This window comes from Saccostrea echinata, unplaced genomic scaffold (assembly GCF_033153115.1).
Source record: "Saccostrea echinata isolate AGI-Se365-2 ecotype Australia unplaced genomic scaffold, CSIRO_AGI_Sech_v1 ptg000008l, whole genome shotgun sequence".
Taxonomy (NCBI): domain Eukaryota; kingdom Metazoa; phylum Mollusca; class Bivalvia; order Ostreida; family Ostreidae; genus Saccostrea; species Saccostrea echinata.
In genome coordinates, this window is record NW_026889757.1 from 11,002,784 (window position 1) to 11,071,841 (window position 69,058).

The 69,058-nt window shown below is 33.7% G+C and overlaps 3 protein-coding genes and 1 long non-coding RNA gene across 4 annotated transcripts in view; 2 read left to right on the forward strand and 2 right to left on the reverse strand.

Annotated features, from left to right (window-relative positions):
• LOC133181066 (tripeptidyl-peptidase 2-like) overlaps positions 1-5,572 on the forward strand; it is a 19,804-nt gene extending 14,232 nt beyond the window's left edge. Inside the window, exons 20-27 of the mRNA XM_061315608.1 lie at positions 154-395; positions 2,114-2,192; positions 2,717-2,889; positions 3,154-3,253; positions 3,385-3,515; positions 3,782-3,968; positions 4,425-4,544; positions 4,889-5,572. Coding sequence (XP_061171592.1) covers positions 154-395; positions 2,114-2,192; positions 2,717-2,889; positions 3,154-3,253; positions 3,385-3,515; positions 3,782-3,968; positions 4,425-4,544; positions 4,889-4,978 — 1,122 coding nt within the window. The 3' untranslated portion in view covers positions 4,979-5,572. The remainder of the gene's footprint in view (positions 1-153; positions 396-2,113; positions 2,193-2,716; positions 2,890-3,153; positions 3,254-3,384; positions 3,516-3,781; positions 3,969-4,424; positions 4,545-4,888) is intronic.
• A 3,156-nt stretch (positions 5,573-8,728) lies between these two features.
• Positions 8,729-16,637, reverse strand: LOC133181421 (paired mesoderm homeobox protein 2-like). Its single transcript, XM_061315932.1, has 5 exons — positions 16,198-16,637; positions 15,909-16,005; positions 9,979-10,102; positions 9,821-9,890; positions 8,729-9,707 (listed from the first exon to the last, which is right to left on the reverse strand). Exons 1-5 carry the CDS (start codon positions 16,217-16,219, stop codon positions 9,385-9,387), a joined length of 636 nt encoding a protein of 211 aa, XP_061171916.1. The 5' UTR covers positions 16,220-16,637; the 3' UTR covers positions 8,729-9,384.
• A 12,696-nt stretch (positions 16,638-29,333) lies between these two features.
• LOC133181422 (uncharacterized) lies at positions 29,334-44,971 on the reverse strand. Its single transcript, XR_009720471.1, has 2 exons — positions 44,826-44,971; positions 29,334-29,865 (listed from the first exon to the last, which is right to left on the reverse strand). It is a non-coding gene; the product is annotated as an uncharacterized LOC133181422 (long non-coding RNA).
• A 6,921-nt stretch (positions 44,972-51,892) lies between these two features.
• On the forward strand, positions 51,893-57,634 carry LOC133181067 (leucine-rich repeat and immunoglobulin-like domain-containing nogo receptor-interacting protein 1). Its single transcript, XM_061315609.1, has 2 exons — positions 51,893-51,968; positions 55,037-57,634. Exon 2 carries the CDS (start codon positions 55,054-55,056, stop codon positions 56,608-56,610), a length of 1,557 nt encoding a protein of 518 aa, XP_061171593.1. The 5' UTR covers positions 51,893-51,968; positions 55,037-55,053; the 3' UTR covers positions 56,611-57,634.
• The last annotated feature ends 11,424 nt before the right edge of the window (positions 57,635-69,058 follow it).

Below are 69,058 nucleotides of genomic sequence, written 5' to 3' on the forward strand. Positions count from 1 at the left end.
TTTATATGATTTTCCCCTCTAAAATAGGATGTTGCATTTCTTTTGCGTTTCAGTATACAAGTATACTGATCTGTTTAATATACACACAATTTAATATGTAGCACTCTTATTATAAACAAATGGGTACATTGTGTGTAAACTTGAAAATTACAGTACACACTGAAGTTGGAAAAAGGAGACTTCACATTGTTGCTTCAAGTTCGTCATGAGAAGAAGGATAAACTTGAACAACTGAAGGACCTGGTGGTTCAGATCAAGTACAAATTGGCATCTCCCATCGCTCTGAATACTTACAGCAGCTGGCAAAAGGTCTTTGAAGGAAAGAAGTGTAACAGTTTGGTGTTAGGGAAAGGTGCTCTGCAGCCAATTTTTGTTGCACCACTTGGCTCTGACAAGTAAGGAAGCAGGGATGGGGTAATCGTAATCGAGTAATCGTAATCGATTGTAATGATTACTTTTTTTCAAGTAATCGACAGTAATCTGTAATCGAAGAGATTTTCAATTACTTGTAATCGTAATTTAATCGATTACAGCTAAAATTTTCAATGTAATTATAATTACTTTTCGATTACTTTCGATTATTTTATAAATAAATGGATGTTATTTTGGAGAATTATTTCCAGTCAGTCACACATAAATATCAAATATAAAGTTAACCACCTAGTGTAATGTTTAGATTTCCTAACTTTTATTATCATAAGTTTAATAATGTTCTCAATAAATTTTGCACTATAGACCTTCTGTTCAAGTATTAAATAATTCTGAAGTGTATTTCAACCATTTATTAATAAAATATACAGATTTTTCGTGTGCATTTTACATTTGACCCACTGTCCTCTTGCTGCATGTCCTTTAATTTTCATATTTCAGATGTAGATAAACTTTGTCTTGTAATAAAAAAAATATAGATAGCAAAAACAGATTTAAGTGCTGCATTAAATATAAATAATTTGGTAAATAAACTACACTGTACTCGAAAAAAAAAAAAAGAAGATGGAAATACATGTATTTTTTCATATCTGAAAATGTTAATACAACTTCAAACCTGTGTTTTAGTAACTTTAAAATTTGCAAAATCATTCTCATGTTTTCATTCAAAATTGTAAGGTTGCTTTTATATCAGTGAGGGGTTATAAGTGTCTGTAAGAGAGGGAGTGTGTCACTGTGTTTGATTATCTTAATTGGCTAATGAATTGACCGAGACATCTCTGATTTGCAGATAATGAGGTGTAAACTGTGAACTACCTAGTGTTTAACTTTCATTCCATTGAAGACAAACAGTATTATTAAAACAATTAATAGCTCTCAAAACACTTATTTCAATACAGAATGAAATTGTGCTATTAGTTGAATTACTTAAAGACACATTTAATTTACATGTTTATTACTAAGAGTTCTAATTTACTTAAAACAAAAAACAAAAAAAAACACACGTACAGGAATGTGTACTGTCAACATACGTGCAACCCAAATACTTCTAATGAAGTAATTCACAATAAAATATTAAATACTTTTTGCAACAAGTCAAATCTGAATATGGAGGTTCAGATCCAAGATTGAAAGGAATAATTAATTCCTTGGCAAATTTTATTGTAGGAATCATGTCTCCACTTTCCATGGTAGAGAATCCCTCATTTGGGCATATAGTTAGAATGTTAGCCAGAATAAAACCTTAAAAGAATCTGCACTGAAACTGCAGGAACACATTCAAACTTCAGTGGATAACATCAACATTTACCATTTAAATATTGCTTTGATATTTGAAGGGATAAAACTTGGAAGTAATCGATTATTAATCGATTACATCTTCCAAAGTAATCGATTACAGGACAAAAATGAGTGTAATCGATTACATCTTTCAGTAATCGTGCCCATCCCTGTAAGGAAGTTGCTTCAGCAACATGTACATGTATTTAGATATTTGTTGTTTAGTTTAGAAAATGCAAGAATGTCAAATATTGGTCCTGTCTGGTAAAGGTTTAACCTCCTGTACCTTGAAACCATTGGTGTTGTAACAATTTATTTAATTAATGGTAGTGAGTTATTTCTTTTTCAAAAAAGAAAAAAAAGAAAAAAATTATATGATTTTTTTTTTTTTTTTTTTTTTTTGCAGAATTCCTAAAAATGCCAAACCAGGACAGATATTACTGGGGACACTGACTCTGTTGAAGAGTGAACCTCTTACTGAAACAGTATGTAGTTTGCATTACTAAAACAGTATGAAGTTTGCATTACTAAAATTGATATAAGTGAGCCAGTTTGAACGTGTTGAAGGTTTACAGTAAATTATTAAGTCTCCTGATGCAGTTCCAAGAAATTTACTCAGTGGCCAGATAAATTTAAACGTGGGTTAATTATTAGAACATTGTAATTTAACTAATTGATGTCACTTTGGATCACCTGTCCAGTCTATTTTGTTAAACATGTTTGCTCATGTCTTAGACTTTGTTCTCTCTCTCTCTCTTTTCTTTTCACATAAAACATGTACAGAAATTAAGAGTGATATCTGCATTATAAGAATGAAAACAATTAGGGAAAAAACAGCTTGATGGTCATATTTAATCACCGCATATAGTTCAGTTGGAATAGCAACTATCAATGTTTCAAAATTTAAACATGGTTTGTTTGCTGCAGATATATGTACATTATACACTCAAATGAAATGACAGTGGATTTCTTACAATCTGTTGATGAATAGTTTTTGTATGTTTTACAGAGTAGTGTACCTTTTAAATATGTGATCACTGAAATAGCCAAGAAAGATAACCCTAAGAAAGAGAAGAAGGCAGGCAAAGACAAAGGAGAGAAAGAAAGTGAAAAGAAGGAGAAAACAAAAGAAGAAGAATACAAAGAGTCACTCAGGGACCTACAAATCTCATGGATCTCAAAGTAATTCTATTTAATTAATATTTATTTTGATACCCAATGAAATATGTTTAAACTCCTCTCTTAGACAAAATTTTCCATCCTGAAAATTAAAAATAGATTCAGTGGAATTTTAAGGAGGGGTGGAGGGGGAGGGGAATGCAAAAAAAAAAAAAAAAAAGAAAAAGAAAAGAAAAATTAGAAAATTGGGGAATAGTTTTTTTGCCTTTGATTGCATCTGATGCACTGAATGTTTTTTTTATTTAAATGATATCTATGTATTTGTAGATTAGAACCAGATCATTCCTTGTTTGATGAGTTAAGGAGTCAACACCCTGATCACTTACCAGTGTTTACTGCCAGACTACAGAGTCTAGACAACCACAAGGTACTGCCTCATACATGTATCTTTTGCCAAAATAATTTAATTTAGATATGACTGTCAGGATCATTCTAGGTTCTTCATTATTAAGTGAGTTAACTGAGTTATACTTACTGTATATTGCATTTTTCATCTAGGATAGGAAAAAGTATCTGGGTGAAATTATTGACCTGAGTAAATTCATCATTTCCAAAATTGATCAAAAGGAACTGCTAAGTTACTATGGTATGAAGTCAGACCCAAGACCAGAGGCAGCTACAATCAAAGGGTGTGTACCTGACTTAATCCTTGGATTTATTACATGTACATTGAGTAAAATGTCTTTTGTACTGCAGAATTTCTCAAATGTCATGTACTAACTTTTTTCTCAGTTTGTCTTGGTAATAATTGATATAACTGAAAGTGTGTAGTTTTTTTTTATGATATTTCTTTATAGCAAAGTGAATGAATTTTTCTCTGAGTGTAAGCAGAGGACGCATACTTATATTTTGTCCATGTGTACATGAATAAGAGATGAATGTACTTCCATTCCAGTGAGAAAGACAAGGTAAAAGAAATGCTGATTGACAGCTACTTTAGATTAGGTAAAGCCCAGGTCAGTGTCCTGGAGGAAAAGGCTAAAGAGGAGGGGGACACTGAGGGACTGCCCAGTGTGACCACTGAAGACATGAAGGAGACTTATCAGAACTTACAGCAGTGGATAGATCTCAATGATTCCAAGGTATTTCTGGCTATATATATACTGGACATAATTTCCATACCTACAGGTGAATTGTACTAGAATCTAGTTTTTATACTAAAAAAGTTCACCTGGTAATGATAAAAATGTTTTTATGAAAGAAAGTACATGTATTATGAATTTGGTATTACCGTATAAGTGGAATTTTTAGCAAGTTGCAAATGTAGTGATTTTTCCTTAAAAAAAATTGGTATTTAATTTTAGCAAGAAGTAATTTTAGGGATTTTGTGATGCCTTGAAAGATAACAGTATAACATATAAAGTGGGAATAAATTGTTATATTTAATTTTAGCGATCTCAACACCCTCGCTAAAAATGCCAAAATTGAATCCTCGCTAAAATTTCTGCTTATACAGTACATCCTCTGCACTTGTGTATATATTTTTTATTTCAGTTCAGTATTTGAAAATTTGTAATTCTTTCTTATCTTGGTTTTAGGTGTCTTATTTCACAATGATGTATGCTCAACACATGAAGCATTATGGACGGGCTCTGAAAATTCTGCAGAAGAGTTATGAGGAGAAACCAACTCAGGAAATTGAAGTCACAATGGTCAAAGTAAGAAAATTATAATTTCTAATTTCTAATAACCCTAATTTCTTAGGGTTTCTTTGATACAAGTCAAGCTAATAAACTTCATTTATATTACAAAATAAGCATGTTTAGTTGTGCAAATAAAATATATGAAGACACATACACTCCCCCTCACTTTACTTTTGAAAACACATATTACATACATGCATGTACACATAAATTAAAAGAAAACCTACACTAGCAACAAATTTAAGAGTCATCAAACCTTAAAACTTTAATTGTTAATTTAGTTAATTAGAATGATAAATGTATTTTCTAGCTGCTTTATTAAACTGTCATTTGCTTGAAGATAGTATTTCTTCCTTTAGATGTTCAAGGAGTTAGGCTGGGACCATTGTGTTATACACCAGGAAAACTGGCTACACTTCAGGTATCCCAAGACCTACCGACCTTTCTGATGTCACTGAACCACTAGTCTTTCATTGTCCTCACATTGAAATGTGAGGTATTCACAGTAACTAAGTAGTTTGAGGTAGGAAATGTACAATGTACATGTATTGAATTAATTTTATATTGTATTATGTGTTTCAAGTGATACTACTGTTGCTCAAAGATTTCCTGTCTTTGAATATGTATGTACTGATAAAACTTTTAAAAGGTGCATGTGAAAATCTGTGGTTGTAGTTTAAACATTGCTGTATTATGATGAATAGGTATGGTATTAGGATATACATGTTGTTACTCTATTGAGTGTATATGTAGTACATTAGATATGTATTGTTAGATGGGTAAAAGAAATCAAATATGTACCTAAATTTTATGTGGTATTTATTCGGATTTTCACTGTCTTTAATTTTAATGCAAGCAAGTATTGTGGAGTCATGAAAAATTAAATACTGTCTGTACTTTGGGAGAAATTTCAAGTTGGAATTCAATATGTTATTGTGATAATAAACATATTCATATAATTTATAGATGACAGATTCACCTCTAAATGTATCTTTTTATTAATTTAAAGCTCATAAAATTTGTAAATGTGATCTAAATTTTTTAATTTTGTTGAGATATTGGTTTTAGAACTGTAATATAGGTAATACGTATTTTGAATTTAGTATTGTGCCTCTTTGCTTGATACACATACTGTACTTTTAAGTACTTATTTCAACAGTTCAGCTACTCTAAGTTTTAGACTGGGATTGGCATTTTGTCTCAATTATTAGTAAAAGCACCTTGTTTTAGATGAATATTTTAGACACACAAACCTGCAGTATTTGACTCTGCCAACACAAAGCATTTGGAGTTTTGTAGAGGATTTACATTGATTGATGGTCAGCTGTCATCCTGTTTTTTTCCCCCTCAAATCAGAAATGATTCTTTGTATACAGGTTTAAAAAATATGTTGTATACATGAACAGTAAACCAGTTCATATCTGTGGTTCTTTTTTTTTTTCTTTTGATCCTTCAGAGGACTAATTTGAATTTTTCAATATTCAGTATTTTATTGAATTTGCTAATGTAAGATAGAAATTGAAATACTTAAAAAAATTAATATTCTTAGATATTTCAGTTATTATCTTATATATGGTAAATTTTAGTAAATTAATTTATTTTGATTTTGATTAACATGCAAAATTTTGCCAAAACAACCACAAAGATTGACCATTATGTGGTACTTGCATAGACTGTGATAAGGAGTAAATCACATTTACACCAGATCTGCTTTTAGAAGATATTACATTGAGATTTATTCATTGTCTATTTTTATCTTTGTAAGAATTATTTTAAAATAGGAATCTCTAGGTCATTGTCAGAATTTGTTATATATCTATTGTATTTCATAATTTTTTTTCATGTCACAAATCTCTGTCAGACTTCATTTTAAGGTTTAATTTTCTGTGGAATATTTAGATTCAGTATTATGTCACAAAATACTTATTGTGAAACCTCATTGAAGTTCCTCACATAAAAATATGTATCTGAATGTAATGCATTGTCCTCTAAATCAGCATTGTCCTCTATATCTGAACTTTTCAGAGAAAATTAATGCAATAAAAAATAATCTCACAAATTGAGTTTTGTTTAAGAGTTCCCTTTAATCATCACGCAAAGTATTGTCATAAAATGAAGACAGATTTAGTCAGGCAGGGTGATCTGCTTATCACTAATCCAAACATGTCCAAGAACGAATTTGATGTCGATATCATATTGATATCTATCCAAATATGTACTATGAAATTGGAATTACTGGATATCATATATAAAACCGAGCGCCTTAGCTTGTTGAGATCGTCGATATCGACAATATCATGACGATATCATATTGATATTAATCCTATTCTGTAAAATTTAATTTCAGGTGAATGTATAAGATAATTATATAAGACTACACGCAATGTCGATATTGGTACATTTTTGACTTGAATATTTAAATAATTAGAGGGTTAGTGGTTGTAATTGTCAGGGGTTAGGGTAAATTTTAGGTTAAGGTTAGGGTGAAGGTTGGTAAAAAAAACACGTCTTGAACAATCATGATATCGACAGCAGGGCAGACTTAATACTCAGAAAGTTCATATACATGAGTCTTGCATAAAGAAATACAACCACAAGAGCGATGACAAAAATGATTTGATATCGAAACGATATTGTCGATATGGACGATATCGATGCCAAATACAATCTCCGTCAGTGTAAAGTATTTTAACAGAGACACCCATATTCAATGACAAGGTCATCACCAAGGGATGAGCAAACATGATTTAATATCGAAGCGATATCGTCGATATCGACAATATAAAGAAAACTTCAGAAAGTGATGGTATTCAAGTTACTCATATGTTTAAAAATACTGTTTTTGGGGGGTGGGTGGGGGTGAAACCATGATCAATTGTACAAATATGATTCGATATTGACACGATATCGTGGACTTGAATTTTTAACTACCTGATGATGCTTCCATGTCAATATGACAAATGGCTTTGTTGTACTTGAGAAGATTTAAAAAAAAAAATTCCATATATTCCTTTGTAAAAATTTGATCCACCATTGTGGCTTCTCCCTATCCCAGGGGTCATCGTTCACATCGTTCTACACTACCTGAGGATGCTTCCACATAAATATGATAAATCAAGGCTTTGCTGTTTCTGAGAAGAAGATTTTTAAAATTTTCCCTGTATATTTCTATGTAAATTTTGATCCTCCATTGTGGCCCCACCCTACCCCCGGGGGTCATGATTTGAATAAATTTGAATCTACACTACCTGAGGATGCTTCCATATAAATATGACTCATCATGGTTTTGCTGTTCCTGAGAAGAAGACTTTTAAAGGTTTTTGCTATATATTTCTATGTAAAACTTTAAACCTCCATTGTGGCCCCGCCCTACCCCTGGGGGTCATGATTTGAACAAACTTGAATCTACACTACCTGAGAATGCTTCCATATAAATATGACTCCTCATGGCTTTGCTGTTCCTGAGAAGAAGATTTTAAAAGGTTTTTGCTATATATATTCATATGTAAAACTTTGATCCTCCATTGTGGCCCCGCCCTATCCCCGGGGGTCACGATTTGAACAAACTTGAATCTACACTACTTGCGGATGCTTCCACATGAGTTTCAGCTTTCCTGGCCCTGTGGTTCTTGAGAAGAAGATTTTTAAAAGATGCTATTAATTTTTACTAATTCTTTATTATCTCCCCTTGAAAGAGGGTGTGGCCCTTCATTTGAACAAACTTGAATTCCCTTCACATAAGGATACTTTGTGGCAAGTTTGGTTGAAATTGACCCAGTAGTTCTGGAGAAGAAGATGAAACTGTGAAAAGTTTACACCGACGACGACAACGACAGACAACGGACAAATTTTGATCAGAAAAGCTCACTTGAGCCTTCGGCTCAGGTGAGCTAAAAAACTATATAAAAATAATGTAGCAATCTTTAAACAAAATAACCAGTCGATATCGTAACTACATGTACATTTTGTCTTGGACGTACAGTGTTACTCCACTAATCGTACAAGGCATCGTGTATTTCTGCTTGTTATATCTCAACGTTACCTGAAATCCAACAAATTGTGTATGTATATCATAAATACTTTAAAAACCCTGTGTATCTAATGTTTTAAAATGGAAATCTTTAACTCTTTTTTTTAACTTGAAATTAACCCAAAAGGTCATGTAAAATGCCCTATACTTGTATTATTAAACGAATGAATTGCAATGCAGAACCTTGTATTTATTATTTTAAAATAGGCATGTACCACTTAAATAACTAATATAAAACATTAAAAAGCTAGAAATATATTGCTTTAAAAAAGTTTAACAGTAGCCTATTATAATTGTTGTCCGAATTCAAGTACTTAAAAATGTACAGTATATATGAAGGTAGCACTGCTGTACAATTGCACGGCCCAGCACAGATATAGCAGTTTACATGTATAATAAGCTCCAAATATTAACCGTAAAAATACTGAAGAACGTAACTATTTACAGAAAGGCACAAAAAAATTAACTAGCTAAAATAGCAATCAAGATTACATTTAAATTTATAACATAATTTGTATATTCTAAATTTATTCATTTGCCAAATTTGGCTTATTATTTTGTGTTCTGAAACTCGACACATTTTTAAAACTATGTTGCATACACTACGATGCAACAACTAGTAGTTCAACTGTCATATTAGAACTACAGGTCTTCTACTAATAGTATGTAGGATGCACGATGGGAGCGAAAAAGACTTCACAGGGAATGCAAAGAAAAAAAATCTCAAGAATAAAATTGAAAGGAAAAAAATTCAAAGAACTCATATTTCCTAATCACTAGTTTGAGAGTTAAGTATAATTTATGCAGTGTCTCGTGGGTTGCATGTCATTCCTTCTCTTTGGGCAAAAATTTCGACATATCAAAAACATTTTCACCATAACTGTACTCCCTCTGAACAAGATTTAATGGCACGTTTAGATCGGATTGTCTAGAACTACCGACTTCTCTGGGATAAAATAGCGACTGTTGACTAAACAGAATGGGATTGTGTGTATGACTTGCAAATCCCATCCAAGTAGAAGGATAGGGAGAATATTCAGTCAGAACGGGCCATGGTTGCCAGGAGACGGTCTTAGGTTCTGTAGACTCTTTTGTGGTTGGAGGTGGTAATGGTGGTTTAGGGTCCTCTTTCTGTTCGTTTTCATTTGCTAAAATTTATAAAAATTCAAATATAGACAAAAGGGAAACAAATGTAATAAAACAAGAATTTTTTTTTTTTTTTTTTTTTTTTTTTTTTTTGCAAATCATGAATTGAACTCACATTTTGAACTGATGTCCAGTTTGGGAGAATATCCTTTTCGCCACTTTGCCCGTCTGTTTTGAAACCAGATCTGAAAAGAATCATCCTCTGATTAAGACCATGTAATTACAAGACTTTTGACCCTAATTTGAAAGACATTAGCTATCAGTTTAAAATACCTGGACACGTGACTCGTTCAAACCCAATCGCCTAGCCAGTTCCTCCCGGGTCATGACGTCAGGATAAGGTGCTTTCCTAAATGCTTTCTCCATTTCTTTCAATTGAAAAGGCGAAAACGTTGTTCTACAACGAGTGGTAAAAGAATGTTAATGTAGTCTGTAGAGTAATTATACATCTAAGACTTAGAACAGACACAAAGGAAGTGATTTCAGTTTGAGGGGACACAACCTTACAGAAATTCCCTGTCAAGCAAAAAAAAAGTCATAAAACTTTATTATTGAGGGCGAACAACAATAAGTTATGAATGGTTTTTAGTCTCCTTATCAAGAACAGCAAATTCAGAAACAATCATATTCATATGGAAACATCCTTGTTTGCATGGTACGTGTAGTGAAGTTCAAGTTTGTTCAAATCATGGTCCCTGGGGGGGAAAGAGGGACCACATTGGGTGACCAATTTTTTTCATAGAAATATGTATGGGAAAATCTACTGATGAAGAACAGAAGGGCCTAAGTGACTCAGGCGAATGTTGTTGCCTATGGACCTTCTGTCTATTCTTTATTGCAGCATAGTGGTAAAATGTTAAGGGGGACTCCCCCCCCCCCTTGCCTGGCGGATTCAGTTAAGAGTTAACGGGCGATCCCTATTGAATTTATATGCCTCAATGTGGAATAAAAAACACAGTTCGATGTAAAAAAAAATTAACTAATTAATCATTCAAACCGAATCGAAGTTCTAAAAATTTTAACACTTGGCAAACAGTGAAGCTTAATGTCGACATAATAGAGATTGTTGCGAGTAAAAATATATATATTTCTTCTCGTATTATTTGGAGTCTATATGCATAACGCTTTCAGATGATCGAGAAATAGAAACAAAAGGCCCAGTGGTCACAACGTTCACCTGAGCACTTTGGATAGGAAAAAAATTTGACAAATCATGGCTTTAGTTAATTTTTCAAGATTTTTTCTGTACGTTTGATCTTCTATAGTGGCCCTGCCCTACCCCTGGGGACATTTGAATCTACAGTACCTGAGGATGCTTCTATTTAATATGACTAATCATGGCTTTGCTGTTCTTGAAAAGAACATTCTTATAGATTTCCCCCAAATATTCCTATGTTAAAGTTTGATCACCCATTGTTGGCCCTCCCTACCCCCGGGGGTCATGATTTGAACAAACCTGAATCAATATATATATAACTAATCATGGCTTTGCTTTTCTTGTGAAGATTCTGTATGTATTCCTTTGTTAAACCTTGATCGCCCATTGCGGCCCCTCCTTATCCCCGGGGTCATGATTTGAATAAACCTGAATCTACACTACCCGAAGATGCTTCCGTGTAAATATGACTAATCATGACTTTGCTGTTCTTGAAAAAAAGATTTTTAAAGATATCCCTCATGTATTCCTTTGTAAAACCTTGATCGCCCAATTTGGCCTTACCCCTAGCTGGTGACATTTGAATCTTACACTACCTGAGGATGTTTCTATTTTAATATGACTAATAATGGCTTTGCTGTTCTTGAGAAGAAGATTTTTTTCCTATGGGCGACCAAAGAAAGGTAGTGTAGATTAAGGTTTGTTCAAATTATGACCCTTCGGCTTCGGCTCAAATGAGCTAAAAATATGTGCATTTTCTTCTCAGGAATCATGTGCACTGAGCAAATGTATAATGAAAAAAATGCCCAAGGACAGTGATCACCTGATTCATCATGGTCGTGTTGCTCTTAGATTTTTTTCTCTATATTTTGCCCCGATATTATTGCCCAATGCAACCCTAAATGAGTCACGAGTTAACAAACTTGAAACCACACTACATTCTGAATATCAGTATCTTACCATAATAAAATATATGTAGGTGAAGATAACGAACACTGGTCAATCTATAAAAAAAAAAAAGCCTACAAACAATACAAATCTGTGAACAGGGCATAAAACATGGACCCCTGGAAATTTCAGGGAATATTACTATACAAATAAGGAAGGCTCTGACGATGAAATGCTGGGGTCATCTCGTTTGTCATTATACAGTTTAGTTGTTAACAAGCAAATTAAAAGAATTGTAGTCCCCGGCTTTCGGTGTGTTAGTGGTTTTGCTTTCAATTTTATGGCATAATTTTACTGTTTTGTTTGTGTATCTTTCAAACTTATAGATCAAGGTCATGAAGTCAAAAATTGATACACCTTTCTAAGAGGTGTTGTCATAGGTAATCTACATATAAAATATGAAAGCCCTATCTTCTCTCATTCAAAACTTCTTACCATGTAAAAAATGAAAAAGACTGCAGTTTAAACTTAAAGGTCAGGGTCACGAAGTCAAAAACCAGAGTACATTCGGAAAGATTTTGAAACAGGTAATGCACATGAATTATAAATGCCCTATATTCTCTCATTCAAAAGATATCAGCAATGTTAAAATTTTAGAAAATCAGGTCAAACGTCAAGGTAAAGGGGTTAAAAATCATAAAACATTTGGAAAGGTCTTGTCACGGGTAATGCACAAGTTAAATATGAATACTCTATCTTCTCTCCTTCAAAAGTTAGCATCAATATTACAATTTTTGAAAATTAGGTCAAACTTTAAGGTCAAGGTCACGGGGTCAAATATTATAGTACAATTGGAAATATTTGACACAGGTAATGCACTTGTCAAATATAAACGCCCTATCTTGATTCATTCAAATGTTATTACTAATGTGAAAATTTTTGAAAATTAGGTCAAACTTCAAGGTCACGGGGTCAAAAATCATAGTATATTTGGAAAGGTCTTGTCAAAGGTAATGTACAATTGAAATATTAAAGCCTTATCTCTTCTCAATCAAAAGTTATGACCAAGTGAAGGTGAAACTAATATTAAAATTTTTTAAAAGTAGGTCAAACTTCAAGGTCACGGGGTCAAAAATCATAGTCATTGAATATTTGGAAAGGTCTTGTCACAGTTAATGTACATGTGAAATATGAAAGCTCTTTATTTTCTCATTCAAATGTTAACTTATGACCAAGGTTAAAGTTTTTGAGACTGACAGACGAGTGAGTTTTAATGTCCCCTCGCTTTCGCGAAAGTGGGGGACAATTACCGGTAGGTGGCCATTATCTTCTAGTCAATATAAAAAATGAGCTTGCTGTTCTGAAGATTTGTCCATTTATACATGTACATGTAAATTTTATCCCTTGACGTTGTTTTAGCCCCGTCCCAAACTTAATATCCATGGTTTGAACCGTCATACATGCTCTTGAACATGTTGAAAGCACGTGGGAATTTTGGCATATCAATTTGATTAGAGTCACCCTGCTATTCTTGAACTCTTTTAAGTTTCCTATATAATTCCAAAATTTATTCTAACCCTAGCCACCCGGACAATGATTTTAACAAATCATTCATGAATCTACATTATATTTATTGATTGATTATTAGCTGTATAACGTCCAATGTGAGATTTTTTTTTTACTCATGTACAGTGAGTACCAGCTTTGGACTTAGCAGTGAGGGTTCTTTATCATCTTGACACAGGGCCTTCGTTTTTAAGATCATATCTGGAAGACCCGTGAATTTAACTTCTAATGTTGGGAGCTTGGCTAAAGAACAATCCCCACTTACGTTAAATGTTCTTGGTTTAATGAGATGCCAGGAAGGAAAATCAAAGCCGAACCTCCCAGACATGAAGCGAGCACTCAACCCACAGGCACTTAATTGTTTCGTATATACAGGGCACCCCCTACTTATTTTTACCGTAAGTTGGGGTGCCCATTTTACGAAACAAGTGCCTGTGACCCAACCACTAGGCTACTGTATATAGCGACCAATGTGTACTATATATAGGGATGCTTGCATATCAAAAGGAGTAATTGTTGTGCACGCTGCTGTTTTTATACCCCCAGCTTGAAAAGCAGTTAGGAGCTAGTAAAGGTTTGATTTTAATCAGACTCCTTGAAAAGCAGGGGTTGTACAGTGATGAGGATGTCCGTCCGTCCGTCCGTTACGCTTTGAGGTACTCAACTCTTACATAACTGAATAAAATGTAATGATACACATGTTCTTTCATAGAATCTTTATTACATCGTGCCATTGTGACCTCCTATTTTACTTTTTAATCGGACATATTTCAGGTTTCTCGTAGCAAAACATGTACATTGCCATTCTTTTTACAAAATCGGGGTACCCATCTCATATCTGCAACTCCTCCTATACCACTGAATAAAATTAAATGATACTTTCACAGCATCTTTATTTCACAGTGCCATTGTGCACCTCCTATTTTACTTTTTTGATTGGACACATATTTTAGGTTTCCCATAGCAAAACATGGACACAGACATTCTTTGTGTAATATCAGGGCACCCACTTTTTATCCGCAACTCCTCCAAAACCACTGAATAAAATTTAATGATACTTTCACAGAATCTTTATTACATATTGCCATTGTGCATCTCCTACATTATGTTTTGATCAGACAGATATTTGGCCTTTCCCATAGCAACAAATGGACTTTGCCATTATACTCGTATGGGAGCGGGGGTATTATTTTGTGAGCTCAGTGCTCACAGTACCTCTATTTTAGAAGACGGATTGATTAAATAAATTTTAATTAATTAATTTTTCCCTATGTGACCCCTTATCGGGGCCCCACCTAAACTGCGGAGTCATGCATGGTTTTAAAAAACACTTGAATATGTATTATTTGGGGATTTTGAATATTCATATCCCTAATCATGGTTCTGTCGATCATTCTTAAAAGATTTTAAGATTTTTTCTCCATACATTTCCAAGCAAAACTTTCATATTCTGTTGTGGTCCCATCCTACCCTCAGGGGGGCCACGATTTGAAAAACTTGAATCGTTGCTACCTAAAGACGTTCGCATATATTGATACGTTAATAAGAGGATCAACGTTTTACATAGGAATATAAAGGGGAAACGTTCCCAAAAATCTTTTCAAGAACAACAGGACCAACATATAAATCATATTATTATGCAAACGTTCCCAGATAATTCAGATTCAAATTTATTTTATCCATTGCCCCAGCATGGTCTAGGTGGGGCAGTTAGAGATCGAATATTCACTGGGATTATATAGAAAAAAAACCCTTTAAAACATGTTCCTAAGTTCAACAATTTACTCATATTAATATGCAAGTATCTACAGAGGATATCTACAGTTTCATATTTTTCGTCTTCAGATCATTGCTCAAAATTTTAAATGGGAATATATAGGATTTAAAAAAAAAAAAAGAGGATACATGTATCAGGGTGTTAATTAGGTTCTGGGGGAGATCCGGTTAAATATGGAATTTTGTTTGTTTGTTTTTTCTTAAATTTGGTTCTGGGGGAGATCCGGTTAAATATGGGATTTTGTTTGAATTTTTTCCCCTTCTTCCAACTCTCCGCAAGATGCATGCATATCAAAATGTTTTACTGCACATTTTAATTTGCAATCAGATTTTATGGAAAAAATGTGTTTTTTAAGCAAAAGGAATTCCTGGGGTATTGGAATATTGAGATAAACTCAGGCTGGCGGAAGTATGAGCTTGCACTTGGTGAATCCAGCTGATATTCTATATTTAACGCTTTCTACACTGTCGTGCGTTTTGAGGCTTAGAGTTAATTTTCTCAACTTGCAAGTGATGATATCAATATATTAATCAAACCAAAGAAAGAATATCAGTTATAGGTTTTACATATATAACAATTTTTTTCATTTTCCCCCAACAATTTTCCTATTTTTTTTTTTCAAAATCTTTATAGGCATTGTAAATAATATGTTTCCTTTCACAATTTGTACTATATGTACTATATGCGGTAACATTTTTCAAAGATAAATGAATAAACACGCCCCTTTCCTCAAATAATACTTAACTCATAAATCACGTGTGTTCACCATATTTTGAAGAATTTGAAATTTAATATAATATAAAATAAGACGTTTACCTGTGTCTTGGTTTTTTGGGTTTAGATATATCCTCTGATGATCCCCCCTGTTGGTGGATCGAGGAAAAATTCTGCATTTTGCCGAAACTGTGAAAATCTGTAAGTCAACAACAGAGAAATGTACAAGTGTGACAAGAGTCTATAATAGTATATTCATTTAATTACTCCACAGTTTATACAAATTGGCAATTTGAACGCAAGGTTGTGATGATATTTGGATAACTTATTGCATCGCTTTATATATCTAATTATGTGTGAGAGAAGAAAGAGGGAGAAAAAAAGCACTTACTTAGACCTGCGGTTGTCTTCATGATCCAAACTTTATCCTTTGAGTATTCCGAATTCCCTATGTGACTGAAAACTTTCCGTTTGGTTATCTAGCTATATCAAAGCTCAATTTTGTCGAGATTTGCCAGTCATAACTAAATTTATGTGAGCGTTTACGAGATATAATTGACAAATTATTGGGAAGTTAAATTAATTATTCTAACGGCCACATCATGCAATAAGTTGCTTACACGAGGGAATAATTGGTTGTGAGTGGGACTATTAATTTTATCATCAGAGGACTGTCATTTTTGTCCTCCCCTCTTGCTAATCAGCAGCACTCGGCAACAGTTCGGCCATAGCACTACCCGTATAATTCCTCCCGGATGTGTTGTCACCGTGGATTATTGCATACTACCGATGACCCCTTAATGCATGAAACGTCACTTAGTTTTAACCTGTGCGCACGTGCAGCTGTGCATCGCGTACACGACACCCTAGTGCGCGTGTCAAATTTCTGCGGGAAAATTACGCGCGCCCAATCAAGCAGTGTTGGTAATTTTTCAATCTTTATCTGAAACAAAGTATTAGAAGTAAAAACATTCCTAGTAATTTCGTCCACGGGATTTTTAATTGTCAACTCTTAGAAACCCCAGAATTTGATTTCTATCAGCAATATTGGTTTCAGACTCGCTCTATTGTACCACTGCCAATCAACTGTAACCTTTAACCTTTCATGTCACGCATCACGACGCGTCCTCTGGTTAATAGCCATATAGTGGTCAGCAATTTTCTATGAAATGACGTACATATTAGGACAATTGGCTCTGGACGCCAAATAATGTTCAGTGTCATTTTAAGCAACAATAGTCAAAGCTATATAAAGATACATAATTTGTGTCAATGAGGGAATATTATATTTCTCGTCGTTTGCTTTGAAAATTACAGTTTTGCATTTGCTTTAATCGTTTTAATAAACCTTTGCATGCATTCAAATCGGCTATGAATCATGGATAAGAGGCAATTTGTTCAATTATTGTCATTTTTATTTTTACTAGTCAGAACAATGGAATTTTTTTTCCAGACTCCAATTCTGAATGCCATAAATATTTTAAAAGCGAAAAAAATGTTGCAACCATTATATAGTTTTGTTTCTAAGGAAAAAGTAATAATAACAAAAACAAAATTGATTAAATGTTTATTTATGTCATTATGTAAGATAATTTAATTTATATCTTTAATACAAAATTTTGTGCATCACCTTATAAATTTTATTTACACGTGATTAGATTATATCTATTTTTTTTTAAACTGTTAAAGATAAATGTATTTAGTCGAAATATAAACATTTATTTTAAATAAAGTTCACTCAGTTCTCAAACCAAAATATAAATAAATAAATAAAAAATAAATAAAAAATAAAATAAATAGATAAATTATTTAGAAAGATATCGTTGCCATAATCAGAGATTTATCAAAAAATTATTTAAAAAAAAAATCAGATAAAGAAGGACATTCCTGAACAATTTAAAAAAAAATTGCTTTATTTCGACATAAGATATGAATAATTGCAATTTTGTGTATGCTATTATCTTAAAATTTGAAGGATCTATTTAAGTTTTCATTGCTTGTTTTTTTTTTCTCTCCTTTTTTCCCCTAATTTTGAGGCTTTTTTCAGCTTATTTACTCAGTATGATAAGTTTTGTATGGAGAGGGGATTTGCAAGTTGTACGTGCCATCCTTCTCATTTCTATGAATAAATATTGTTTATATAACATTAAGTTGAAGGATATAGTAATTATTTATTACGGCATGTATATTGTTATTCTTAATCAGTAGACAAATTATTATTTTCAAGATACGTGTACCTGCAACAATAATCATCATATATTGTCTTTATAATTTAGATGCTGGGTGGGGATGGCAGTGGGGGGGGGGGGCTATTTATTTATTTCAGAATTCGTGGTACATATATTTTTAAATTTCTCTATTTGTCTTCGTGAAAGTGACATCCACATGTATTAAAAAAATATTTAAACAATCGTCTACCTTTGCTGCAGAAAATGTGCATGGAATATCCTGTCTCAGCTGATATTTGTATACGACATCCATGGGCTAAAATTAACACATATAATAAATATGTCAATTAGCCGCATTACAGAAATTAATTGTCCGCTTTAACATTTTCATTCCTGCCATTAACGTAACAAATGCTAGCTACATTATAGTATTGTTATTTCATGACCGTAATTTCTTATTATAACTGCCTGTGATTTTCTCATTGCCGAAGAGCGCGGAGACTATAATTGAAATATACTAGTTAGTAATCAAGAACACGGCGACTAAAAGGCTCTCAATTTGGCAAATTGGTTAACCTTTTGATTTTACAGTCGAACTGAAAAATTACCCGCAGATTGAAGTGAAAATTTGTTTCCTATACATGTATGTTATTAAATACGAACTTTCAAATGGATAAAACGTACGCCCCCTATTTCCGCATTTCGTCAAACTTCAGTTAAATTGTGCCATCCTTAAATTTTCTTGTCACAAAAAAACAATGTTTTTAAGAGTGTTTTATTTCAAAAAAAATAAATTAAATTAAGATCTACATGTATGATGATACGTCCCTCGAATATCTGATTTTGTACCTTTTGTAGTATACCAACAATATTTCCAATTATCATTACCTTGTGATTTCTAAACTGTTTTCAAAATGTCTTAAAAGATATAGATACCAGGGCAAAAATTGTGATATCAGCAATTGAAATGATATCCAATTATAAAGGAAATATTACCCTCTCGTATCTTGCACAAATCCCTGGGAAGGTACCTCGACTTTTTTTTCGTTTGTTTAGGAAACTTGTTAAAAAAGCAATACTTAAATCACAAATCTGAAAAATAGTGGACGTTTTTTATGGCTTAAATTTGGCACAACATAATTGAATTTGAACGATTTAGACTACCCCCCACCAATTATGAAAACCATTCTGACCCGATTTACAGTAGTTTAGACTCCATCTTTGATCTTCTCAGTCCGAAATTCAAAGAGCAAGGTTCAGAAGAGGCCCTTGTTTTGGCCCTGTATATATTATTAAAATTCAATTTTCCTAGACATTACTAAAATTTTCAATTGTTGACGACCATATATTTGATATGATTGACTTGATCAATTTTCATACCGGTGCATGAGAAATTATGATTTGAATTTTTTAAAAAAATCGTCAATTTCCTATGGATAGGGCCATGTAGTTCACTATAGCATCATGGCACCATCGAGGTTTGGGTCAATAGTGCAATGGCGATGAAGCAATGGTGCGATAGCACGATGATGATACGATGGCGCGACAATGCAATGACGATGAAGCGATGGTGCGATAGCACGATGATGATGATGCAATACTGTGATAATGCGATGACGATGGTACGATAGCACGATTACGCGATGGCACGATAGGGATGACGCGACAGTGTCATGACGATGGAGCAAAGGTACGTTGACGAAGAAGCGATACTCATTATCGCTTCATCTTTCTTTCGCACCATCGCCATTGCTTCATTGTTATCGCACCTTCACGTCATCGCGCCAACGACCCAACAGTCGATGCTCGATAGTGCGATAGGGAACAATTAAGTGGTCCTATTCGAATTCCATAATAGGGTCTATTTGTTGAATATTTTACATGATAATGCATACATATTATGTTCGTTGAATTTTTCATAGCCTTGTCTTTAGCAAAGAGGGTTAAATCTTGTATGATTCTATAATCCTCCTGAGTTAATAATCTAAATGCTAAAGTGAATGTACTTCAAATATCTTAGCTAGAGCTTTCGTATGAACATTCTTGATTGAATCGTACGTACAGAACTCAAAAGAAGCTCAAAACTTAAATGAAACCAGATTTATTTTTCATAATATAAAAAGGAAGAAGAAATATAGATATCACGTGATCAGCACAATACCAATACACGCTTGATCATAAAGTCTGTTGGATATTTGCTTTACTAAATATGCTAACAAACTTGGCTATAATATATAATATATAATAAATATAATTTATATTATATATTATAGCCAAGTTTGTTAGCATCTTTAGTACCTAGTCAACTAGTACCTCTGTGTGCATTACAGGGTTGTTTATACTCAGATAATAAATATTGCAATTGTTAAGGTAAACAAGAGGCCAAAGGGCCTTAACGGTCATCTGAGTATAAAACAACCCCGTAATGCACACAGAGGTACTAGTATACGATAAAAAAAAATAAGCTGATAGCTGAAAATATGTTGCCCAAAAACAATAGAAATAGGATGATCAAGGATCAACAAAATAGTCTAGCAACAACCTCAGCAACAACCAGTTGTCACCACCACTAGACTAAACAACACAATAGTGCTTGACCATTAAAGCACTGTAGACATAGTAAACCAAGCTTAGTCCATCTTACATTGGCCTCTCTCGTCTTTGAATAACATTTAATGTAATACTAGTATAAGGTATTTTTGTCTCATTTTCATTTATCTATTATTTACATATTTACTGATCATTAAAATCTATTAATACATTAAATTTTCTGTATAATTCTTTTATTCAATTGACCTATAATTACATTATTATGAGATATTAATTCTTCTCTCAACATAGAGTAAAAATTTACCCACAAGATCAATAGAACTTTGTCTAGCACCAGAACCCTTGACTCGGGGGTAATAATTTTGATAAATTTGGTTTGTTTGTTTGTTGTTTAACGCCCCTCTCGAGAATTTTTCACTCATATGGAGACGCCACCACCTGCCGGTGGAGGGCTGCAAATTTATACCTATACTCGGCACTGAGGGCCATTGAGCAGTGAGGGATCTTTTTCATGCCAACACCTACTACGATATGAGACCTCGGTTTATACAGTCTCATCCTAAGGACTAGTCTCCACGTTCCTGGTATGAATAAGCTTTTGCTCATCTTTGAACTCTGCCTCCTATATGCTCAGGAGCAGTGAAGATTTTCAAAGAATTAATGGATTTTCACTATATGATCAAAAGCGCCGTGTGCCCAACACCAGAACTCAAAATCCACGGGCTACTTGTATAAATTTTACATTTTTGAAAGAGGCATCCTTATTCGTCAAAAACATGAAGTCGGTTTGTTTGCTAAAACCCAAGAACAGAAAGAAGACTTAAAAAGAATTAAATAAATGCTTTTTCCTTAGTCTATATAGTCGATAGAGCCCTACCTAATACCAGTACCCCTGACCCAGGGGCTATGAATATCACAATTTTAGAAGAGACCTCTTTGATTATCAAATCCTTGCACATATATTGTTAAATACCCAGGAGCAGAGAAGATGATTTAAAAGAGTTAATCCACTCTTACTACATAATCAATAAGGCCTCGCTTTAGTACATAAACCCTTGATTAAGCGGCCACGAATTTCACTATTTTGGAATGAAATATGGAGATAACGAACAGTGTTCAAGCTCAGAGTCTAATATAAAAACAATACAAATCGGGAGCAGAGCAAACACGGACCTCCAAAAACGTCAGAGGCGGTATCAGGTGCCATGGAGGAGTGAGCATCCCCTGTCGACCGGTCACACCCGCCGTGTGCTCCTTGTCATGATCGGGAAATAACAGAAAAATCCGTCGACAATTCAGTGAGTAATAAATGGCCTAACAATTAGTATGAATAACGTCAGTCAGCATATGACTTAATGATAGATTGTATTTGCTGACAAGGTCTATGCATTGATCATAGAACTTACTAAATGATGACTTTAAACGAGACTGTTGGTGTTCTTGTTTCATCAACTTGTTTGTCAATAACTTACCTCGTTTAAGAAATTGTTTATACGTAGAGCATGCTCTTGCGTATTGTATCAACTGAGAGATATACACCCCATATGCAGGTGATAAGGGTATATTGTTGCATAAGTAAGGGAAGTTGACGATTGAAAAGTTAAAGTCGTCACGTTTATCATGAAGCTTTGTTGTTAGGTTACCATTAACGTCTTTTTCTAGTTAAATATCCAGGTATGAAACAGAGTGTCAGACTTTGTGGTATCTTTAATTTCAAGCTCACTGGGATATATCGTGTCGACATATGAATGGAAATAACCATTGCTAATTGATAATATATCGCCGATATATTTGAATGTCGAGTTGAAGGCCACAGCAAGAGTTTTCTTCTCATGTATAAGATTTTGAATAAATTCTGCTTCGTATGAATACAAAAATAAGTCTGCTAATAACGGGGCGCAATTGGTACCCATGGGAATTCCGACATTGGAGAACCTGGTCTCCAAAAAAAAAAAACACATGGATATAGTCAATCAGAAACTCAAGTATCTTTTTCATATCAACTTCCGAGTACTTGTGTTTACAATCAGAATATTTTTAACAGACTCAGTCAGCTCAGTGGTATATGCGAAACTTCTGACATAACATAACATTCATTTAATATGAAATCGATAAACCACTCTCCCCCTCCACCTGCTATCCCACTCCCCCAGTCTCTTTTCCCACTATCCCCACTCACTCTGCTACCCACTGACTTTTTCTCTGTATCTTCCCATTCGCTCTTCCTATCTCTCTCTCCACTCGCTCTTTCGTTTCTCTCTCCCCACTCGCGTTCTCTCTCTCTCTCCACTCGCTCTTTCGTTTTCTCTCTCCCCACTCGCGTTCTCTCTCTCTCTCCCCACTCTTTTCCTCTCTCTCTATTTATTTCTTGTCCGTCTGACTCCGTTTCACTTCGGCCTTCTTTAAATTATATATATGCCTAATACACAGATGTTTCGTAGCTTTTAAAATAAAAAATAATGGGGAAAATACATATTCTATAACAAAGAGAAATTTTTTTATAGTTATTTTAAAATAAATTATAAAATGTTTATTCTTGATCTTTTTACTTTAAAATGGATTTAGCAGAAATGTTTATTTATGCAAAAAATAAATGCAATTTAAAATTATACGGGCGATAACTTCACACAACAGAAAATACTGCTTCCCAGTTTATAATTAGATCATTGCGTTGTTTGTTTGATGAAGAAGAATTTTATATGCTTGAAGAACAATACTTATATGTCTACTTACATGCAAGGAAGATGATATGTCAGCTTGAAATCCCAGTCGGATATTATTTGTTGTACCGTTATGAAAAGTAACTAAATTAGCCACATGCTGAGAGGAGGTCTATAAAATATTCTTTATTTGACCAAGTATGTAATAAGGGTTTGACATTCACTATCCTTTCCCTTGTATGTATTCAATTTACTTAAATTTTATATTTTTATAATTTTTGTCCTGTTCAGATATTTTGTCGTTGTGTTGAATGTTCGCCAAAATGCATTTGCTTCATGACCCCCTCGTTCTACGCATTACCCGGTATGTCATATTTTCTCATTGCATATGAATGTATGTTTGGTGCTTTATTCAATTTAAATGCGTACTGTTAATAAAACCTACACGTAACCTTTACTCTACTAACCTAAATGGATAGTGTTAAATGATTTACCGTTGGGCCATCAGTATAATTTGAGTAAATGTTCACCTTATAACAGGCCTTAGTTATGCTTCTAGGAAAATTACAATTATTCCATTAAGCGGTAGAGCCATTCAACAAAAAAAAAGAGAGCCATGCAAAATTTGTGCTTAAAAATGGTTAAAACGTTGCCTCTGTCGCGCATACCGCCCTCCTCAAGCCATGCAACATTATAGAGATAAAATTTGTAAATCGAAATGAATTTAACGTAGGTCGCGGGTTTGCAGGCCATTTAAACGTGTCCGAAAACATACCATGAAAATTCGTAATATGAATCCTCTACTTTCGTTTTACATTCTCTGAAAATTTTAAAAAAAATCGTCTGCATCGTTTTTGTGTTATTAAATCCCAAACATGCCATTGTTGTCGTTACATTTTCGACGTTATTCTATTGAATTATATAAGGAAAACGTCGTTTTCGGCTCGTTTTGAGGCAAGATTTTGTTCCAAAAAATATCAATAACTTTTAAATGGTGCAGACGAAATTGTTTCCCCTTTGGTATTTTAACAAAGAATTGATCTGAAATAAATCAATGTAAAAAAATTGATAAGTCTTCGAGTTAGTTTTCGCGTAATTTAAATGTGGATAATTGCTTTTATATCACAAAATGTAACATTTTAAGAACGACGTCATAAAATATCGCAAAGTCACGCTTGACGTCGTGAATATCTATGCAGTATTCAGTGCAGAAAAATAAGATAAAATAATTTTAATAAAAAAAGTAATTCACGTCTATCTGCTTTCAAGTGACCAGTGAATCTTATCATAATAATTCAATGTCAATGAAATGATTGTTAGACATGTTTCTCTTCAGATTAGGTTTTTTTGTACGTCTTATATTAGTGAAAATTCTCGCAAGGGACGTAAAACAACAATCAATCCTTTAGTTTCTCTCTTCCAATTTACTTTCTTTATGTGTTGTTTTCTTACCGTTTCTTTTCTGTTTGTTCTGTTTTGCTTTCTTTTTCGTAGATAAGATGTATCATTAATATTACATTTGACTGTGTTGTTCTTTTCCAGCGTGCTGGCGGAAATTGGTATCCTCTAATTCAAGTAATTTAAGTATATAAAATGTTTTTATTTAGACCATTCAGCAAGGCGCTCAAATCTACCAATTTCTGCCAAATATACCGGCTAAATACAATATATTTTCAGTATATATTGAAACAAAATATTTATTTTAACATGCCACATTTTCAGAGGGGTAAATGGGACGAAAATTTAAAAATTAATTTTATCCGACGTAATCAACGGCCAATTTTTTTGTTTATTTTTGCGACTTTTCAATGAATAGAACATTAATTCTTCTTGTTGGATATGGAAAGAAAAGTAGCGAATAAAAGCATTGTAAGCTGTTGCTTAGGGCTGGGCCATTTCAATCGGGGGGGGGGGGGGGGGGGGGGCTGGCAGATTTTGGAAATAAATAATCTGTCCTCGAAAATGTTGAAAATAAATAAGCTGTCCTCGACTGGGAGAGAAAATAAATAATTTGTCCATGACTAGTTCTAAAGTTCTACCTTAGCAGTATTTAATTTGTGATTTAAACTTGTAAATCTATATATTTTAAAAATGTCCTTTTTAAAAATTAAGTTTAATCTTTTGGTGCAACAGGTGAATTTGCGATTATTTGAAATAATGGCTTCTTTATTAATAAAACAAACTGTTAATTCAAAAACAATCAAAGGAAAAAGGTCAGTTGAACATTGTGTCCATATCGTTTCGCGATACCAAGTGAAAACAAATCAATCGCAATATCTCGGGCCTTTCCGACAAGCCGAAAAACAACCACTTGTTTTTCCAAGCTTGCCGGAAAGGCCCGAGAAGATGCGATTGATAACAAATAATCAAACGTTTTTAATACTTAGAGTGTCGATCATTCGAATCGTACATGTAATAACAAAAGTTATATCTAAGTATTGTATCGACTATACAAATCGTAAAAAACCTTCATTATTTGTGATAAGTTGTTGCTTAAATAATATAACACTAAACTACCAATTCCAACAAAAGTTATTGCTAAATAATGATTTCTTTTTTATTGTGATGTCATAATCAAATGTGCACAAGAAAGTCGCCTAAATCATATAAATTGCGTACCCCGTTTTAACGACGTCAGCAAACCCGCGACCTACGTTAAAACAACCTGCATTACAATGCACATCTGCATTATGTACATGTAAATAAAATCCTTATAAGAGGATTTTCGGTGAAAGGAAAAGAAGATTTCTTTTCACTTTTATCTTAAAAAGTCTCATATTTTTAAACCTCGTTTCAGACAGCAAGAACGCTTAATTTGTTTATAGAAAAGACATACATAGTCAGAAAGGAATTTTTTTGTTATAGGCCATTAGTAAATTTAAAGAGTGGGTTACAACACCCCTTCAAAACTCTCCACTATAGCTACGCTTATACGAATCTCGCATGGTGCTTGATTCTGACACAATACAATACTTTTTTACAATACTTTTTTGTACAGTTCTATATTTTATGCACACGCAACTTCAACTCGCATACTAGACTTTGTTGCAGTTTAAATAGTACATCAAGTTCAGAAAATGATTAAGTTACATTTGACACAATTAAGTTACAATGTGCTAATATTGCCAATCATACTCAGGAAAAAAAATTATGTAAATTATAGACTGAGAAGCTTTTTTTCATAATGCAACATTATGTTTTTTCTATTGGTAATTTTTTTTTACATGTAACTAGAAAGGGGAAAGACGATACTACCGTGTATAAACTGTCAATTTTTGGTATACCAAACACCTCTTGTTTTAAGCAATTTTTTATATAAAAAGCCTCATTTTGTTAAAGACTTTGTTGAGACTAACAACCGACAAAAGACATTGGTAGAGATTTTAAGCTAATCAATTTTTGTGCCCCTGATATCGAAGGTCAGAGGCATGTTGATTTAGTTCTGTGTTATTTTTTCACAAATGTAATCTTTCTATATTTTTATGGAAGAAGTTTGAGACTTTATTCATAAAAAAATCAAAGATATTTACGAGATCGAATTTTCTTATCAATCTTCTATTTTTTTCACGCAAATTTATTTGGGTAGGGTTCCAAAACGTTAACCTTTCTTTATAGCTTCTAAAGAAAAAAAGAAGACTACATTTTTATTTGTTGCACATTATTTTCCCAGAGTAAAATCAAAGAGGATTACAATTATGGAAGCTATACATTTTTATTTATACACCAGGTAAGAAAATGATCTTGATTTTTTTTTTTAAATAATTACAACTTTCGAAACTTATTATATGTGATAAAACAAATCAAAGAATGTACGTACTGTACATGTATTCTTGCTCTAATAGTGATAGAACATTATATATGATAGCCTTGATAGGCTTTCCATTAATGGGTATAAAACATCTTGTATTATTAATGTAAAGTATAGTATAACCTTTAAATTTTGTCATTTAAACTTTAAAGCTTTTAGAAATGAAGATTTCATATCATAAGGCTGCGTGATTTAACCCCTATGTATTTGCCTAACAAGAATTTTCCTACCAAAACCATGCAGGTTTTTTTTTGTATCAAAAAATGACACAGGGTCATTATTCTAGTGGGTCATTTTTCAACAATCCACAAGGAGAAAAATGACCCCAAGACCATAATTTTAAGAAAAAGTGGGTCATTTTTCTACGTAGAATATTCACCAGGGGGACAAATTTCTACGTAGGCAAATGATCCCCGGTCAATATTCTACGAGGGTCACTTTTCGTCGTTACACCGGCTTCACGTGTACCGGGGTATGTCTAACTGAACTTTGTCTAAAATTGGCATATGGGAATCTAAAGACTGCAAGTGCGGCTCTAGAAATCCGACAGCTTTACATCACGTGACCCACAAAGGATATATAAATGAACACAGGTAAGCTACGGGGTTCACTTGTCTGAAAGAAGGCACACAGGAGAAATTGACGAGGGAAAGAGGTGTGTGGATGACCTAAACTTGATGCTTGCCACATTTGATTTAGTAATGTTAGGTAAATATATTGTGTGACATTGTAGGCTTGCCACGACAAAGAAATTGTATTGCGTTGTTACTGTGATGAAAAGTATGACTGAGCCATTCAGGGGCTAACCAAAAAGAGGTCAACATCTCAGAGTCTTGCCTTGTTTACCTTCAATGAGACGGTGTAAGTCGCTGGTAGCAGTGGATGTCTGTTAGTCCTGAATAAGGGAAAACTTTATTATCTGTTGCCGGAGGCTGATCACCTGTTTATTTGGGGCTAATCATCGTGGCATACAATACGCGCCTAAATAAAGCAGTGTTTGTCCGGTGACATTTGAACGCCTAATTCCTTCGTAAATTAATATTGGGTCTCCTACTAGGTGTGATTTTCCTCTAAGAAAGCGAAGGGCTACATGTATATCTGTATATACAATTAATGTATTTGCAAGCCAATCAGTTTATGGGCAAAATCATTTGTTAGTCAAATTAATCCAAACGAACCAGGTTCGACTCCCTTTACATGTTACACGTCTGTAGAACTATAAAAACGTGAAAAAAATACCCAATCTATTAATATCCGACATCCAATCTATTTGCAGTAAATTAATATACTAGTAGAAGAACAGGGAGATTTACCGTAAATTTGTCAATGCACGTCTTGCATTGAGAACTCGACAACCCTACAAAAAAAAAATTCCCGTAAGAAAGTTAGATAACATGAAAAAAATTACGGAAGCCTGTCTGCTATCAAGCAAAGTACATGTAGATTGTGATTACATCCCTTGGGTGGAATCAACTGTGATCGATCAAAGCCGATCATGGAAGTAAGTTTGTCTCACCCATATTTGTTTCAATTCAAATTGATAGTATATAATTCTGCTAAGTAACAGACGCTTAGCTTTAATATTTGATTCTATAATTAACTTGTGGCAGGCAAGTAGGAAGACGTAGTGGGTGGAAGTTTACTTTTATAGGCTTGTCAAGTCCTATTCCGACTGTCCCCCATTTGAAAAATGATGCTTCCTGCCTGAAGGGATTTAAGAATGTCTGCATTTATACACACTCTCTGGAATGCATGGAACAACAGATCTAGATGGTGGTAAACTCATCGTGCAGCCTAAACCTTACTTCTAGAGTAATTTTATGCCGGTAGCTTTTTGGTAGCTGGCATGTTGGCCGGGTCAGATTTTCCATATAGTGTCGTTAAAATGAGCCTTCCTGAAGACGCTTAAGCACATTAATTCATCGGTAATATTTCTATGATTTCTCTCCGAAGCATAACTGTCAACGAACCACTCTCTTCCTGAATTAATTTTACAGATATCATAAGATTTTAGCTTGGCCTCCAAACGACTTATTTAGCACTTTATGATGAGGAACCATCCAATACAGCGAGGAAAATGGATTTCTTACAATTTTTATTTAACGGGTGCTGCATTTAGCGGAAATCAATTAGCTTGTTAGGCTCCTGATAAAATAAATGATCAAGTTTAAAATTAATCTGTCGCTTTATGGGCACTAATAACCAACTATTGCAGGCTTTGTAAAGTAAATGATTGATTATTTTTAATGATGAGCCATTAAAGGAAAGAAGGTCTGTTTAGATGGTATGCTAAATTGATTTCCGTTGTCCTACAAATATGAATAACATAAATTACCGGATATTCCAAGCGCTCTTGTTTATTAGTATACAGGCTCAATACAGATATAAGCTCTGAGCAACAATGTGATCTGTAGCACCAGAGTCTTATCATTAAACTGATTTTCATTAAAACGAAACATAAATGCATTGAAAGTCTTATCATTTAACTGATTTTCATTCAAATATTATATAAATACATTGAAATAAGTTCCTCAATTTGCAGTAAAGTTATATGAATTCTATTCTTGTAAAACAGGATATATAGCGCTAGGAATGTGGATAAATTTTCACCGAGACCATTCTCCGAGGCTCATATCCTATCTGTATGACATGGAACACGTGCACTGGGAGAGGTACTGAGTACATATGAGCGTGCAATCTTCATATCCATTGTCGTAATCTTTCATGATTCCATTCTCCAAAACGCATTTGTCTATGCAATGGTTAAACCGTAACCTGCACTGGGTGCTGCAGATAATATTCTGGATGCCCAAACCATGTGTCTGGCATAGGAAAACAGATAATGACAGCAGAGTAACCAAGACTAATTTATTCTGCAACAGATAAAAGAGAAAATTGATTTAATATAATTATGATACATGTATTTATCTGTTTGAAAAACATGCTATTTCTGTCATCGTCTAATTCAGAAGGCTTTAGAAATATTTTTTATGTTAACCTGGACTAGAATACATTATCAATCAAGAGTGATAAAAATGCCTTATGTTGCTGTCGAAGTAGTATTTATAAGAAAGAGATAAATTAACCCGTCTGTCTGTTTGTCGTTCACCTTTGTCCATTTAAAAGTTTTCAAACCCTAAAATCTTTGGAATGAAATCAGAATTAATAAAGTCAATAAGGTTATTGGGAATAAATAATAGAAATATTAGAATTCTCTGTAAAATTTAGCATCACCAATTTTATCCAAAAATGCATTTTTTATATTAGAAAGAACAGTGACCATCTTTTCTATTATCAAGTCCAATTCTTATCTAAAGCAACATTTAAACAAGAAATGGCAATGTTCTACTTAGTGCATAGGAGGAACTCTGACTTGACTAGCAACTAGAAAGCCTACTATTCACAAATACTTTGAAATTGCAAACTTCACACTGATTTACATTCAGTTTGGGAGTAAAATCTGCATACATGTGAAATTTACACCTGTTAGTAAATAGTGTACGGCTTAGAGTAAAATTTCACCCAAATATTTCACTTGTGGAGACAAGCATGAAATTTGAGACAATTATCTGTCAGATAATACTAGAACTGTTTCTAAAATCATCGTTGGCCATCGCCATTTCCGCCATTTTCAAGATGGCTGCCCACAAACAAAAAGGCGACATTTCTATACTACTTGGACTTACAAACGATCCATTTACTGTAATATTTATCATACTTTGGCTGTTTTGTGATACATTTTGGCTATAACTAAGCTTTGTTAAAGACATCTAAAACATAACATTGTAAAATAAAAGCTGAATGACTTTTCATCAATCAATTCAATTCAGATATACATGCATATATATTTTTTCTATTGTAATTCAGTCAAGATTTGTGTGCACTACTGAAGATGTTAAGAAGAAATTCCAGAACGACACATTTTAGTGTGACATTTATGCACAGATTGCCAAGTAAAAACAGGAAAAGGAAATGGGAAGGTACGATGTATCTGTATGATGCATTTTGGGATGTGAATGCAAAAAACTTTGACCGAATTTCGTGAAATGCAATTGTTATCGGAGGTTCCATATTCCCTCATAAGCAACATGGGAGTCGCAAGATGGGGTTATGAAAACCAGACTGATTTTGTCATGATAAGTCAGAGATGAAAAACGTTGAAAAATGGACACAAATCAAAGAAAAATTTCCAGTCCTACTATAAATTGAATTCAAAGTCTAGATACCACTGTGACAGAAGTCCTAGATAAATGAGTGGGATGAAGGCAAAGACATTTTCCAGAATACAAAGTATTGAAATCCTTACCAAAAAAGATATTGAATTAAATGAAAGAATTGATGTTGCTAAAACAATTGACAGGAAGCTTTGGGAAAAAAGCAATTCAAGGATGCAGAAACAAGATTACAAAGACGTTAGTTCCAAACTAAATATCAGGAGCTTGACAAAGAGGTCGATCATAACTGCAGACAAGAAGAAGAGACTTTATAAATGAGCTTTAGAAAGCTGAGCTGGCAGCCCATAGAGGAGATTTAAAAGATATATAACATCGCATAACATCACAATAACTCTGAAAAAGAGAGGATCTGGTGAAGCCAACCCAGTCAAAAATGTTTATAAAGCTAACAAATAGAGGAACAGCTAAATAAATGAAACAAACATATCAGAGAAGTACTAAATAGATCAAACTCTAGAGGACCAATACAATTTACCTCGAGGAAGTCTTGAATGCAAAAATAGCTGAAAGAAGCGAGAAGGAAGTGACAACAGCTATTAGTGTTAAATCTTATTCAATATGAAAAAAAAAACAGCAGTAGGAATTAACGAAATACTAACTGAGACATTGAGGACAATATATATGATAAGAAAAAGAGGAATAAATGTATAGACTGTTAAATAAAGTATGAAAAGCAGAGAGAATCCCTAATTAGTGGAAGAATGGACTGATTGTATAACTAAACTAGATGCTGTCATGAGACAGTAATACCCGCACTAAGGTGTTTGCCTCTAAATGCACACTCCTTCATATTGGGCTTACCAAGGAAAAAGTCCAAATAATTCTATAATTTACACAGTACATGTATTCGTCAAATCGAGCATAAAATGCTCAGGTGACCATGTGACCCATGAACCTCTTATACGCATTTCATATACTTAATTCATTACCAGTCTGAAATATCAGAATTTAATTAATGTTGTAAATTAGGTTTTAATAAAAAGGGGGGGGGGGGTATAAATTTTTGGCCCATAATTGGAACTTTTTAAATTAAATTTATCTTCTCAACAACAAATAATATTATTTTAGTACAAAGCGTTTTTGATGAATTTATCAAAATGTGCAAACTTTTTTTAGTATTTGATTAGGCAAAAACCTCCTTGAAAAGCCATACCCAATCAATTTATATGTGCCCCCCCCCCCCCCCCAAATACACACACACACAATTTGCCTGTTTTTGGAAATAGGCCTAGATGGCAAAGTTATGTTAAAACATCGTTTGTTATGATAATTTAAAGTTTGTTCTTGTACTGTACATGTATGTGAACACCTTTTTGAAAATTTCTACATCACATTGGGCTTGCGTCACCCTACCAGTACTAGTACTAGTTTTACCATTATCATTTTTAGATTGCACATGCCATGTGACATGGTGCAGTGTTACATGTATATCAGTGGAAATTAATTCATTTTGTGTTTTAATTGGATTATATTTCATGAAGTTGACAGGACCTATGACAGTCGGTAAGTACAAGTTTAAGTATAGATTGGGGTAAAATAAACCAAAATGCAAATGGTTAGGTTAAAGTTTAAAAAGGATCAAAGATCATCGGCAATCTCCTATGCAGAGTTGTCGTTCGTTTCTCTCTCAGACACTGAATGTATGAGCCGATCGTAGAGAGTGGATCATCGATGCCACAATAGACGAATTTCACATTCTGAAGAGTTATCTCCCGTTGTCGAAATTACATTCAGTTACAGGCATAGATCCGGGAATTTTTTTCCGGGGGGGGGGGGGGGGGAGGGGGGTCCACACCTCGGTCCAAAAAAATTCCAGCCCAGAATTTCCTGAGGAGCAAAATAAAAAAAAAACAAACAAACAAACAAAATAAAAACAATGATGGTGGGGTCCATGTTTTTAAAGGGGGAGGGCATCCAAAGTCATTTTTTATTTGCTTCTGTAAATCAGTATATAGTCCTATTTAAATAACTCTGCAAATTCCAGGGGGGGGGGGGGGGGGGGTTCCAATCTCCCTAGCCGCTCCCTGTCCCTGAAATGACAAATGATCATGCGACTCCTAAATAGTAGAAAATTTTTCCATTTGACTAGACATAATTTTGTTTCTTGTGTTATTATGTTATGTACATCTAATGGTTTAAGGTTATGAACCCTTGAGGTCATCCCCACTCTCTTGTTCATAATATGACTACATCAAATTAAATAGAAGTGCATCAATGATAAGATTACTTGACATTTCATTCATGAATTTGGGTCAACCTAGAATTAGGAATGAAAATCATTCAAAGAGATGGACCATTAAACTATTTGTATGTATTCACATTTTTTTTATGTCAAACCAAAGTATTAGACTAGTTTGCATACATGAACAAACTGGGGTCTGGGAAGGGGAAGGGGCAAGGGGAAGGAGTTATCTCTTTACGTCTTAATTAATTGTTGAAAATTCCTAAAATGAATGTTAACCTTAAATCCGACTTGTACGTCTTCATTATTTTTAAGTGGTGGTGTCTCCGTATGAGTGAAAAATTCCCAAGAGGGACATTTAACAACAAACAAACATTAATGACTTAAAAAACACAATATACATGTACATGTTTATTAGTCAATGGATATACTTCTGATCATATCTCTAGTTCTCCCTTGAATCAGAAATGATGATATAAATATTTTAAGAATGATTAAGAGTTGAAAAGGTTGTGCATTTTAAAATTCACTAAGCTCTGTGGTTTAATTAGCTATACCAGTTTAGCTTATTTTGCTACTCAAAGCACCTTGATTAACTATTTTTAATCATACTGTTTTCTGAAATGTGAAGTTTTTTCAACATGGATACAAGTCATACCTTTTCAGCTTCTGAAAACAATTAATGCATGAAAAAAAAACTGCTTTTCAAATACTGTAACTCTTTCCAAGTACTTGTGATCATCAGTTTTTAGCTCACTTGAGTTTTTCTGGTTTTCTGATCACATTTTGTTTGTCATTCATCTGTCCGCCTGTAAACTTTTCACATTTTTGTCTTCTTCACTAGAACCGCCGGGCCAATTTCAACCAACCCAGCCACAAAGCATCTTTGGGTAAAGGGGATTCAAGTTTGTTCAAGTGAAGGGTCACACCCTCTTTCAAGGGGGGATAATCAAGAATTAGTGAAAATTTGGTGGTATCATTTTAAAAAAGTCTTATCAAGAACCACTGACTGGGCCCAAAAAGTTGAAACTTTCTTTACATAGACAGTGTAGCTTCAAATTTGTTAAAATTATGACCCACTGGGGTAGGATGGGGCCACATATGGGGATCCAATGATTTACATAGAAAAATGCAGGGGATTTTTTCCATCATAAATCTTCTTCTCATGAATAGCAAGGGCATTATTGTCGTCCGTTTTCACAAAAGGGACCTAGGGGACATTAAATCTCATTTGTCTGTCAGTCTGTCCGTTTGTCAGTCTGTCCGTCTGTCACAATAAATTTAACCTTGGTCATAACTTCTGAATAATAAGAGATAGGGATTTCATATTTCACATGTACATTACCTACAAGAACTTTCTAAACATACCATGATTTTTGAACCCATGACCTTGACCTTGAAGTTTGACCTACTTTTCAAAAAATTTAACATTATTTCAAATGATCATTTTGAAAGAGAAAAGATAGGGCGTTCATATTATACATGTATATTACCTGTGACAAGACCTTTCTAAATATATCATGACTTTTGACTCTGTGACATTGACCTTGAAGTTTAACCTACTTTTCAAAAATGTTATATTTCCTTATAACTTTTGATTGAGAAGAGATAGGACTTTTATATTTGACATGTACATTACCTGTAACAATATGTTTCCAAGCATGCTATGATTTTTTACCCCTTGACCTTGATGTTTTACCAATTTTCAAAAATTTTAACTTTGGTGATTACTTTTGAATGACATATGATAGGGCGTGCATATTTGAAACAATATGTCATAAATAATGGCATCCCATCCACTAGGACACGGAAAGCAGGGGACCACAATTCTTTGAATTTGCTTGTTAGTCATTTTGATATGGAAACATCCTCATATAGTGTAGATTCAAGTTTTTTATGCCCTGCCATGAATATGGCCGAGGCATATAGTGTTTGTCATGTCCGACTTCAATAAAACGTCATATGCTGATACATACTGATGTAAGCTTTTCAACTGCATCAAAATTTTTGACCTTGAATTTTCCTTTGACCTTGACCTTACTTTTCTTAAATTAGTGTCTAGATCAGTTTTGAATAAACAATTCAAGATATATTTATCAAACTTCATATGCTGATATAATTATACTGCTGAGAGATATCAATTGCATCAACTTTTTTGACCTTGACTTTTCCTTTGACCTTGACCTCACTTTTTTAAATTAGTGTTTAGGCCAAACAAAAAAATATGTGTGGTTCCGGTTACACTTCCAAAAAAAATTAGGGTAGGTAGGTAGGAATTTTTATTTTTTTTTTTATTTTTTTTTTATTTTTTTTTTTAACAAAATGATTTTCTTAATTTTTTTTTCTAAATAGTACCTATCACTGCTTTGCAAATGGCATTTAGATGTGGTGTGATAATATACTAGTCAATATTGGTAGGGGACACCTGCATGCTAGCTTGCTTTGGATTTAACACTATTAAACACTTGCACTATGTTTTGCAAGGAGGCCGTCATTGCTGAAACTAAAACTTAAACTGGAGCCATTGATGGAAATTGGGGGAAATTCCGGAAAAATATGAAAATTGCCAAAAAAAAGCTTAGGGTCGGGGGTATAAAATAGGGAAGGTCGGGTAACCCGAACCACACATATTTTTTTATTTGGCCTTATCTACATTTTAAATAAACCATTTCTGATATTTTTGTTGAACTTCTATGCTAATAGTAAATACATACTGATATAAGTTTTTCAACTGCATCAACATTTTGACCTCAACCTTTCCGTTGACCTTGACCTCTCTTTTCTCAAATAAGTGTTAAGCTCAGTTTTAAATAAATCATTCAAGATATTTTTATCAAACCTAATAGTAATATGCTGATATGTATTAGTGAGAGCTCTTCCACTGCATCAAAAACTTGAAAATGAAAATTCCGAAACCTTACTGCACATCAACATGACACCACCAACCATCTCCCAAAAGACGATTAGGCTACTGTGTAAAATGTAAGAGGAGTTCTGGGAACCAGGGTTTTTTTGCATAAAAAACGTCATATTTCAACCCCCATTTGACCCCCAGGGTGAAAATGAAAATTCCAAAACCTTACTGCACATCTATAGGACACCACCAACCACCTCCCAGAAGACGATTAGGCTACTGTGTAAAATGTAAGAGGAGTTCTGGGAACCAGGGGCTTTTTGCTTAAAAAACGTCATTTTTTGACCCCCATTTGACCCCCAGGGTGAAAATGAAAATTCCGAAACCTTACTGCACATCTGCAGGACACCACTAACCATCCCCCAAAAGATGATTAGGCTACTGTGTAAAATGTAAGAGGAGTTCAGGGAACCAGGGGCTTTTTGCATAAAAAACGTCATTTTTCAACCCCCATTTGACCCCCAGGGTGAAAATGAAAATTCCGAAACCTTACTGCACATCTACAGGACACCACCAACCATCTCCCAAAAGACGATTAGGCTACTGTGTAAAATGTAAGAGGAGTTCAGGGAACCAGGGGCTTTTTGCATAAAAAACGTCATTTTTTGACCCCCATTTGACCCCCAGGGTGAAAATGAAAATTCCGAAACCTTACTGCACATCTACAGGACACCACCAACCATATCCCAAAAGATGATTAGGCTACTGTGTAAAATGTAAGAGGAGTTCAGGGAACCAGGGGCTTTTTGCATAAAAAACGTCATTTTTTGACCCCCATTTGACCCCCAGGGTGAAAATGAAAATTTCGAAACCTTACTGCACATCTACAGGACACCACCAACCATCTCCCAAAAGACGATTAGGCTACTGTGTAAAATGTAAGAGGAGTTCAGGGAACCAGGGGCTTTTTGCATAAAAAACGTCATTTTTTGACCCCCATTTGACCCCCAGGGTGAAAATGAAAATTTCGAAACCTTACTGCACATCTACATGACACCACCAACCATCTCCCAAAAGATGATTAGGCTACTGTGTAAAATGTAAGAGGAGTTCAGGGAACCAGGGGCTTTTTGCATAAAAAACGTCATTTTTCGACCCCCATTTGACCCCCAGGGTGAACATGAAAATTCCGAAACTTTACTGCACATCTACATGACACCACCAAACACCTCCCAAAAGATGATTAGGCTACTGTGTAAAATGTAAGAGGAGTTCAGGGAACCAGGGGCTTTTTGCATAAAAAACATCATTTTTCGACCCCCATTTGACCCCCAGGGTGAACATGAAAATTCCGAAACTTTACTGCACATCTACATGACACCACCAAACACCTCCCAAAAGATGATTAGGCTACTGTGTAAAATGTAAGAGGAGTTTGAGAAATAAGAGTGTGACAGACGGACGGACGGACGGACGGACGGACGGACGGACAGACGGACGGACGGACGGACGGACAGACATGAGTAACAACAATATACCCGAACTTTCTTTAGAAAGTGCGGGTATAATAAACCAAAGAAGGGAGATCTTAATCTCTGCAAATAGTGGAGAAGTCTCATATTGCTTTTTGTACCAAGCAAGATATCTGTATGCTGCTTGCTTAAGATTCTAAATAGTGTTATTTTGAATAGATTAAATGAGGCAATTGCAATAGACAAAGTATTAAGAGTCGATGGAACCAGATTTAGATTGATTAGAATTTGCACAGACCAGAAAGCTGCACCACTCATTCTTTTGAGCAATATGCAAAATGTAGAATGGCAATAATCACTTTACATCAACTTCAACGATTTTGAGAAAGCGTTTGGTATCATCAAAGCAGGGAGTTTTAGGGGAACTATTAAGACATTATGGAATCCCTGTTAAGATCGACAACATAAAAAAAAAAACACTGTACGATGTCAAGAGTACAAATAATTCATAAAATAACATTGATTAATAGAATCATTTATTGAGTTATTTACTGTAAAAATTGGAGTAAAACAATGTTGCCCCAATTCTTGAAAGTTGTCACCTGGGTAATAAGAGCCCTTCACAAAAGTGCAAGAGGAATTCAGTTCCCTTCGGTTATAGAGAATATACGATATAGATTTTGAAGAAGAAACTTTCATTTTTATCTCACACTCTAACAGGCATAAGAGACAGGATACAACAGATGAAGCATGGAAAAAGAAGCTCAGGATCTATACCAAGAAAAAATGAGAGACCTGACCAAAAGTGTAGGAATTGTAACATTCGAAAAAGATGATATAGATGAGGTCAATCGTTTTTAAATTTCTCATCTTAGTAGTATCACAAACAAAACAGGGGAACTGACGTAAACATTTAAAATACAGCAAAGGATGCAGCGATGACCACCATTGAATTTTACAGAAGCGTCAGAGAATGCCAAAATTTGAATATTCAGGACCAACATGAAATCCCTTTGATATCGTCAATAAACATTATTTTATGGAAACTTCTGAGACATTATGAAATCACAGTTTAGATCGACATCATGATAAAGACATTGTACAAAAAAATGTACGAAGTCAAAAGTACAAATAATACATAAAAGAACTCTGAATAATAGAATCATTTATTGTAAAACTGAAAAACTGAGGTTTCACAATGGTCCACTATTAACAACACTATACCTGATAGTTGTCGACTGGGTATTTACAAAAGTGCAAGAGGAATTTATAATTTGATCCTCTTCGGTTAGAAAATACAATGTACAATGACTTAGACTTTGCAGAAGATCTTACACTGTAACAGACATGAGAGACAAGATAAAACATCTGAAAAGGAAAAAACGAGGCTTAAGACGAGAGTTATCACCAAGAAAGGAGGAAATGTAACATTTGAAGAAGATGACATAGAAGAAGACAATTTTCTTATCTTGTTAGTAATAAAACAGGTGAACTGATGTAAATATTTAAGTTTACGTAAGGATAAGAATCCAGGATTTTGCAATGCTAAGATCTTAGAAGTCTGCAGCAACCTCACAGAAGGCCAAAATTAGAATATTCTACACCAACATGAAATTCGTCTTTCTTGGCATCTTTACTTTAAACAGGGTTCTCTTGATAGTACTTCTGTTCTCAAGGGCAGCTCTTTATGAGTATATATCAACGATCTGTCTTGGATGCAGAGCATACATGGAGGCAGCCGATATAAAGGCGTAAATTTTACCTTCTCCTTTAAACTAAAACATGAAAAAATGGCGGAGTTTGGGTCCCATACGGAACAGCCTCATGCCAAGAAGTACTTGAATAGGTTAAGAATTACTTGTTTGGTTAACTGTAAATACTTCGGGTAGAATTACCATCTACTGCTCTATGTAGCTGTAACTACTCTTAAAATTTGGTCTTATGAGTACTATAAAACAGCAATAACCTATACTTTAGCGCAATCTCACTGGATATATACATGTAAGTGTAATAACACTTATTTATCCAAGTTGATTGAATATGTCAAAGATTTATAAAATGTTTGACCAAAAAAAAAATTAAAATGCTTTATATGCAATAAAAGAAATAGGCTAAGCGCAATTTTGAAAATGGCCGAATTTTGAATGACCAACGATATTTTCTATTCAGGTACTTGACAAGGAACCTCCATGCCAAATGTGGTGCTTGCATGTCTCACCAAATGAACTATTTTTTCAACTATTCGCTCCACTGAAAGGAGAGCATGTGAACGGGGCTAAGATGAATCAACAATTTCAAGAATATAAATTTATAGATTGAAAAGCTTTGAAGAACACTACGCATTTAATTATTTATTCCATGGAGACTTACTAGATATCTGAAAATTGAAAATTCTTATTTTACAAAATTGTTACTTCTTATTTCACAAAATCTTTAAATTTCTACAGCTAATACTGTGCAGAACTGCAATGCATGTACATGCACTTCAATTGTTTCCTCAAATATTCAAAACATTCCCCAAGGGGCGTAATAAAAAGTCAAGAAATTAGTATCACCGGAAACCTCTTACTGGAATGACTTGGTCAATATTAAATCATCATGAAGGTTGGAGCCATTTTCACTAGGGGATAGACATATGCCACGGATTTAAAATTCTCAAACGCAGATCATGAATTCTTAATTTCGAAATTAATCAGGTGATTACTTCTGTGCAATATATTACCAAGGGCTCAGGAAAAAGGAGGATAGAAATCGTTCTCTTGAGATTATGAATTGTCATCTGTAATATAGCTAAATTATGTAGAACATTAACACTCAAGAATACAGACTACCGATGAGGCTTTGTTGAAGGACCAGTTGATATATAACAAAGGTTTTAAGGATATGAAAGAAAAAAATGTCTCTCTTGAGAGACTAATATTAGTTATTCAATAGGTCATTTATTCGAACAAAAAATGTCATATAACCTCGAAATCTCCTCCAATTTATTAAAATGTTTATTTTTTAACCTTAAAGTCAGATTAGTTTCTTCTTTGGGCAGCGTTCCATTATATCTATACACTGTACATTTATGAGGTAAAATGGCTTTTGGTTTGACACGGCTCTCTCCTTTACTGTTAATAAGCTAATGGTAACATATTTGTGACTGTAAGAACGAACAAGTATGTATGTGAAATATTAGATAGAATTTTAAAAAATCAATCGTAGAAATATTTATATCAACATTCAATTTATCAGGGACTATTTCTCTTGCCCCGTAAATATGAAGGAGTCCTCTAAAAACTAACTAATTTTGTATCGAAATCAAGATTGTGTTTGAGAATTCAGTGAAATTATCTTTCGAACTTTACCTTACTTTTTATGTCAAAGTCTCTGTGAAATCTGAGAAGAAATCCGGCAAGATTTTTCTTAATTGGAACTTTAACCTATCAAAATCCTTACGGATAAATCATCTGGTTTTCTCAACACAAATGTTTTTGTTTTGTAGTGAAAAATTTTACACGAAGCATTACATTTATCGTACGTACAATTCGTATGACGTCGCTTGGAGGCTATTATTTCGAATCAACTGATAAATGCTTTCTGTATTGATACTGACAATTTTCTGCGCCTCTGGCGTTAAAGTACGGTTAAACCGAGGGCATCTAGCTGCAATAATGTAGCCCTCTCCGATTTTTTTTTATCTGATTTTTTCTGGAGAGGGCTACAATTCCACAGCATCTCTGTAATGGTGCAAATATATTTTTTAAATACGGGCGACTGCAGGCAAAATAAATTGTTTTTACATTCAACTTACTTCTAAAAAGGCGAAATTTTTATTCACTGTCAACAACATAGCCCGTTAAACGCGAAAACCAGATAAAATAAATCTGCTTGTTTACCAGTCACTCTCATCAGAAGCCATGACAGTTCTCGCGTGATGCACTGAGACTTGCGCTTGAAAATTATAAATTACTTTGTAAAGTAGATTTTCGGGGTTACTAAATGATTATGCTGTATGGCATCATTAAATATTTATAAATAAAACTATTCCATGTGACATTTTTTCGTAAACAGCGATATTTATGACTAAAATAAGATAATTCATACAGAGATCCGCTCCCTAGAGATCCCTTGTCTCATTGGCTGTCCCAAAATAAAATCGATCAAGGTCAGTAAACATGGCGGATAAATTCAAGTTGTGATGTTGACATACACGAAAAATAACCGATATATGGATTGTTCTGTGTATGTTTGGATTGATTTATGTTTTGCATAACTACATTTTTGGAGTTCAGGTAAGAAATGTCAATTAAATAGCCATTTACTGATAATTTAAGCCGAAATTCGTGCGGGAGTGAATCACTCCCGCACTTGCACCATTACAGAGATCTTTAGGAGTTGTAGCCCTCTCCCCAAAAAAAAAAAAAAAAAAAAAAAAAAAAAGGGAGAGGGCTACATTATTGCAGCTAGAGGGCATCCAAAGATAGTAATTGACCAATCCATTATTTCTTGTCCACCTCCGTTCACTTAGTCTAGATCTAGTATTATGAATTCAACAACATCTAGCAACCAATCACCGTCCTATATCTATCCCCTACCCATTATCCACTATCATATGACATTATACATGTATAATATATATGCTTGCTCTGTTTGGTTACGTCTTGCTTTGCATTGCTACATGCAAGTAATTGTCATAAAACACACCATCGTCGGATACCCACGGGTGATCTCGTCTTTTACGTGAGGAGTAGTAGACGAGATCACCCATGGGTATCCGACGATGAAAAAACACCACCGCAACACAATGCAACTATGGTTATCGTATCATTATTTGGCACTGTACACTTCCTTTTACTTAACATTTGCAGATCCTCAGGCCAAAATAAAAAAATATCTTTGTTTCCCCTAACGCAACCGACCCAAATGAAACGCGCCGACTGGAAAGTTTTTTTTCATAAGATTATTCCAATATTTTTTTTTTTTATATTTATTACCTTTTATAAAAAGAATTCCATCAAAATCCGTTTTTATCAGAACGACTGATTTTATTCTTTGATTGTCAAGCGTTTGTTGGAAACAAAATGGGGCTCACAATATGTGGTCACGGAGGGTTAGTTCGTGTTTTAAAGGAAAGACGACGTATCAACCTTATGCCTTTAGCATATAAGAATCCTACACTCTTGAAATACTTTGTTAATAAAATAAATAATATATAATGATCTATTAAAGGTGTTTTGGTTGTATTTACTTACCTATCTTAAAATTAAGGTACGTATAGAGAGCATGCTTAAACCCGTAGGCCCTCCTCATGATACCCCTCATGAGCAAACAAGGGGCCCACCTTGTAAACACACCAATTTTACTGCGTTTTATTTAGTTTGAGCTTTGATCTAATAAACAATTGCAAGTCATCAATATTCCTATATTTACAATATGGTACAAAAGGAGATGTAATTATGTCTGCATATTTCATCCTAATGATGAATAGAATTCAAACGTCCCTTCTCCATGCCTTTTATTCATGTGTTAAACCTCATGACTTTGACGTTGTGTGTGGCATTTTACCATTTTTACATATGGTTTGTCTCAATTTAATATCGTTAACATACTTTTTCAAAATAGATTTGAAATTATGATACAAGCTCTCTGAGGCGTCCGTGTATTTTTCTTCAAGGCCCTTGAAGATTGGTTGTTTCTTTGATTTGAATTCCTTTGATAATTGTTGGGACAACAACATTCATTTTAACATTTCTCTAGTGAATGGGTCCAAATTTAGAGTTGTACGCGGCACTTTAGGCCACTGAGCTGTGATGGATCTTTTTTGTGCCACTATCTACTGCGACATTAGACATTTTTTTTTTGGTCTCATTTGAAGAACAGGTCTCATCGTCCCGCACTGGGATTTGAACCTGCAACTTAGAAATAGCTCCTTACTTCGAGACTCCAAAAGGAAATGCTCTAGAACCACTGCATATTTTGAAGCCCTGAAAAACTACATATATACTCTGATATTCAGTCTTTGCGTGCCCGAGAATCTTTTAAACAGATGTATTCAATCTCAACAAATTTACTCTAGTATGAGATATTACACAAGTTCGATTGAATAATAGCTGTGAATAAATTTACCTTAAATGTTGAATCTAAACGGCATTTGTATGGTATTCTAGCTGTTTACAAATCGCTTCCTTTTCTAAGGTATCATTCCATCCAATTTTAAGAATGTATTTTCAAATCTGCTGTCAAAAAAAAAATTATTTGCCTACCTACCTACCCAACTTGAGATTTTTGGGTCGGGTTAGGGGAAACAAAGATATTTTTAATGATAGCCTCAGGATATTTTTCCTTATTCTGATGTTGTTACACTGCACTGAGCTGTGTGTTCTGTATTGATATCGTATACCACTGAGACCAATTTTAACTTTTAGATTTTAAGAGGTTCGGAAGTCAATACTATACGAGTAGGAGCTGCCATTTCTAACGTCAAAGCAAGTGCCACTCCACCAGAAGGAACCATGTATATAGTAAGCTTTATTTTTAATCCCCCGCCCCCACCCCCACCCCCCAAAAACTTGTTCTAATTTGCATTATTTAAAAAGGCTTCCAACAGCTAGATGTGCAAGATTTTATTTATGAAATCAGTAAATCTACAGTTTTTTTTAACATTCTTTGAGTTTGTCGTGTAGTTGATGGTCGATGGACTTACAAGTGCATTTCAGTTGCAGAATTTTAAACATACGTTGGTTAGATCTAATACTGAATATTAAATTTTCAACTTAATTTGCTGTATGAAAAATTTTGGTCTCAATATTTTGCAATATGTTTTTCTTTTTTACAATTAGAAATAAAAGTCTGTATTTCTTGAAGAGCAGAGTTCTTTTGAGATCATATGAATAAATATGTTTTTCAAAAAAGCGGATATCTGAAACATCCGCAAACATTCATTTTTGCTATATTATTTTAGAAATTTTCAGAACATCCTATTGCGAGGAAGAAAGTTTTTTAATTCTATCTATTAATTACGATACGAATATGTAAAGTGGAAAAAATTAAATCATTATCATAGTTTAAGTAAGCAACACAATAAATAAAATAAGTAAACGCTTACCATTTTCTTTCCGATTTCGTTTCCTCAGAAGAAAGCACCAATCTGATAGAAGCGCGAACCTGACACTGAATTTATTTATTTCATATTCCAAAGCAGACGCAGGTTTGTCAACGTGAATTATCATAATAACATTTCCAGTTCCCCAGAGCCCCGTTCATATTTCCCAAGATGTGATGTGGCTTGGTTCGATTGTAAATTTTCCGTCCTTATATTTCTATTCGTCACTAGTCGTATATTGCGTGCTGGGCATTCCCTATGTTGATTTCTTGTGTAGTAAATAATCTTTAGAATGTCATCTTGCCATTCTTTTTGGAGATCCTTAGACAATCTGTTGGGTCAGATGTCTTTAGCCATAAGTCTTTCTGTCAATAGTTTTGCTTTTGTAAAAGCAATAAGATTCTTCTTTCTTAAATAGTATATTTTAGTTTGTTTAATCAATTAAAAAAAGAATTCTTCCTAACATAAATTTTAAACAATGCAGACATGTAACTTAAAGACGTACCCTCGTACGTATGTATATTGTACAAAACGGATTAAGAAACAGCAAAAACTTCTTTGTTTTTGTATATATATACATGTACATTATACATTTGCCTCAATGCAAAAAAAACAAAAACAAAACAAAACAAACAAACAAAAAACAAAAAACAAAAAAAAAAAACAAAAACAAAAAAACAAAAAAAACAAAAAAAAAACCCAGATCTGATCGTTTCGTTAATTGTAAAGTAAAAATGAAGCATATTTCTAATAGTCTGGAGCATGTGGCCCTAAAAAAGCGTAAATTTGTTAATAGAATTTGTAATTATATTTTACAATTAATGCAGATTACTTGGGATTATTGTGTACAAATGAACTCTTCCATATATTCAATATCATTGTATTTCTCTTGGGAGAAGGGATAATGAGAATTTTCATTAATTATTTTGATAATTGAAATGTTATCAACGTCACCCTCAGCATCGTTCTCAGAGGGAATTTAAATTTAGATAATAATTAAAATAGACAAAGATAAATAAACACTTCTGTTAATAGGTATTATTTATCTACAGAAGAGGAAAATCACATCACTAATTAACTATTTAAAACCTTTTTTCGTAAACTTATAAGTTTATTAATTATAGCCCTGCCAATTGATTAAATGCGACGAAAATTCCAAGATTAATTTGTTATATCCCTCGTCAACTTGATTTTATTCGAAGATATTTGTTATTGTATTTTAAATATAAAATGATTGGATACAAATTCTTTCAACATAGTGAGTAGTTTCCTTGTATATAAGTATAAATAATTTATGCATTATAATGACACGTGTTCTGGCTATTGATACTATTTATATAATAGTGTACTGTTAGGATTTGACACATCCCCAACAAAAATTTACTATAGTTAATTAACTATAGTAAAAACTTTGATACTTTGATTTACTATGAAACTTTACTCTGGAACTTTTTTTTGAGATTTGAAAACTTAAAATCTCTTGAATTCGATAACAGTGATGTAAAATTTGGAAATAATATGTGAATATTCAAATATAGTTCCATTTAATATAAAATATGTGAATGTATGAATTGAAGAGCAAAAAGTATAACATTCTGAAATCCATAGTAAAAATACTTTGATTTACTATAGTAAAAAAAAACTTTGATACTGTAGTAAACTATAGTTAACTATAATATTTTTTTGTTAGGGATATGGTGCACGAGCGGGATGCCATGATAACGCGCTCAATATACACAGAGACCGTGATTAGCGCTACTTGTTTACGGGGGGGGGGGGGGGATTTGTTGGAAATTAGTTGATACTGAAAACAATTTTATGCGTATTACGACAGCGTTTTATATTTTTGGTAAAATGTTTTATATAATAATCCCCCTCAAAACTTTAATTCTAGTTCTTATGTGAAAGAAAGAAACAAACGGAAAGAACTATAAATGTAGAAAGCTTAACAGAACAACAAAATGCCCCTGTTCATGTATCGTGTCAGATTACTTTAAGATATTGATTCTAATAAAAGCCTAAAAAACATATTTCAAATGAATTGCAGTTGTAAGAATTACAATACAAACTTAAAATAATCTTACCATTATCCCTTCTTTAAGCAGAATCCCTATCTTTGTTTACCACTCATAATAAATGTTAATAAATAAATCCAAACCGTTCCATAGTTACATGCATCCTCCACACACTTGAATCAGGGCATTCTTTTGGGAAATTTAGAGAAGAGACCTTTATACAATTTCTGAATCAAATCTACGATGACCTTGACCCTTGAAATATGACCTTAAATCAAGATAACTACAAACCAAATTTAGCAGGGCGTCACATTAGTTTTTGGGCATCTTGAAAAAGCAAAAAGGTTAAACGAAAAGACTTAAAAACGATTAGATATGGAAATAGATTGCCATAACAGTAACAAATTCAAGTAGAGATGATACGAGTCACTAGACGTCAAATCAATTTATCATATAATGACTCATATCATTTATTAAATAATACTCACTAAAAGCTTTTATGTGTACAATACAAATTATAAAACTACGAAAAATTCTTAAAAACAGGTTCAAGCATTGGAATATTACTCCACTCTTAAGAAATCCAGTCCGTCCGGGAAATAATCCCAAAGGTTAACAAGCTGACCAGGAGAATTGAAAATGACTTTAACATTTAATCCCCCCCCCCCCCGTCCCGACAGTGTAAAAGAAACGCAAGTATTTGTAGCAACTTTCTGGGTATCTTTCTTATATTGGTAGCAAGTATTCATTGTTAGTATCGAGTATTACATGTAGTAATACTCGATCAAACACTGACTGGATTCATTTGATCGAGTATATTCGAATAACAAGTAAATATATCAAGTAACTAAGTATATCGAGTACTCATTTTGAAAAAAAAAATCACTCCTGTATCGAGAATTCGAATAACCTGCCCAGTATAAATTGTATTGAGAGTTAGGATAACTCTGTCAAAACTCAAATTTAAGACGATTTTTAGGAATACCTGGTCAATGGAGCAAATACTCAGTAATCAGCTATGATTACGAAATTATAATATATTATTGTAAACATTGTAAGTTTTGGTTTTTAATCAAATATTAAAAGCCACCAATATTCGCCCTTTTATTACCGTCTTCCTTGGAAGACGGTGTACAGAGTTGAAGTATCTTACAGTCTTCGGACTATGCACTTCCTCTCTTTTGTGATTGGTAGAAATTGCATGATGAGAAAATTTTCAATTATTTTATTGGTTGAAATGCTTTTCAAGGCAAGGGAGATAATTTTCTGATGATCTAATTTTCTTACGACTTAATTTTTCAAGATTTTCAGTCATAAAAAAATATGACAAAACGAACAGTGGAAATTGGCAGTAATTAATTCGAAATAACATGCTAGTTTTTTAATAGCAATTACCAAAAAAAAAAAGTTTCTATATTTTCATTGTTAACAGAATTGAGTCGCCCGCGTGGCGCAGTGGTTAGAGGGGCTGCTCTAGAGTCGCGAAGTAAGAAGTTGATCCTTACGTCGCGGGCTCAAATCCCACTGTGGGACGTGGAGACCGCTCCTTCGGATGAGACCGTATAAACCGAGGTCCCGTGTCGCAGTAGGTGCTGGCACGAAAAAGATCCCTCACTGCTCAATGGCCGTAAGTGCCGAGTATAGGACAAAATTTGCAGCTGTCCACCGGCAAGTGGTGGTGTCTCCATATGAGTGAAAAATTCTCGAGAGGGACGTTAAACAACATACAAACAAACAGAATTGATCTTTATTGCATGCAAGCTTTACAGTTTGTATGTATTCTTTTTCCCTTTGTTTTGCACAGTCTTTCTAATCTCGGCCGCAATCGGCACACCTCGGGCGATTCGCACCTCATCTACATATCACAAAGGTGAAGGAATCAGCACAGGTTTGCCGAATGATCTCGGCAGCAGAGTCGAAGTTTACAGAGACAGCAGCCGCGCCGTGCATCTGTTAACCTTTCACTTGGTAGGGCTTATGTCAGAAAAAAAAATGAAGAAATACAAAGCCAAGAAATTTTCAAGACTTATACGGCCTGATGGGTTTAGGTCAATTTACTGTTTAAGGTTGTTGCTAAAGACGGTGAGCTTTTTGAAAAAGCTCCACTTGTTTTGTACATAGACCACACTTTCATACTTTCATATTTCTTCGTACTGGGTGTTGGAGAAAATACCATTAGACAATAACATCACAAACCTTCCTTTGCTTGCTTTAACTGTAAAGCTGTATCATCCTGAGAGACATCGGAGATCAAACTAGCTCAAATTTTGACACGGTTTTTGGTATTTACCAGCTATGGTTTTGAAGAGCTTCCATCAAGACAATTTCCATCAAGACAATAACCGAAAAAAAAAAATAATATTCAATCAAACCATTTAGGTTAAATTGTATCCAGATGTTTTCTGTCTCCCAATAGTACTAAATAATGTCAAATAAATGAATGGATCTGTTGACTGTTTAAGTGATTTTATAAAACGCAGAGAACCTGATGCCATTTTTTTAAGTAATCAGCATTAAAACATGTTGTTATCGGTATTGAATAATATCATTACACTCGGAAAAAAAAAGATTATTGTCAAAATCAATCATATTTTCAGAGTAATACTGGTATAGTGGTATCTATTTTTAATCATGCACTTGTACTAATGTAGTGCCAAATTTGTAATATTTTGTGTACAATTCTTCAAATAAACTTTACAATAAAAAAAAGAGTTTTAAAAAAGTAAAAGTTGGGTGGTGAATGTTTTAAAATATGATTACATGTACATGTACAATTCACACAATTATTGGCTAAGGAACTAACAAACCTTTTCTAATAACTAATGAAGCAGAAGCATATCAAACTTGATATTTTTCATATGATCGAGTGCGAGAGTTGCAATTTCAGGATTGTGAATTTTTTTTTGTAGGAAAATTTCCCCAAGTCTCTAAAGACACCATTTAAAAGAAATTTACAACTCGGCACTACGTAAGTTTTGTATGCGATCGAGAGGAGACGTTGCATGTGATATTTCGCTAAATTAACAACGATAAAAAGGACAGGCAACTAGGTCCCATTAAATCTTCCTGATTTTCAGCAATCAAAGGTTATTTCCTTGTCGGATCATTCCAGGATTTTGCCATTGTCCGGTCAGATGGTACATGTACCTGATGCTGCGCAGAAAAATATTGTTTAGTGATTCGTCATCATAATAGATTTTTTTTTTGAGTATGATGTTTAAGTTTTTTAAAGACTAGACAATATATCTTAATTGAATTCATGTCTTGTCGTTAGTTTATCAATAATTAAGTACTTCAATTGAAGATAATTACTTACGTGAAAATATCGAGTTAAATGTAACAGTCTGTATAGTTAAGATGGACAGAGCCATCGATTTTTTTCAAATTAGGAGTTGTCCAGCCGTCTTGATTACATCGTTTATTAATTATACGTTATCTGTATCTGTTCATTAGCGTGCAAGAGACAAAAAATGAAGCACTTCATTGTTGCAAACTAAATTCATCTTCATGTTGGTCATGAAAAATAAATTTTTATATTCATAAAATTACATTCAACGATCACGCAAATTCTTTTTTTTTAACAATTTCAAAGTTAATCTTCTCCATTAGAGTCTGTATCATTTCAACGATAAGAAAGGTTGCGATACCTATGAGATATTGAAGTGAACCCAGTATTCTGTGTATACGGACAATCTTTTGTTTCAAGAAAATATTTAATTTTTTAGTGATTAAATTTAAAGATTAAAATATTTAAAGCGGTACGCGTCTTTTCTCCTTTACCATATCCTTGAATTAGCCTTAATGAGAATGAAGTGACAAATTTTCCCCAGACGAAACGACATTTCTTCTGGACTACATAATGTGGCAGGAAATATATCTACGTGTAAAAACAAAATGACAGTTTGATATTGCCTCCAGAACTTTTCTTTTTTCTCTCACGAAATTTTTCAATCAGATGACGTGCAATATACCACTGTCATTAGCCATTTGAGCTGTGTGTTGATCATAGTTGAACTGCGGAAGAATGGAAAGTGAATAGCGATGTAACTCAAGCAGATTTTTCCGTTAAAAAAATCTTCTTTGATTCAGACAGGCTTTAATTAGTTTTGGTACTCCTACACCTTTTGTAAAAAACGCAAAAAAATTAATTAAGATTTTGTACTTTAATGTAGACCAATGCTAATTGAATCAAAAGGATATACCAAGGGGTACATTGATTTAGGAAAATTTTGCTGTTTTGGCAAAATTGATAAGTAGTTTATTCTACAGTAGATTACAAGTAAAATTAAAAGCTTAGAAGATAAAGGGGAAAATCTCGAATCTTCACTTAATGTAAAATGGCAACAGACGCATAACAATCATAAATATTTTAATTAACGTAATATATATCTGTTCGTGTTTCTGAGTAATTATTTATGTATAACTGTATGCATTCATTTATCTAATGCATGTGATTTTAAAAATATATGCCAATTTATTTACAATAGAAAAAGGATAAGACTTGTGTAACATCATGCGCGGATCTAGAGGGGGGTTGGGGGGTCTGGACCCCCCTAGAATTTGCAGAGTTATTAAAAGTAAATACTGAAGCTTTGGACCCCCCCCCCCAAGAATGCGTTGACCCCACCATCACCACCACGAAATGTTTTCTGGTTTTTAAACGTTTGGGAAGGGAATTTAGGTGTTTCTTTCTTTGTTTGTTTATTTTTGTTTGTTTTTGTTTGTTTGTTTGTTTGTTTTTTTTTTTTGTCTTTTTTTTTTAATGTTTTTAAGTTGTTTGTCAAGAAATTTCTGGTTTGGAATTTTTTTTTTGACGCCCCCCCCCCCCCCACCATTGAAAAAAAAAATCCGGGATCCGCTGCTGAAAATCATTCTTGAGCATTCATTCTTTTTAAATATATATAGCTTTATTATAATAACTTTAAACATTGTGTAATACACGAAGATTCTAAATATGTTCCAGTTAGCTTGAACTTGCATTTATTTTTATCCCGTACGGAACCTCTAAAGCATATTTTGCGAGTTACTTCCCTTGTAATATCACCCAGGTAGATCGATTGTAAACGTACAGGTGTGACGTCCATCCTAAGACAGGGAAAATCAACCAACAGAGCAGTTTCTTTGTCATGTAGTAAGTATTTTTGTTTCATATAAAGACAAAAGTTGTTTCTAAACGAATGTATGTAACGAAATCATAAGTATAATATAATATGGATGACAGGTCTCGTGTTACAAGGACGTGTCACTCGGATACTGTACACATTGTTTTTTCGTGACACTAGGATTTTATTTGTGCAATGCCTAAAAGTCCATCAAATGAAGGACAAGGACTGTTTACTTTACATATAGTGACTGAACTTTTGAAGTTACCTTAACCGTTTTGAAATATTGCGAAGAACGCTCTATATGACAGTGTATTTATGCCCAGAAGCTATCGCAACCATTAATTTGTACTGTATGCTGATCTTTATCTCGAGTAGTTTTTGGCCGTCATTCAGTTTTAAACATGTTTCCATACGTAGTTTGTCTTTTTAAAAATGTTGAACTCTTACACCATACAAATTTATGCAGCTGTATTTATACTATATAATCATATTCATGTATAGTATATTCATCAGTTCATTGTACTTCCTTTAATGATTTATGCCTATGTATGGTGGACCATCAACGAATTAAACGAATATTTTTACGCAAATAACACAATCTGACTAAAGCCAGATCTCTATTTACGCCATGCGACAGCGTTAATAGGGGTCTGGCTTTAGTCAGATTGCAAATAACACATGGAATTATTTTCATATCGTCTTTGTGGTTAAATAGTACACATATCACTTTTTCACTTTTTACAAAACTAATTTATGGTTATAGAAGATTCTCAGCCTCCTTCACATTGCACATCTGTACACTTGTAATTCTAGCTGCGTTTTAGATCGAAGCGGCTAACCTAGTAGCTAAGTGGTACATCCATTCTTCAATAATATCCCCAATTAATGCTTGAACAAGTCTTATTATTTTTTTTTTTTAATAAAGCTGAATTTGACCAATTTTTTGTTTTCTGATGTTCAGTATAGAACGCTAAAGTATGATTCTTGAAGTCTGACATGAATCCGATATCAAGTTAAAATTTCGGTAAAAATATCGTTACGGAAGTTAATCGTTACGGAGGTTAACTTCCAGCAATAAAAGTTGAAATTCTAGGCAATTATAGTTAAAATTAAAGTTTGTGATAAGATGTAAAATAAAAGTATGAAGCATATCGCTCCCAAAATAATAAAAATGTTTTATCTTTAATGCAAAAACATTTCTGAATTAATGACAGACAAGGAATTCATGTATATTTGCTAAGATAAATTCTCAGTAGGAAGGGGGAGGCAATGTACACAAACCATTCGTCAAGTGCCTGTGATCTTGTCTACTACTCAACTATAACGAAAATCCTAAATACCCAAACAAATATACAATAAAAATTTGAAATAAAACCAAGAAATTCGTGAGTCGTTTGAAGTTTACTAAAACTGTAAACTGGTCATGTAAAATGTCGTTCAGATAGCGTCGCATGTTGATTGGGTTCAACACCATCTCTTGTTAAATTTAATGTCCATATTTTCCTCAATTTCGGGTCCTTAGAAAATAAATATATACTCGTGTCTTGTCCCTATTTATTGGTACAGTTAAAAGTGCACACGGCAACATCTCGCCAACAATAATGTTCCAAAAACCCGGCAATGTAAAGTTTGAACTTTCTATTTCTCGTTGTCTCTTATGACGTCACGCAACACGGGAGAGAAGCGATTTACAATAAGCGATCCACTTGTCACACAGGTAAATTTAAACGACGATTAGTGAGGTAATTGGTGGCAAAAAATTAAACAGACTATATAATGTTATTCATATTGTTCCAAAGGCTGATAATCATGAATAATTTTGGATTTTCAAAAAAATATTATACTTGACCTTTAAGAATTTTTATGTCGCTTACTAATTTACCGTTGTAATATCTAAACTATAATTTTAAAGATCGATTCAAACTCTAAGTCTTAACAGATACATACGTGGTTTTATATATACTTGGGTTGATCCAAAAGTAAATGTCACAACTGATATAAAATCTTTAATAATCAAATTTTATCAACAAAATTTGACATACTAATACACCTATCTTTGTATTTTGATTTTTGCCTTGAAATTTCATTCGATTATATAAAAAAACTTTTTAAAAAATATTTAAGGAATAACTGTCTAATTTTTTGGTTTCATGATGTGATCAAGCAATTGGCTTGCGTGATAATTTGCATGAACTCCGAAGGCGTTTATGCGTTTCTGACAGTTATTCCTTGTATTTACATGCTCTTGAATCCATAAATTCACGTGCTACAAGCCCCGCCTACTTTTGTCTCTCATCTGACCCATTCCGCACGTAATTTCATTAAACCACGCCATTCGATGAACCAGTAGCTTTACGTAGAAATCAGATATTTTTACAATTTGTAGTTTTATCTAGGCCAAAGAAATTTAAAAATATAATATTAAGATGTAAACAACGTCAGATTTTGTCTATCGCCGCACGGCAGGAATGTTACTGACGTCGTTATGACGTTACTTTTCGGTACTCATTTTCAGTTCATCCGCTCTCTTTTAACCTTTCACATGCTTCTTTCTATAATAATCTTTACTCCTATTTTGCGATAAACTGTCTTATTTTGAGTTGTAGCATTAAAATAATTTAATCTTTGTCCAAATAATATTTCTAAATCCATTCCTTTTTTGCGTAATTCTTCTGTACCATCAGATTTAAAATTAGTGCCTAAAAGAAACGTCATAACGACATCGGTACATTCTTGCCATGCGGCGATAGACGAGACCCAATGTTATTTTTATTTTAATATTTTATGAAGTTTTGCAGATATCTGATTGAAATTTTAGGGCATAAGTCAAAATGGAAAGAGCTATTAGAATATTAAATATCGTTGAAAACTTTCGATTATTAAAGATTTTATAGCAATTGTGACATTGATTACTTTTGGATCAACCCTCGCGTACTCTGATTTTTATTTAGTTAATTTATATATTTTTTTTTGTAAAAATAGATATTTCAATGAATTTTATTACATATAAGGTTTGGAAAATATTCAATTCATGTATTAAGTAAACCTTATTTCTCAAATACTTTAGATTATCTTCTCTTTTTTTTTTTTTTAGAGGGAAAAAGGAAAGTGATGTTTGCTGTAATTTTTCTTGCGGGACTTATTGCCCCGGAAATCGTCTTGTCTGCTAGTGATGACTGCCCTTTAAACTGCACTTGTAAAGACAACCTCGTGAAGTGTCATGGCTGCAATTCAGTCCCGCAGCAATTTGGAAATTTTTCGGTCATCGAAATCTTGGATTTGTCGCACAACAACCTAACCTCCTTAACTAAAAATGATTTTGAAAAGTTTATAAACCTACAGAAATTGTATTTGAATGAAAACAAAATATCAGACATTGAAAATGGGACCTTTTCGTCTCTGGTTCACTTGTCGGTGCTGAACCTTTCATGCAACAGCTTAAGTACAATAAAGGAAGGCGTATTTTGCAATCTCAAAAGTTTATCGATCCTGTACATGAAAAGAAATTCGATCGAGAACCTGTCGTTAGACGTATTCCACAATGTTCCAAAATTACAATATATTAGCTTGGCCGAAAATGGACTGTACGGTTTTGATGCATGTACATTTCAAATTAGGAGTTTGCGCATTCTGGTTCTAGACAACAACAGTCTGTCATCCATTCCATCAAATATCTTCAACTGTACTCCAAATCTCCATACCATTAGATTGAATCTCAACAGAATAACGCATATATCGGATTATACATTTTCAAACTTGCCCAATATTTCAAGTGTTAGTTTAGACTATAATCGAATAACTCATCTTGAAATTTATTCTTTTGAAGTCAGACATGATGATCCTAACTCGTTAATGGAGTGCCAAATACAGCGGTTCACAATAGTTGGGAACCAACTCACTGAAGTGCCACAAGCTTTAGATGATCTTGTATATGTTGATCATTTAGATATAAGTGGCAACAGTATCACGCGAATCGAAACGCAGGTTTTTTATAGACTTCAAAAACTTCGCTATCTTCGAATTTCTGAAATGCCACTTCTGAACTATATTGCACCATTTGCATTTGGAGGTCTTGATCTAAGAGATCTACACATGACAAGAAACCCTAAACTGAGAAAGCTCCCCGAAAATCTACTTCAGAGCATGAATAACTTAAGAACAGTTATCATTAGTAATAATGCTCTTCAATCTGTACCGAAAAACTTGTGCAAGTGGCATATGTTAATGGATATGATGATGAATGACAATGACTTTATCTGTGGTTGTGGCGTTCACTGGCTTCAGACATATAGTGGATGGGGTACTCCCCAAACTCGGCAACATGCGGAGAATCTAAAATGCCACAAACCTGGAAACTCCGAAAATGTTCTCATCAAAGATTTTGACTTCGACCACCTTGGATGTACATACACGTCAGTAGTACATAAATCACGTGTTCTTGTAGGACTTACAGCCGCTACTTTGGTACTGCTGACTGTATGCGTGATTTTATTTATGTATCGCAACCGGAAGCGAATAATCTTCCGGTACAGACAGTTCAAATACAGGCGTCACACGGACTCTGCTTACACAATTGAACATAAATACATGTACAGTGATCTTTCTACAAATGGGGATGTACATGGAGATGTCCCCACAACAAAAGACAAAGATAATCTTCTAACATAGTATTATACAAGTACATGTATTTTGTTTTTATGCCCCCGCCATGAAATGCCGTGGCATATAGTGTTACTCTGTTCCGTCATTCCGTCATCATTCACTTTCCATTCAGTTGCACACATTCAACTCAATTTTGACATATGGATACGTCATAGGAATACGCAGGTCAAGTTCGAATTTGGTCATGGTACGATGATTTTTGACAAGAGTTACTAGTATCCCTCTTGAACTTAGAAAAAAAAACAAGAGTTTTTCAATTTCCACTCTCTACCTTTTGTAGGGATGTATGTAAAAGATTGAAATTGCATAAGCACGTATTTTATCAGAAAATACAGGTCAAGTTCGAATTTGGTCGTGGTCCAATGATTTTTGACACAGATATCCCTCTTGAACTTAGAAAAAATAAGAAAATTTCAGTTTCCGCTCACTAACTTTTGTAGGGATGTATGTAAAAGGTTGAAATTACATATGCAGGTATTTTAGAAGAAAAAAACAGATCAAGTTCGAATGCAAATTTAAAACTAAATAGGGCATTTGAAATTTTGGCTTCCTACGGGGGCTTTCGTGGCGTTACGACACATCTAGTTTTTGTAGCATCAACGAAACATTCCATTTTATTTACATTTGCATGTATGCATTAATTATACTTATACTTGATAAAAATTGAATCATTGAATTTGTCTTGGAAATAACTTTTTCTGGTTATATTGCTCAGTATCTGAAATTTAAGTAAACTTTAATGTTTTTAACAAAATGTGCAAGTCTGTAGGTAGACTAAAGTATATGTTAATATTCAAGTCTGTAGACTAATTACCCAGGCCAGCACATGATTTTATTTATGTTTTCTTAACGTATCAAGGCATTACTGTATATGTATTTTTCTTCTGTATATAATTTTTTTTTTTAAAGTACTTTACAATTCAGTTATGGTTGTTTTACACAATTTATAGCATTAAAGCTTTCAATTTTTCTGCTGGAACATATCTTTGTGAATAAATCTAATGGTTTTTACTAGGGATGTCAACGAATATTCGAACATTTGAATATTCATTCAATGAATTGATATTCGAATATAAATTTAAGATTCGAATATTCGCTGTTTTTCAGATTTCATAAAAAGAAGTACTTTGATTTAAATTTTTTTATTAGAACAGTGCTGGAATTCTTCCTGTTTAATTTACTAGCAATTAATGTCGATCTATACTTTCTTATCTTATAGATCTACTAAATTATTTTGTTTTGAATAAGGTGTTAAAAAATTATACAATAATGCTTTATGTATAATACAAAAAGTACTTTCATAGTTTTTATTAGTTAAATACGATCGGATCTAGAATAGAGGACAACAAGATTAAAACCTTCTTAGAATGTGTACAAGACGTGAAGACTTACACTTATCAAAACAAATTTAATTCATCATTGAATGAATGTCCGATAGAATTAGTCTGTAATTAATATTTTAAAGGGCTAAATTTCAGTATAAATGTGTAAATTACTTGATTATCTGGGGTTGTACATAAACCTGAATTTTATATTTATCATCGGGAAATTAGTTAATTACGTAGAAAAATTGTCTATGGAAATCTTTGTTTATATTTTAAAAACATTGTATCAAAGATAATAATCATATCTTTTATTAGGCTGATAATTGCAATTAATTACACGTATTGAAGTCTAAACAGTATACGACTATCTTGCCTTTGGTAAGACGACTGGTATCTCAGTTGGAACTACTATAAATACACACGTATCATTTGCTAAAATTATACTTTTTCTACATTTAAATCAATTATTTATTTAAAACATTGACAAACATCAAATGGAATCCGTTATTGTACAACTACAAAAGTCTTCATACATTTTTTACAACTACTTAAGTCTTCATACATTTTTACTTACAATATAAGATTACCTACTATGAACTTTTCATGAGAGTAGGATATGCATATTTAAAATAAACCAGAATTAATATATTTTATCGAATATTCGAATATATTCGAATACTTTCATCGAATATTCGAATATGAAAAATGGACAAAATTGACATCCCTAGTTTTTACATGTATTTATGGATTCCTGTTTGTAAAGCTATGTACATTTTCAATTTTTTGTGGAACTAAGAAACATTTATTCTGTGTCATTCATTAACTTTATGCTCTATGGCATGTTAAAAATTTGAATTTACAAGGTTGGAGTAGATACAAAATTTTGTATTTATTCCCACCTTTTAAATTCAAAATTTATAACATGACATCCATTTTATTGCATGTAATGCCTTGTATGTTACGACATATGAAAGTGTTTATTTTGAAGCAAATTTTCATTAATTTTTTGTTTTACAATATATTCTTTTTCATTCCTTTTTAAACAGACTGCATTCATTTATGTTTATTCATGTGGATGGAAACAATTTTGTACGACAAAGTCAATATGGAACTTTTATGAAATTAATTTACAACGATATATGAATCTTTTATTATGCCTTTTGCTGATATTTGGATTTTAAGGAAGTTGCAATTATAATGAAATCTAAGTTCTCATATGAAGCAAGATCAGCTGACATGAAATGGTCATATACAATCATAGAAAAGAAGTTTTAGTTTTCCTTTCAAGTTGAGAGATGATGATCCTTTGCAAATACCTATTCACTCTATTTTTCTACAAATAAGTTTATCTATGAATTGAAATTGAAAACAAGATATATTTTTCATGCTGTCCAGTGGCCCTGAAATATATATATATATATATAGAGAGAGAGAGAGAGAGAGAGAGAGAGAGGATATTCAATGTTTTGTTGTTGGATATGGAATTTATTTCACAAGTGGGACAGGATTTTTTGATATTTTCACGAGTGCGAAGCACGAGTGAAAATATAAAAAAATCCTGTCTCACGAGTGAAATAAATTTCATATCCAACTACAAAACATTGAATTTTCTGTTTATTACATTTTCTTTCATTTTTCTTTGCCTCTGTCTTTTCTAATAACACAGTGTTGTAGGCTGTGACGTCATAGCTTAGGAATTGTGAGATTGAAAACATTGTAAAATTGTTTTTAACAATACATTTGGGAGAAAATTTACAGTTTTAGTCTCTATTAAGATGGTTTAGTTACTATTTCTATCTTATGACAGACCAGAAATCATTTCTACTTTCTTTGATATCCTTTCACACTGTGAGAGAATATCACTTTGGTATCCTTTCACACTGTGAGAGAATATCACTTTTATTCAATGAATAAGTCACAGTATTTCACTGTTGAAAATGTAATAAATAGAGAATATTCAATGTTTTGTAGAAGAATATGGAATTTATTTCACAGGTGGAACAGGATTTTTTGATATTTTCACGAGTGCAAAGCACGAGTGAAAGTATCAAAAAATCCTGTCTCACTAGTGAAATAAATTCCATATTCATCTACAAAACATTGAATTTTCTGTTTATTACATTTTCTGAGATTTTCCCTTTGCCTCTGTCTTTTCTTTACTCAGTGTCATGGGCTGTGACGTCATAGTTGAGCGGTTGAGACGTCATAGCTAAGTGATTGCGAGATTGAAAAAAGTAAACATGGATTTTTAAAGACATATTTGGAAAAACTTTGGCAGTATAACTATTAGTCTATGTCAGGGTGGTTCATTAACTCTATCTTATAATAGACCAGGGATTTTTTTAAAAAAACATTCTTCATGAAGGGAAGGAAAATTGTAAGTTTTGCCATACTTCTGATATACACAGAAATACCATATTTTGATATCCTTTCTCACTGAGTCAGAATATCACTTTTATTCAGTAAACAAATTACAGTATTTCACTGTTGAAAATGTAATAAATATATATATTTGTACTTGAGCAATTTGAAAATGCATCCATTCAAAATGTGTCCTAATGTAGTTTGCAGTTCTTATTCAGATTTTGCAGTGAAGTGCATTTCATCAGTGTTAAGACGCGCTTCCTGTTCTTAAAATATTTTTTGTCAGTTTACTTACTGTTAATACTTACTGTTAAAATTGCATAGGTTGGTCCTTTGAACTGTCTAAAACTGTCCTTATAAAGTTATAAATTTCCTAATTTTAGCCCTTAGCTCAAATTTCTTAATTTTGTCCTTAAAATTCGTCCTATTGTTTTGCCAAAGAGTGCTGGACTGCTTGACTTTTTTTTAATATGTCAATTTATACGATTGTAGAATTCTTTATTTTTCAAAAGTATAGCTTCTATATATTTGGCATATTATTTTCTATTACATATGCATATGTGCATTTTCTTTATTTAGCTTTTTTAAAATGACAGATTCTGATATACTGCGTATTCGGAAAGAAGGGGTTTATTGTATGCAGGATAAAACGCATGAAAAGGGTATTTGGTGTATTTATAAATTAAAAAAGAATAGTTTTTAAAGCTTGTAAGTTTTGAATCTCTAGAACATCCCAACTACTCTTCCAGCTGGATCTCCCAATGTTTTGGATTTTGCAATAAATCTGTAATGGTAAATAAATATAAATCGTAAGGTACTAAAGGGATTTATAATGAAAAAAGTATTTTAGGTACAATGTACTAGCATTTAAAATTGTATTCGTATCGAAATTGACAGACAACGACCTCACCCCAAACTAAAAGATAAAGAAACATAGGAGATTGAATCATGATACAGATAAGAAAACTTGTAAAATATTTTTTTTCTCTTTGTCATCTTAATCACTCTATTCGTTGCCTTTAAACGAGAACTTTTTTGAGATTCATCTACTTTTATATTGAAAACTTGCTGTTTGAGATTAAATAAATTTTGTTTTTGTTTTTTTAATTTTTTTGTCTTTCTCTCCTGACATCGATCTGCTTATTTAAGAGTTCTGCAAATTGCAAATTAAACTTCTTGCAATCCACTATGGTCAAGGTTTTTGCTTTTTGGGAGGGACATGCATATATATATATATATATATATATATATATATATATATATATATATATATATATATATATATATATATATATATATATATATATAGAGAAAAAGAGACAACTGTGTATCAGTAATTGACTTTGCAGTAAGCTGATCTTTTCTGATATCAGTTTTTACATTATTCAGAAAGTCTTGGAATCATTGCGTTTTTAGAATTTCACTTTATACTGCACTGGCACGTCATGGAACGTATTTGTATGTTGAAGATCTGCATTTAGTCAATGTATGTTATCTTCTTTGCACAAACTAACTTACAAAAAGATTCGAAAATTTAACATAGATCTATCGATTATAAATCATCGAATCGACCTAGTCGCCCGCGTGGCGCAGTGGTTAGAGCGTCTGCTCTAGAGTCGCGAAGTAAGGAGTTGATCCTTACATCGCGGGTTCGAATTCCACTGTGGGACGTGGAGACCGGTCCTTCGGATGAGACCGTATAAACCGAGGTCCCGTGTCGCAGTAGGTGCTGGCACGAAAAAGATCCCTCACTGCTCAATGGCCGTAAGTGCCGAGTATAGGACAAAAGTTGCAGCTCTCCACCGGCAAGTGGTGGCGTCTCCATATGAGTGAAAATTTTCGAGAGGGACGTTAAACAAAATACAATCAATCAATCGAATCGACCTCAATTTGTAGTGCAAAGATATGTCATAGAAAAGTGATAGCTAGGTAGGAAAAACTTGAGTTGTCATGTTTTTTTTTTTTCCATTTTACTAGTAATCAAATTTTAAAGATTCCTTTCTTTTGCTTAATGACAAAGCAGATCACAAACGATCCTACCCATGGTTTACATACGGAAGTTGTGCCTGATAGTGATCCATAAAAATAGAAATATTACAGATAGGCTAGCTTGTGCTTCGAAAGCAATTTATGATATAAAAATGATGAAATCTGTAAAATATACACTTTCTAAAAAAATGATTGTATGTTGTTTTTACGTCTCATTCGAGAATTTTTCACTCATGTAGTGACTTCACCATATACCGGTGACGGCCTTTAAATTGATAACTTTACTTGGCACTCAGAGCAATTAAGCAGTGAGGAAACTTTATCATGACACGGGGAGTTGATTCTTACGTCGCGGGTTCGAATCCCACTGTGGGACGTGGAGACCGGTCTTTCGGATGAGACCGTATAAACCGAGGTCCCGTGTCGCACTAGGTGCTGGCACGAAAAAGATCCCTCACTGCTCAATGGCCCTTAGTGCCGAGTATAGGTCAAAATTTGTAGCTCTCCACCGGCAAGTGGTGGCGTCTCCATATGAATGAAAAATTCTCGAGAGGGACGTTAAACAATAAACAAACAAACATGACACGGGGCCTCGGTTTTTAAGGTCTCATCCGAAAGACCCGCAACTTTCACTTCAAAGTACCGAGGGACTGGCGAAGGAACACGTCTGTCGCGACTGGGTCTTGACACACGACTACGGAGCGAGCGCTCAACTGACTTAGCTACAGTGACGGTGCTCTTAACATTGACGAAGTACATATGTACGTGATCTTTCATCTTTATCTGCGTGTGTTTTAATGAAGATCAATTTTAATTACAGAACATTCATTATCAAAGATTGTTTTTAAATTAAATTCATGTAATGGTATTTTATCATATACGTATATATTTTTAGTTCATCTTTCCAAACTTAGGCATTAAATCTTGACACATTTTGTCCAATTTTAAGTAGCAGAAAACAGAAAGTATTACTCAAAAGATATGACCACAGATTTGGATTTATAAATCGAAAATAAAAAAATATTTTGGATAGAAAAATTTCGGATGTACTACTAGTATTTAATCGAAATATTTGCGTATTATGTATTTCTATATATTCATCAATCTCTCTATTCAAATACTTGCACAACTGGTTTTTATGAGGTCACTATGTGTGTTCGAACAATGCAGTTTTCAATTCACATCAATGTTAGCATTAGCTTAGCTTGAAGAAAACAGGATCAAAAAAAGTTTTTCGCAACAACCATGTTTCGTCGGAAACTATCCGATGCAGAAAATTGGCAGGAAATTGGAATGATAAGAACTAGAATGACGTAAAAACGGACTGACAAACACTTAATTTAATCACACTGTTAATATGCGTTAGGTACAGCACTGGAGGGGATCTGGGAATGTGGAAGAACGTAAAAGAACTTGAATACTTCGAAAGACTAAGTAGAGGGGAGATCGAATTCTAAAAAGACAAGCAAAATAGAAGCTTTTTGACACTGTAAACACACTAAAAAGCAAGTGGAACACCCAAGCTCGCATCAGCAAAAGTACAGTGAATAGGAAGCTAACCAAGGAACGCCAAATAAAACGTCCACTCTTATCCCCAAGACACTATGTAGCAAGATTATAAGTGTGCACAGCAATTTACGAAGTAAAACATTCGGTCGAAGCAGAGAGTTCATTGGTCAGATTAAAGCTGATTCTTGCTATATCCGGTAAACGGTAGGTTCGGGTTAGGAAATATCCAAATTCTAAATACAACCAGCAACATATATTGGGAACAAAAACCTTTGGTGAAGGCGGCTTAACAGTGTGATGACGTTTCTCTTTGCAGTGTAAATTGGATCTGCTCATTCTGAATGGGACTTAAACAGAACAAATGTACAGGGATAACATCCTGCAGTGTATGCCCACGACTTGTGAGTCATTTGGATGATAACTCATTTGCAAGTCGACTTGGACTAATGAATGACAACGCTAGACTCCATTGGGCCCAAATAGTAACGTATTATCTTCTCCATGAAGCATTTCTTCTTTGTTCTGGCCTGCCATTTTCCCAAGACATGAACCCCATTGAACAAGTGTGGGATTATCTTGGACTTAAAGTTAATGAGAGAACCCCAAAATATGGACATTTTCAGGAATTGTAAGATGCTTTGATTGAATAATGACAACAGATCCTTCAAAACAGCCTACGACGACTTGCCCAGGGTATGAGATTGCAAAAGAAAGAATTATGTAAAATTTTTGATTGATATACTCATTCCTAAATGTGTAGTTAGAAAATTTTGAAACTTGACGAATCTTTAACGTTCAATAAAGTTAAGCGTGCTTATTGCTTGCAACTTTTGTTAATATCGAATTAAAGTGAAACAATGCATTCTAAATTTCTTGTCATTTATTCAATTCCTTAGAAAACAATATAAAATGAATAAATTTACAGATGATTTTGAAACTTGTGCTTACTAAATCTCGAGAGTTTACATTCTACTCAAACATAAAGTCCGAATCTAAATTTGTTATATGAAAGGTCTGAGGAGATGAATAAAAAAATTATCTCAAAACTATTAATGGCCCCTAACTTCTGAGTAAGTGTACATTAAAGTTCGGTTGAGACGCACATTTTTCTTACACAATAAATGACAATAGTTACAATACATGTTTACATATAATATGTATAAAAAAATTTCAATAATGCGACTGGTGTTTTGGTTAACAACAATATTTATTAAAAAAAAATCCCAGTCAAAAATCATGTTGACAAAACAAACACGCTTTGGATATTTAAATGGATCAAACCTAAGACGTAAAGATAGAGTAGTGACTGTTTCTTCCACAAGCGCCTGGAAATGTCAACAACCCAAACAGAAGTTAAGTGAAATTAAGTGAGACAAACTATGTACTAGATGTGAATACAAACATGATGGGAAACCATTCCAAGCCTTCGTAAATTCTATGGTCGTTATACTGATCTTGTTAGGAAATATAACCTATCTTTGGGTCACATTTTGGCTGACATGTTTCATACCAATATTGTTAGGCCTTTGGTTTAATACTGAATTTGACTACGGAATGTTCCATCTACCTGATAAATACAAAGGATTCACGGCGGATGTGACGGGTCAACTGGGAATGCTTACTCCTCCTAGGCACCTGATTCCACCTCTGGAATTTCAAGGGGTCCGTGTTTTTTGTCCTGTTCACAGATTGGTATTGTTAATAGAATTTCTGATTTTTTCACCGTTATCTACACTTTTTGCATTAAAGCAAACATGTAAGAAATGCCACAAAAGAAACCATTCTGCACAAACCCAATAAAAGCAATCAAAGTCTGTTCGCCTCGTGGAGGACATAAACAGAGTCGTGAACATATCCCATTTAAGACAGTGAATGAAGTCATCACACAAATCAGGGATGCTAGTATGTTTACAAAACTAGATGAAATATCCGGATATTGGCAATTCAAACTTGATGAGAAGTGAGCAGAGCACCCAGATATGCACCTTTAACAGCTTCATCAGAATGCCCTTTGGCATCAAATCTGCGTCGGAAATCTACTAGAGAGCTGCCGTATAGCGGGAATTTAAGCGGGCTGCTAACTGTGGCTTATTTTAGCGGTTTGGTAGTAGACCGCTATGTACCCCTTGCTATGTACTAATCACTAGAAAAATAACTTTGATCAGTCTATTGTTAAATAATACATGTATACCTTTAATCTGGTTTTTACTCAAACTCTTGCGTATTAATCGGTATTCAAGCTTACTGGTATATTAAACCAACTATAAACTCATATAGAAAATAAGAATTCCTCTCCTTTACAATGTCATGCAACTCCGATTCGGGCAAAAAAGTTCCGGCAAAATTATTGGCATACTATTGGCAGAATGCCAAATTTTACCCCCGTTAAAGAAACCTCGGATCTCGTATCTGCGATCTGGTGAAAGACTTTGGAAGATATGAAGCCATCATTGGAGATATTCTTATCTGAAGTAAAGATCAAAAGGAACATGATGAATGACGAGGATTTCGTCAGTCAATCATGTTAATTGTTTTGTGAAAATAGTGTTTTCAGGAAAAGAGCTTTATATATGTGTAGTGAGGTATATGTATTTTTCTGTGATTTTTTTCTCAAGATACTGGAATTCTTTAGGAAGACTTAGGAAAGGATTCTTCAGGACATTTCGTTATTTTGCATTTAGAACTGTTTTCTTTTTTCAAAGTGAAAAAAATTAAAACATGATTTTGTAAATTTGTTATCTATATAACAGTTTCATACATATTGCATTTGTAATGTCTTACTTTTTAGCTCACCTGAGCCGAAGGCTCAAGTGAGCTTTTCTGATCACATTTTGTCTGTAGTCCGTCTGTCCGTCTGTAAACTTTTCACATTTTCGACTTCTTCTCAAGAACCACTGGGCCAATTTCAACCAAACTTGCCACAAAGTATCCTTGGGTAAAGGGGATTCAAGTTTGTTCAAATGAAGGGCCACGCCCTCTTCCAAGGGGAGATAATTAAGAATTCGTGAAAAATTAATGGCATCATTAAAAAATCTTCTTCTCAAGAACCACTGTGCTTGAAAACATGAAACTTATGTGGAAGCATCCTCAGGTAGTGTAGATTCAAGTTTGTTCAAATCATGACCCCCGGGGATAGGGTGGGGCCGCAATGGGCGATCGAAGTTTTACATAGGAAATATACAGGAAAAATCTTTAAAAATCTTCTTCTCAAGAACAGCAAAGCCATAATTGGTCATATTTATATGGTAGCATCCTCAGATAGTGTACATTCAAGTTTGTTCAAATCATGACCCCCGGGGGTCGGGTGGGGCCACAATGGGAGATCAAAGTTTTACATAGGAATATATAGGAAAAATCTTCAAAAATCTTCTTCTCAAGAACAGCAAAGCCATGATTGGTCATATTTACTTGGAAGCATCCTCAGGTAGTGTAGATTCAAGTTTGTTCAAATCATGACCCCCGGGGGTAGGGTGGGGCCACAATGGGCGATCAAAGTTTTACATAGGAATATATAGGAAAAATCTTTAAAAATCTTCTTCTCAAGAACAACAAAGCCATAATTGGTCATATTTACATGGAAGCATCCTCAGGTAGTGTAGATTCAATTTTTTTCAAATCATGACCCCCGGGGGTCGGGTGGGACCACAATGGGCGATCAAAGTTTTACATAGGAATATATAGGAAAAATCTTTAAAAATCTTCTTCTCAAGAACAGCAAAGCCATGATTGGTCATATTTATATGGTAGCATCCTCAGATAGTGTACATTCAAATTTGTTCAAATCATGACCCCCGGGGATCGGGTGGGGCCACAATGGGCGATCAAAGTTTTACATAGGAACACATAGTAAAAATCTTCTTCTCAAGAACAGCAAAGCCATGATTGGTCATATTTATATGGTAGCATCCTCAGATAGTGTACATACAAATTTCTTCGAATCAGGACCCCCGGGGGTAGGGTGGGGCCACAATGGGCGATCAAAGTTTTACATTGGAACACATAGTAGAAATCTTTAAAAAAAAAACAATTTGTTAAGAATAGCAAAGCCATGATTGGTCATATTTATATGGAAGCATTCTTAGATAGTGTACATTCAAGTTTGTTCAAACATGACCCCTGGGGATCGGGTGGGGCCACAATGGGTGATCAAAGTTTTACATAGGAATACATAGGTTAAATCTTTAAAAATCTTCTACTCGAGAACAGCAAAGCCATGATTGGTCATATTTAAATGGAAGCATCCTCAGATAATGTAGATTCAAATTTGTTCAATTCCTGACACCCCCCCCCCCCCAACCACTTTTATATTTAAACTTTTCAACCTTTCAAGATTGAAATGATTTCTGCTTTTTCCTAGCCATAGTGCTCAGGTGAGCGATGTGGCCCCTGGGCCTCTTGTTGTTTAAATGTCGTAAATGTTTGCATGGTCAGTCATATAACAGTATATATATATATATATATATATATATATATATATATATATATATATATATATATATATATATATAATGGCAGCATTTCTGCGCTATATAAAACCCCGTTTTACCGCCATCCATCGCCTATCGCCGTCCGCTACTGTATATTTCAGGTACAATTCTGTCAATTTTGGTTATTATCACCCCCAATGATTACTACCAATAAGGAGACTTTTTTGACTATCGGATCGGTAGATCTGCGGTGTACATATAACAAAATTTAACGACAATCATTAATTTCAGAATATATATATTTTTTATAAAATAATAATGGATGCATAGATATTTAAACTGTCAGATTACATTTAATACTCTAAAGTGACGTAAAAATTAAGTAGTGCATGTGCCTCACTATTAAGCATGTTAAGTATATATTTCACAGGTGTCATGTGCAACGGAGCGTAACCAATCCATGTTGGGTAAATTCACGAGATAATCAAGCCATGCTGTGTTTACAAGCAGCAGTTGGGATTTTTACATAGTGTCCAAGTTCCTAGGTGTGAAAAACTGAATAATATATCCACATAGTTTTGAAAACACGGGCGCCGGACAAGCATTCTGATAAGCAAGTGTAATGTATTTTGTGGGTTCGACCACGGATGAAGTATAGATAAAGAATTTTCCTTTACGTTACTTGACGTATTCAGCTGATTGGATTCAATATAATAACAAACACAATCAATAATAATCAACAACACTATGATTTAAACTGATTCTCTATTTTATTATAATTTTCCATAACTTGTTATCTCCTAGTCTACGTACTAATCCCCTGGTCTGACACTATGTTTG

Bases quoted from the DNA above. Each gene is read 5' to 3' on its own strand.
- LOC133181421 (XM_061315932.1), bottom strand. From the start codon at position 16,219: ATGAAGACAACCGCAGGTCTAA. The intron at 16,006-16,197 runs GTAAGTGCTTTT...GTTGACTTACAG, and splicing joins GAAGACAACCGCAGGTCTAA to ATTTTCACAGTTTCGGCAAA. The intron at 9,708-9,820 runs GTGAGTTCAATT...TATAAATTTTAG, and splicing joins ACTGGACATCAGTTCAAAAT to CAAATGAAAACGAACAGAAA.
- LOC133181067 (XM_061315609.1), top strand. From the start codon at position 55,054: ATGTTTGCTGTAATTTTTCTTGCGGGACTTATTGCCCCGGAAATCGTC.